This window comes from Salmo salar, chromosome ssa16 (genome assembly GCF_905237065.1).
Source record: "Salmo salar chromosome ssa16, Ssal_v3.1, whole genome shotgun sequence".
Classification (NCBI taxonomy): Eukaryota; Metazoa; Chordata; class Actinopteri; order Salmoniformes; family Salmonidae; genus Salmo; species Salmo salar.
Window position 1 is genome coordinate 11,733,997 of NC_059457.1, and position 63,027 is coordinate 11,797,023.

Here is a 63,027-nt window from a genome sequence, read left to right on the forward strand (position 1 = left end):
AGAAAATGACATCTTACTAGGGTCAGGACGTGACATTTACAGTATAGCACACAGCAAAGACAACAGAGACTCATCTGTGGGTGATGCCTGCTTGACTGCATCTATATCTTACCCAGAGGCACCCTCACTCGGTCACGCTGAGGAACAAGGCATACACAATTAACAATCCAAAAGACGGAACGAAAGATGCACTGTATGTATCAGGCACCGTATTGCCGAAAGGCACACATAGGCGCTCACCCTTTTACGCCTCGTTAAGTTATACGACAGGAGGGCTTGTGCCAAAAGCCACCACAGTACACGTACACGCTGGCATGCACGCACGCACACTCGCACACACACTAAATCTCCCGATTATCTAAACCTGTTTGAAGTGGCACCTCAGCAGGTATATTTAGAGGGAAAACTCTTTCAATATTGACACATTATCCTGTGGGACAGGCTGGATCTACTTGACCTGGAGATTAACCACGACTGATGTCATTACACAAATGGGATACATGCAGCATGCAAACCATAAGCCTCTGTGTGTATGGTGCTGAGGTAAAGCAGCACAATGTAGCCAGTCTCAACCATAGGAATTCTCAGCATCACATCGTCAGTAAAGTCAGTAAAGTTGAAGTCGCAACTATACAGAATCACAATGACTAAAGACAAATCTATTAAGTGATAACAACCTGCATGTTTCGATTGATGTGACGCAACAGGGTGCATTGCGTTCATCGACGTAGCTGTTTTGTTCATTGGTTTAAACTTTAATATGATCAGATAGAAACAGCTGGAGATCCTCCAGCCGTATCTGATTAAAGGCATGTGTTCCTCTCTTCTCATCAACGCAGACACAAATCAACAACTCCAGTAGGACCGTGTCTGTCTGTGCTCCGGGCTGTGTCGGAATCAACGGCCCCGACATCTCTTCAGTAAACAGTCGCACACCACACGGCCCCTTTCTTCTCTACCGGGAGAAACTGGAGGTTTCTCGAGCCACTCTGAACCATAAAAGAGACAAAGCTGTTTGAAGAAGTCTTGGCTCTCTCATCAGTAAAACTACTGCTCTTGGGAGGTTGTAGGAGAGAAAGAGACAGACGGGGCATAAGAGAGTGATAGCGAGAGATCATAATGTAAGTAAGAGAAACAGCCTCTCTGTAGCCTACAAGTGAAAGAAACAGTACACGCTGTCGGAGAGGTTGAATGCTCGTCCGTTGAAGTGAGAGGCTATAGAGGGGCTGTATCTTTGAGAGAGATGTGAATATAGCTGTTTTAATCTGACAACAGTGAGGGACACCAGATACTGTACATAGGGGTGGAGGAGTGGGTTTCGTAGCCTGCTGTCGGCCTCTCGTCAGAGAGGGACATACAGCATTGTCCGACTTCTCCCACAAAAGGTGCAAAGGAATCTTTTACTTTCTCCTAATGCTTACAATAGACATACTCTCTCGCTGAGTCCGTCTCAAAGGATGAAGACCAAAGCTGGTATCTTTTATTAAATACCGACGCAAAGACATCCTCGCTCAAACATGCACTCCTCCCCCCACTCCACATCTGAAATAGAGATGAATTGCGCTCCGGCCTCCAAAGTAATCAAAAATGTATTTCCATATCTTGGTAATTGAATTGTGTACAAGCTGCAAGTTAATGAGGTCATCCTCTCCGCAGCAATGACAGGAAAGCGCAAATAATTATCTCTCAATTTTTCCTTATGTAGCAATTAATTTGAACCATTGGCAGTCGACCCCCCTTCCCCCTGTACTAACCCCCCCTCTCCTCTCCCCTCCCTCGTGTTCCCCTGCCTGGGTGTGTGTGTGTGTGTGGTTGAGTGGGTCATGGTTAAGGCTGAGTGAGATTGACAGGCGATTGATGTGGCGGTGGTGCAAAGCCGTGCTGTGCGGTGCAGACAGGGGGAGGTAATCAAGGCCCTACAGCTGTTCTGGGGCTACGAGACTTCCAGGTGACTGTCACCTGAGATTTCACATGCTGGCACTGTTTCCCAGAGTGTTGGGGCACTGGAGGAGAGGAGCGCTGATCAGGCATCTGGCTCCAGGTGGCGTGTGCGTGTGTGCGTGTGTGTGTGTGTGTGTAGGTGGGATTGGGGAGGTTTTCAAATGCCAGCTTAGGAGATGGCAGGAGAAGATGGTCCGTCACTTGGGCACCCAGCCAGAACTGTGATACAAAGGAATAAGCCCTCAAAGCTGGGAGGGCACCTGTCTGTTCCACGAGGGGTAACAGCACCCTACAGAGAACCTCTGTCTACTCTACTTCATTCTAGGATCAGTGGGATGAAACACAGTACTAAATTATAGGATCTAGTGTGTATGTGTGTGTGTATATGTACGTCTGTGTGCATTTGTCCAGTTATCTATCTGTAAGGTTCATTATCATCCAAGGATTCTAAGCTGTCATTCTAGAGACATCATTAGGAGGAGGTAGAGGCAGCACACTGGGAGCCACTGCGTAGGGAAATTAGCTATGCTATTTAACCTGTCACTCATCCCACGTTTCCATAGCGCCAGTGATGGGGAAAAATAACAAAATACAATGAGAAAATACAGGTACAGGCCTCCCGAGTGGCGCAGCGGTCTAAGTCACTGCATCGCAGTGCTTGAGGTGTCACTACAGACCCGGGTTCGATCCGAGGCTGTGTCACAACAGGCAGTGACCGGGAGTCCCATAGGGCAGCACTCAATTGGCCCAGCGTCGCCCGGGTTAGGGGAGGATTTGGCCGGGGGGGTTTTACTTGGCTCATCATGCTCTAGCGACACCTTGTGGCGGGCCGGGTGCCTGCAGGCTGACGATGGTCATCAGTTAAACGGTGTTTCCTCCTACACATTGGTGCAGCTGGCTTCCGGGTTAAGCGGGCAGGTGTTAAGAAGTACGGTTTGGTGAGTCATGTTTCGGAGGACGCATGACTCAACCTTCGCCTCTCCCGAGCCCGTTGGGGAGTTGCAGCAATGAGACAAGATTGCAATTGGATATCATGAAATTGGGAAGAAAAAGGGTGTTAAATAAAAATAAATACAAATACAGTACCATAAAGATCAGTGTATCAAAATAAATGTATTGTATTTAATTCAAATACAAAAAAACATTTGCAAGTAGCCGGCTCGAACAGCAACAACATTTATCACATTTGAGGTATGACCCAGATGCAGACAGAGTTGAAGAAACAAAAGTTTATTCCTAACAACAGCAGCAGGCAGTCTCAGGGTCAGGGCAGGCAGAACGGTCAAAACTGGGAAGGACTAGAAAACAGGAGCAAGAAACAGGCAGGAGCAGGGAAACAAATGCTGGTAGGTTTTACGAACAAAACGAACTGGCAACAGACAAACAGAGAACACAGGTACAAATACACAGGGGATAATGGGGAAGATGGACGACAAGTGGAGGGGGGTGGAGACAAGCACAAAAACAGGTGAAACAGATCAGGGTGTGACAACATTCTCAGTAGCAGTACTGTTTCGGGGCGGAGCTCATCAGAATAATACTTAGCAGGCTTTGTGATAACTTTAACATGTACATTTATATTTAGCTCATTTAGCAGAAACATTTACCAGACTTCTGATACCAATGCAGGGTGAACCACAAAAGTTTTGTTATAGAAAAGTATTCAGTATTTAGAAAATACAAATGACAAAATACTCAGAAGTAATTAAAAGACGTATTTCAAATACATGTAAACATAAATACTTCCCATCTCTGCATAGCGCCAGATTAACAGAGAGATCACCTTCAGTCAGCTCAAAGTGGACGTCAGAGCTGGTCTCTCCACTGACGCCTTCTCTCTGCTTTTCAGAGGGCCCTCCACACTGCCGTAGGGGAACCTGACAGATACGCTACTGAGCATCCAGAGAATACTGAGTTAATAAGCTTTGTAGTCTGCCCACTAGAGTATGTGTCAGTTACTGAGATCATGCAAGAGAGGGTAGGACTTACCTAACCTCTAACTTTAATTGCATCATTTGCCTTATCTATTTTATATGCTATGTGTCGGAGGGAAGGCCCCTGACACAACAGCTTAATGACCTATGACCCTGGTATAAAGTGACACCTTTTGTTTCCCTCACGTCCTCCATTAGGGCTAATAATTCCCCCATTTGTTCTTATTGACAGTGAAAAAACCTTCATTATCCCCTTCTTCCTCGTTGTCCTCCATTCACAATGAGGTAGCTAGTGCCAATCTACTGAAAGTAGCTAGCTAGTGTAACCTTTCACTTTTCCCCTCTGACAACTCCTGCTCCTCTCCCTCAGCATGCTGACAAACCGCCCCAAAAAACATGAATTATTCATCTCCAAAATGAATCCTATTTAATGCGAGAGCGTAGTGAACAAAAAGGAAATGTGTTCTCATCCTCTGAATTAAATGACAGACTGAATAAGATTACAGCAGGTCTGTTTTAACGCTATACCATTGCCATCCCAACCAATTTACCTGCTTGACAATCACAGGGGAAGGGGCGGCATGGGGTCGATAGCTGTAATGCAGAAATGTGGCATTCATCTGACCACGTAAACAGGAACCTTGTTATTTGTGTTAATTTAGATGCGGTGGGTTTAATGTAAAATGACAGCCCCCGAAGCCAGCTCATGACAATAAACTCTGTTTATATATTCCCCCCAATCTGAGGGAATGAGAAGTCCCCCTCTGCTCTCTAACTACCATCCACCTCGCCTCATCCATAAAAGATAACCTATCCCGTGCAATGCATATTGGTACGTTTGTAATAAGGATAGGGAGATGCAAACAAGCAGTGTATGGTAAAGCCCGACAGATATCCAGCATGGTGCAGTGTGAAGATGTTTGTGTTGGCAGATTCACAATGTTTATCAAATGGAGCTTGTTCTCTTTAGACCGTAATCTGTAAGGTTCATCAGTTAAGATCACTATAATACGGAACGTTTCAAACAATGCCATCAATTTGAAACTGTTTTCATGTTAGATTTAGTGAAGCTAAAAACAGTGAATACATGTGAATTTCTGTGAATATGAATATCAAATTTGAACAAAGCCGGTATAATTGAGCTGATTCCACAAGGTTCATGCAGCATGACGAATAGACAACAGCCTGTAAAGAGGAAATCAAAGATACAAACTATTCATTCAATTTGCAATGATACACAGTATTAATAAGCCAGCAGCATACCATCCTGCATCCTACTGCTGGCTTGCCTTTGAAGTTAAGCACAGTTGGTCCTGGATGGGAGACCAGATGCTTCTGGAAATGGTGTTGCCTGGCCAGTAGGAGGCACTATTTCCTTTGGTCTACAAAATAAAAAATCCTAATGCCCCAGGGCAGTAACATTGCCCTGTGTAGGGATTTGTTTTTTAGATGGGGGGTTAAACGGGTGTCCTGACTCTATGTGGTCACTAAAGATCCCATGACACTTATTGTAAGAATAGGGTTTTAACCCTGGTGTCCTGGCTAAATTCCCAATCTGGATATCATACCATCATGGCCACCTAATCATCCCCAGGCTCATTCCTATCCCCTGTAACTATTCCCCAGGTTGTTGCTGTAAATCAAAATGTGTTCTCAGTCAACTTACGTGGTAAAATAAGGCTTAAATATATGAAAATTATCGTTATACAGAAACTGATGATGTCAATATGCAGTCATGTCATTATGAAGCCCTGTTTAAACCTGCTTCTAAAACGAATCCTTTGTCCTGATTGTGCCCACATTTTCAGACAGGTGAAGATGATTAAAAGACACTTTGTGATCTGATTGTGATCTGAAATGTGATCAGATCTTCCTGACCACCTCTGGAGGTAGTCTGGCACACATTGTGTCTGGATATTTTAAAAGTGTACTGTAGACAGATCTGGACAGTGAAACCATTTAAATCATCATTATCCTGTCTTTTAAAATCCTTGACAGGTGGCACCATTGGCCAATGTCTTATGGCATCAATATTTGTTTTCAAATAAAAACAAAATATTATTTTGTAAAAAATAGTTGTCAATTTGCATACTGGGTGGGACCAGGACATCTGTTCACAATGTGGACACAGTGTAGACATATTTCTGAAAATGTGTCCACAATCATAATGTGGACAAGATCAGGACAAAGGACGCATATTAGCGCAAGTTATAAACCTGCTTGAAAGACAACATATGAATGGCATGTGATGGCCCATGTTATGTCATGTGTTTCTCGCTGGTCCAAATGTCATATTATCACGTTTACACGGGCAGCCCAATTCTGATCTCTTTTCTCTCTAATCATATCAGATCTTTTCACATCAGATCTTTTTTAGTGAAACAAATATCAGAATTGGGATGCCTGTGTAAGCACAGCCTCAATGTGACTGAAGCTGGGACACCCTGTGTGACCCTAAAGATGCTTAATTACCTGACACCTCCCAGGGAAAACGCCATTACAGCTGACACCAGGAACATCCTATACCATCGTGGTGATGGATGATCAGCATTTGGCAGACTGTGGCACAATCTGAGGATGGTGTTCTGACTATATGCCCCGTTTTAGCCATTGGCTGGCAATCTTCAATTAACTTTGCTCTAGGAGTCAGCTTGTAAGAATACCTTTTGACTTAGCGTGAGACAGAGGGTAGATCGAGTTATGTCTTAACTGTCTGGTCTCACCTCTTTTTCAGCTTGGGATTCACAAAGAGAGAGGTAGGGTTTAGGCTACTCATTGACACAAAGTGGAAAAGGTCGGTGAGACGTTAAGAGAAGTTCTGCTGTGGGGTGATGAGCATCATCCTTCAGCTAGCCTAATGAGCTCAGTGCTGAGGTGAAAGTGTTTACATGATGCAATAAGAATAAATGGAGGTACGTGGTACGTTTGTGAAGTCAGGGGGTTCGACAAGGCAATTCATCTGATGTCTTATCACACGGGCCAATTTGTTCCACGGTCTACTCTTGGGGAAAGAAACAGGCTAGCCTAGGCTAACCGGAGGGCTAGACGTGTGTGGGCTGGCAGAGTGAGACCGAGGCATCATTTGTCTTCCATTTCGTGTTCTGTCCATCAAGACATGGACTTCTCTTCATCTGCGTATCATTATTTTACACCGCGTGTCACGCTTATTATCCTTAGCTGTCCTTAGCATCAGCATACAGATGGAGATAATTGGCAGAGATAGTAGGGCAGGCTAATGGCTAAGCTAATGTGTGTGAGCGAAACGAACGGCTCGATGAAACGACGCCTTGCGTGATGGGGAGATGACAAGACAAGGTGACGGGGGAACTTTAGTAACGTTTTTTGTTCACTGTAATTTCAGACACAACTAATGACTCCCCTCTCTGTAAATGTGTGTATATGCCTTTGGTTGCAATGAAATGGACCAGGACATGCTATAAGTTGCACACGGCGGATTGTCCAAAGGAGAAGAAGAGTCTTAGGACTTTAATTGGGTGCGCTAAACTCACACGTAGGTTATGGCACTGATTGTTTTTCCTTTTGTTTCAGCTCTGTGCTATGCCTGCTTAAAAAAAAATATATTATTTCAACTGTTGATACGAGCATGCTGTATTTTCATCAGCCAGTGGTAGGACCACTATCCACTATCAGCATACTTACCCAATATCAGAAATATCCCGATCATGATATTTATCATCATGTGGCATTAATGTGAGCCGCCCCAGAAAAGCATTGTTAGCGTTGTCCTACAATATGGGGTGAGAGGTAGCCTGGGTGGTTAAGAGCTTTTGGCCAGTAATCAAAAGGTCATTGCTTTGAATCCCCATGCCGGCAAGGTGAAGAAAATCTGCCGTTCTGCCCTTGAGCAAGGCAGTTAACCCCCAACAACAACTGCTCCCCGGGCGCTGATGAAGCAGCCCCCCGCACCTCTCTAATTTAGAGGTGTTGGGTTAAAGGCAGAAGACGCATCTAGGTTGAATGCACCCAGTTATACAATTGACTAGATATCCCTTTCCCAATAAAAAAATCGACCTAAACGGAATGGAGCTAGAGAGCAACTCCACACAACAGAAAGTCTAAGGATTCACTTTTAACGCTTTTTATATAAATAATGGCTAGCTGAACTTGACAAGAGATCATGTGCACAGTGAGATTAAAAAAAGACTTGAGTGTGATTTAGATACTGTACGAAGCTACTGTCTTACCTTGGAACTCATCTAAGAGGGAAAAGGAGCGCCTCGTCGTTATCTCTTGACAACACTAATTGAGTCAGAGCTGTACGGCGGTTCAAATGGGCTGCCAGAGGAGAGCCATTAGGTTCTTCCAGGCCTGGAGAGAGTAGGTGTTGGAAATTATAGGTGACAGAGAACATAATTACCCTTCACTGACGAACCGACCTACGAGAACCTAGATCACCGGCTTCCTGGAGAGGTGGTTCATCCATATGAAAATAATAGAACCTAGTCATTCTATTTTCATGGAAACATCTTTCTACCAAAGATGTACAAAAGCAGTGAAACGAAAGATGGACATTACAGATAATTGACTCATGTGGGACCGTCTGTGTTTTGATTGGTGATCCTGACAAACGAAGATGACTGTAAGAAATGATTGCTCAAGTTAACAGTAGATTGTGGATTTACTGATTCTGATCGATGTTTTTCTGGGCAAAGTAATTTACTAAATCTAAAAGTAATTAAGAGCAAGTAAATGAAAGGTTTGAATGGCTATTGAGTGTAGCTATAGAGAACAGAACAGAAGCCTATGCTCTAGAGAGGTGTGAAGTCAATAGGATTACATAGAACTAATTCTTCTCGTACTGAGCCTTTACGGCGCACTAACACCACAGTGACTTGGCCCTGCAGATCAATCAATCTGGCTTAAGCGTCACTTGAATGAAGGAAACAGTGCACGCTACCTCTATCACTCTCTCACTCTCTCACTCACTCACTCGCTCTCTCTCTCTCTCTCTCTCTCTCTCTCTCTCTCAATGTTTAATTCAATAGACTGTATTGACATGGCAAGTTACATTACTTACAGTACATTGTCAAAGTATACATATAACAAAAATGGTAGTACCAACTGCAATAATAATATTAGTAGTGGAAACAATATTAATGAGAATAATGATACATGAAAGCGACCGTAGTAGACTAGTCTCAAACTGACTGAGAAGCCACATGACATGGTATGAAAACACTTTTCACTGGCTGTCCCTCAGGTTGTGGCAGGAGGACACATACTTGATTACTAAAACTGCACATTTTGGCTTTTTATATTTAGTTTAAAATTCTTTGTACTGAATGATAATTTTGGGGAAAGAAAGATTCTCTTAGGTCTGAGTATGTCACAGTGTAATAGGAAATGCAGCCCTGTCTCTACCTCTACCCTGGAGCAGAGTGAGCACAGCCTGTCCTCTCTGGGCAGCCGGGTTTGCCTGTGATGACCGGTCTCTATAGCCAGACTGTGCTCACTGAGTCTATACCTAGTCAGTGTTTTCCTCAGTTTTCTATCAGTCACAGTGATCAGATAGTCTGCCACCATGTACTGTCTGTTTAGAGCCAAATAGCATTGAAGTTTACATATATTTATTTGTGGTGTCTTTCCAATAGGTGATGTATTTTAATTTTTGCTTTGTGATGATTTGGTTGGGCCAGATTTTCTGAGTGCTGTCCTGAGGCTCTATGGGGTTGGTTTTGGTTAGTGAACTGAGCCTCAGAACCAGCTGGCTGAGGGGACTCTTCTCTTGTTTCATTATAGGGCTGTGTGATGGAATGTTTTGGGACAACTTGTTTTTAGATGGTTTCAAGATTTGATGGCTATTTTTTCTATTTGAATAAGGAGAGGGTTTTGGGCCAATTCTGCTCAACATGCGTTGTTTGGAGTTTTTCTTTGCACTTGCAATACAGTCTGGCAAAACTTTGCATGCAGTATTTCGATTTGATGTTTGTCCCATTTGGTGAATTCATTACTAGAGAGCGGACCCCATACTTCGCTGCCATATAGAGCAATTGTTTCTATAACTGATTGGAATTTTTTTGTTGGCAGATTCTAATTGGAATTTTGATTTTAATGTTCCTTTTAATAGCATAGAAGGCTCTTCTTGCTTTGTCTCTCAGCTTGTTCACAGCCAGGTGAAAGCTACCTGTGTTGCTGATATTTAGTCCTAGATACGTGTAGTATTTGGTGTGTTCTAATAGAATGGTGTCCAAATAGAATGTATATTTATGATCCTGATTTCTGGACCTTTTTTGGAATATCATTATATTTGTTTTTTTAGATTAACGGTCAGAGCCCAGGTCTGACAGAACCTGTGCAGATGATCTAGGTGCTGCTGTAACCCCTCTTTAGTGGGAGACAGCAGCACCAGGTCATCTGCGCACAGCAGACACTTGATTTCAGTGGTGTGTAGGGTGAGACAAGGTGCTGCAGATTTGTCTAATGTTTTTGCCAATTCATTCATTTCATGTAGATGTTAAATAGTGTTGGACTTACTGAGCAGCCCTGTTTCACTCCAAGTCCCTGAGAGAAGAAGTCTGTTTGCTTGTTGCCAATTTTAACCACACATTTGTTTTTAGTATACATTGATTTAATAACATCATGTGTTTTCCCTCCAATACCACTTTCTATTAGTTTCTAAAAAATACCTTTCATGCCAAATTGAATGAAATGCTTTCTTGAAGTCTACAAAACACGAGTAGATTGCACCTTTGTTTTCGTTTACTTGTTTGTCAATTAGAGTGTGTAGGGTGTAAATGTGGTCTGTTGTACCATCATTTTTTTACAAATCCAATCTGGCTTCTGCTCAGGACGTTGTGTTCATCAAGGAAATGTCGTAGTCTGCTATTTATGATACTGCAGAGAATTTATACCCAAATGAACCCAAATGAATTCCTCTGTAATTATTTGAGTCAAATGTGTCTCCATTTTTATAGATTGGTGTGATCAACTCTTGGTTCCAAATATCAGGGGAAATACCTGCAGTGAGGATAATGTTGAAGAGTTTGAGTACAGCCAATTTGAATTTGTGGTCTGTATATTTGACCATTTCATTTAAAATACCATCAGCACCACAGGCCTTTTTGGGTTGGAGAGTGCGTAGTTTTTCCAATAATTCTTCATCTGTAATTGAGATATCCACAGGATTCTGATAGTCTTTGACTGCTGATTCAAGGATTTGTAATTTATCTTATATATCTTGTTGTTCTGGGCTGTTTGTTATATTGCTGTAGAGGTTTGCAAAGTGATTTTGTCTCATATTTTTGCCTCATATCCCCATTTTTGATAGCCAATTCCTCCTGATGAGGTTTGTTTAATTTATTCCAATTCTCCCAGAAGTGGTTTGATTCTCTGTATTCCTCAAATCCATCCAGCTGATTTCTAATGTGCTGTTCCTTTTTTTGTTCTTAGGGTGTGTTTGTATTGCTTCAGTGTTTCCCCATAGTGAAGGCGTATATTTTTGTTGTCTGGTTCTCTGTGTTTTTGATTAGTGAAGAGGTCGGGCTGCGGTTTAAAGCAACGTCTTTTGTAGAGGTCTGCAAAAAGGGTTTCTGGCCTCCCCTTTTATAGTTGCTGTTTAAGAGCTTTCCTTGTTGTGTCAGTTTGGCCTCTGGAGGGTAGAGAATGGACTCAGTGCTGAGGGGAGTGGGGACATGGTGCCTGTGGGCTCTGCTACAACTGCTGCTGCTGCTCTGTTCTGCTGCACGGTCGGCAACCATTTTTGTTTGTCAGCTGCTGTTGCTGGAAATAATGGATTGAAAAATCTTCCCCTCAAAAAACAGAAGATATGTTTTAATGTTAGAGTCCATGCTCCTTTTTGGTTTACTCACGCAGTTTGGTCGTTTGATGTAGTTGTATTAACTCCCCTTGCTAGGTTCGTTTAAGCTAAATTCTTCTGGCTCCCATTTTTGTCTCTCTCTCTCCCATTTTTGCCTGTGTCCCTCCCTCTCCTGTCTCTTTCTCTCTCTCCCCTCTCCCTGTCTCTATTTCTATTTCTGTTTCTCTCTCTGTCTCTGTCTCTCTCTCTCTCTCTTTCTCTCTCCCTCTCTCCCTCTCTCTCTGTATCCTTGCAACTTGGAGAGAGAGAGACATAAAGGGCTTGAGGCGTTGGGAGGCTGTTGGCCTGCCCCGAGAGACGGGGAGTCCATCTGTTCCTCTGTGTTCCTGAACTTTAACTACCACAATGCTCCGCTCTGCCTGACCCTCCACAGAGAGACCCTCCACACACACACACACACACACACACACACACACACACACACACACACACACACACACACACACACACACACACACACACACACACACACACACACACACACACACACACACACACAAACACACACGGCAGATGGAGCGCTGTGCTGCCTCCATACCCTCCGCAGCCATGATGTTTGTTTAAGACATTTCATTCATATCCTCAAACGCCTCAATCGGGACCAATACCCTACTGTCTTCCTCTTCTTCCCTGTGTTCCCTCTCTACTCAACCCCCCCTCTCTCCTTCTCTGCCTTTTTATCTCCCCCTCTCTCTCCCTCTCTCTCTTTCTCTGTCTCCCTCCCTCTCACTCTCCGCTCAGTCTGATTGGCAGTATTAGCAATGGGGGTGATTATTATACATGAAGGACAGGGTTACAGTGCCCAGGAGTCATGTGTAAATGAAAAGGCTCCATGCAGTTCTCATCACGGCGTGATGTGTTAACCATAGCAACTCCTCCAGTGGAACAGTGGATCTCTGGGCCTCTCTAAGATGTCGCCCTCTTTTTGAAAGTGTGCATTATCCAACACTCTTCTGACCCTATATGCCCTCCTTTCACTCAACATACCCCTCTGGTATGAACACTGTGGGATCTGTGACTAAACACCCTATATGACTGAGCATGGCAACATGACATGAGGGTCCACCCTTAGGCGATACAAGGCCAGACGACTTCTCACAATTAGTGGGCTATATTTTAAAGGCCAATTTAGACCGTGACTTGTTTTTCGTCTTTTATTTACCAAAGGCAGGGATGCAATCCTAGAGTCATCAGCAGTCTCATGTTGTCCTGGGGTTTTAGACCAGAGGGGGACACTGTCATTTAGACGTTTAGACAGGCGCACACGCCTCGCCTCGCGCCAAACCTGCAGTGCTTTCTAGCTGGGTGTGATGCTCTGAGTGGGCTAATACGGGAGCATTCCTAAGAACGGAAAAGGTCAGGATCTGAGTCACGGTTGGTTTTTACTTAGATTGCCGCCTCTTCAAGACTATAAATTGTGTTGAAAGCCTAACAGGCGCTTAGGCATAGAGTAGCGTAGAGCTGCATGCATGCAACTATGGCCTTTTTGGTATATTTTGAAGATACTTTGGTTTTAGCATCGAGCAGATATTTTGTAGAATACATTTCAGAGAAAAACCAAATGAAATGCTGAAACCATTTTTTATTGTACTAGGTAGTGTATGTGTTATTTATTACATGTCTTACAGTAACACAATGTTCATTTGATCTCGGTCTCCTGTCCTACTTGTTTTCTCCACGTTGTAATCATTATATCTGTGTCTCCCAGTATGTAGGGCAGATCAGTCAAGCAGAAAATATACCGTTGCATCTCTTTCTAGGAGGATCCAATTCCAACAGCTTTTTCTTTTGGTCCCTATTCCCTCCCAATTCCATCTGCACACTTCCCAGCTGGCTGGAAAAGCCCAATCTGTTTGCATGTCTTCGTCCACTGCTCTGGCCTCCCCGCACGTACCTGTGTGAAAATAAGCCCTGAGCTGACCGTCACGTGGCAGTAATAATGGTGGATCTTGGACAAACAGGGAATAAATGAGGAGAATTACATTCATTATTCTGATAGCGAGTGCAACCTTCAATCTGTAAATAGCAGCCTTCACCAATTATATGCCAAGAGGCGAGAGTCTGGGCCAGAACGGGCTGAGATATGGACTTCCCCATTTAACTAAATGCCTGGATGCTATGTCCTATTAAATGAACCCGAAGTGGGGGGGATCAGTGATGACTATGGACCCATTTGACCCATTCACTGTTAAAAAAACCCAGAAAAACTCCACCAGAAAGGACAGGAACTACAGAATGACAGCCTTTTTTAATGAGCGAGTCCGATATTTAGAATGCTGTATCCAGGCCGAGGCTGTGAAAAGCCTTACGGTACGTAGGTGTACCTACTTATGAATGCATAATATCACCCAGTTAGCTAGGAGTTATGTATTCACAGTCTAAGTCAGAACGCATCCTTTTCATCCTCCAAATTGGAAAAAGCCGAGCCAAGTCGCAGTGAGCAGCAGAGATGAGAGAGTTAAATCTCTTGGCTCAGTGCTATTTTCCCCACAGACACTGAGTACGCGCATCCATCCGGCCTGTTTCATGTACCACTGTAGCACAGAGGATGCGGAGGAGTCGGAAAATGTTTCAGAGGGGAAAAAAAACAAAAGACTATAAATCCCTTGATGCAGTAGTAACACATTGGCTTTGGTTGAAATCAAAGTCCTGATCCATCAATATTATTATCTATTATGAATATCTGATTTGTCCAAGAAACTGTTCTCTGTACATCAAAGCATATGTAATAGAGAGTCAGTTGTCACAGTGCCACTGTGCCCCTGCAAGCTTAGTCGCTCACAAGGCCTTTAGAGAGGGGTTTAGGACGGTCGCCAAAGCTGCAGCTTACACAAATGAAACACAGCAACTCCACAGATGAACACATATTTGGGCAGCCCACTCCTCGCTGCGACTCATCAGACATCACCATCAACATAAAGAGAACACGGCATGAGCAACTCCAAACCTGTCGTTAGCATATGCACAACAGGCTCATTTGACTTGCAAACACGACAAGCATGGGTTTTGCCACCACAGATATAGTTTAGTATCTGGTGATTGAGGTGAAGGGTACATAACATTTTCCTCTCTCTGCACTAGGCTAGTATCCCCCAGGCCTGCTTTATTCAAATCAGCTTGATTTGACTACAATTACTGTAACATCCAAATTAAAATGTCCCATATGCCAAAACATACCTCCAACATGATACATTTTTTGTCATGTAAATTTGTTTTTGTTTTGTTTTATTCAAGCCTCAAAAATATTTTGCTCGATAATGTCAGGCATTGTGATGAACAAAGTAAACATTCTATTTGAGAGTTTTTTTTAACTTTTCTTTACAATATATATGTATATATGTGTGTATATATATATATATATATATACACACACCTTTATAGCCATAAACACAGTGTGATCTAAAATTGTAACATCTAAAATTGTAACATTGACAGATCTTTTACAGTTTTTCCTCAATTGCATCATTTTTTTTTTTTTAACAATGTTGTCTATTTTCAAAACAGACTTCACAAGACACATAACTGTCCTTTTTCAAAACAGTTTAAAAAAATCCCAGTAGATCAATACATTTTCTTTGCAGTCACTAAATTAAGATGGTGATGTAGAATGGGGTGATTTAGAATGGGGTGATTTAGAATGGGGTGATTTAGAATGGGGTGATGTAGAATGGGGTGATTTAGAATGGGGTGATGTAGAATGGGGTGATTTAGAATGGGGTGATGTAGAATGGGGTGATTTAGAATGGGGTGATGTAGAATGGGGTGATTTAGAATGGGGTGATGTAGAATGGGGTGATTTAGAATGGGGTGATGTAGAATGGGGTGATGTAGAATGGGGTGATTTAGAATGGGGTGATTTAGAATGGGGTGATTTAGAATGGGGTGATTTAGAATGGGGTGATTTAGAATGGGGTGATTTAGAATGGGGTGATGTAGAATGGGGGGATTTAGAATTTTGTGCAGTAGTATTTACTGATTGCCGGAAACAGTGAACACAATTTCACACATTTCAATGGGTTATATTCTATGAACAGTGAATTTTGTATTCACTGATGACATTTCTATGTAAAGTTTTGCAAAAGGTGGTCTAAGATCTTCAAGTCAGTTACTAAGGCAAGAAAATGATCCGAAGTTCTGTATATGTATTTGAGCAGAACATTTGATCATTGCTGTTCCGCTATAGATAGTGTTAACACATCCATAAATTGCTTGTGCGCCATTGAGAAAAACTGTAACTTGCACGGTATGTGTGCGTGTGTGCATGCGTGCAGTGATGTGCAGTAAAGTCGGTGGTTGGGTAAGCACTGGCTATTATCAAAGCAACATTTACTCACAAATAAACCTTGATGAAGCCCAAGTTTACCATACAACAGATACAACCAGTGACATAGACTATTAACCAAAATCGACAAACAATATTCACCAAAATGTAAATACCATTGTAGCCAAGATACACAAGAGATAGCTGCCTCCACACTCTCCACATACCCTCCACAGTCAGGAAGTGAAGGGTCCAGTTGCAGAAGGAGGTGTTCAGTCCCAGGGTCCTGAGCTTAGTGATGAGCTTGGAGTGCCCTATGGTGTTGAACGCTGAGCTGTAGTCAATGAACAACATTCTCACATAGGTGTTTCTCTTGTCCAGGTGGGAGAGGGCAGTGTGGAGTGCAATAGAGATTGTGTCATCTGTGGATCTGTTGGGGCTGTATGGGAATTGGGATGGGTCCAGGGTGTCTGGGATGATGGTGGTGATGTGAGCCATAACCAGCCTTTCAAAGCATTTCATGGCTACACATTTGAGTGCTACGGGGTGATAGTCATTTAGACAGGTTACCTTGGCTGCCTTGGACACAGGGACTATGGTGGCCTGCTTGAAACATGTAGGTATTACAGACTGGGTCCGGGAGTGGTTGAAAATGTCAGTGAAGACACCTGCTAGCTGGTCAGTGCATGCTCTGAGTACGCGTCCTGGTAATCCGCCTTGTGAATGTGGCAGCTCACGGCTGGGTTTTCTTTCGTAATCCATGCCAGTTTGCATGCCCTGCCACATAAATGTCAGAGCCAGCGTAGTAGGATTCAATCTTAGTTCTGTATTGACGCTTTGCCTGATTGATGGCTCGTCAGAGCTCCTAGCAGGATTTCTAAAAATGTCCGGATTAGTATCCCGCTCCTTGAAAGCGGCAGCTCTAGCCGTTCACTCAATGCGGATGTTGCCTGTAATCCATGGCTTTTTGTTGGGATATGTACGTACGTTTACTGTGGGGACAACGTCGCCGATGCACTTATCAATAAAGCCGATGGCTGATGTGGTAAACTCCTCAATGTTATCAGTTGAATCCCACAACATATTCCAGTCTGTGCTAGCGAAACAGTTCTGTAGCTTAGCATCTGCTTCATGGGACCACTTCTGTAATGAACATGTCACTGGTACTTCCTGTTTGAGTTTTTGTTTGTAAGCAGGAATCAGGAGGATCAGATTTGCCGAAGGGAGGGCGAGGGAGAGCCTTGTATGCGCTTCCGTGTGTCGAGTAAAGGTGATCTAGAGTTTTGTTGCACAGGTGACATGCTGGTAAAAATGTGGTGAAACGGATTTAAGTTTCCCTGCATTAAAATCACCGGACACAAGAAGCACCGCCTCTGGATGTGCATTTCCTTGTTTGCTTATGGTCCTATACAGCTCGTTGAGTGTGGTCTTGGTGCCAGCATTAGTTTGTGGTGGTAAATAGACAGCTATGAAAAATATAGATGAAAACTATCTTGGTAAATAGTATGGTCTGCATCTTATCATGAGGTACTATAAAAACTCAAGTCTTCCATAAAATGTGAGATTGCACACCAGCTGTTGTTAACAAAGAGACACACCCCACCCCCTCTCATCTTACCCGAGGCTGCCGTCCGATCTTGACGATGCATGGAAAAGCCAGTGAGGTGTATATTATCCATGTCCTTGTTCAGCCACGACGCTGAGAAACATAGGACATTACAGTTGTTCAGGTCCCGTTGATAGGATAGTCTCGAACGGAGCTCGTCCAGCTTGTTCTCTTGTGATTGTGTGTTCGCCAACAAAAGGTATATGCTTGCCGACGTAGTCTAATCATGACGCCACCTCGCTTGCCTCTCTTTCGCCGCTGCTTCCTCTTTCGAGTCCAGGGTCTGATCAGGGCCTGGTCTGGGGTAAATATGACGTCCAAATCGAGGTCAGTGATCGTTGTTCTGATGTCCAGAAGCTGTTTTAGGTCATAGGAAATAATGGCGGAAACATTATGTACAAAAAAAGTTAAGATCAGCATAAAAACACACACAAATAGCTGAGTTGGTCAGGAGCCTGTAAGACGGCAGCGCCATCCTTCAAAGTCCGAAAGGCAAAGGAACTGACCGTGGACTACAGGAAACAGAGGGCCGAGCACTTCCCCATCCACATCGATGGGGCTGTAAATATGAATTTGTTCTTAATTGACTTTCCTAGTTAAATAAAAAAAGAAAATGCATTTAGGCCTACCTTTACTTGTAAATGAAGTCCATTCATCTGGTGAACCTCTTGGTGACAGAGTTGTAGAAGTCAAAGCAGAACCCCTTGTCCATTATTTTATTCTGCATGCACACAGCAGGCCCCAGTCGTGGGAGACATATCCCCAATGCCTCCTTCGGTTCCATTTTCACACTGATACAAGTCATTCCCATTCCGATTCCATCCACAAAGCAAAAGTAAATGTCCAAGATGTGTAAAAGTCTGGTAAAAAGGATTAATTGATAATGATGTTTCAGACAAGTGGACAGTCCAGTACTCAATGTTCGCTTGCCCGACAGCTAGCAATGAGGGATATGGTGGTTGCGTGTCATGGTCACTTCTTGTGTGTAGAGCTCCTGTATGCTGCCACTGTCTGGTCTTATCTTTCATTATAGGTTCCACTCTTCGAACCCTCCAAATGGCGCATTACATTATTCCAACTTGGAACATTTTGGAGGTGCAATAGTGTCCATTTCTCAGGTTGTTTTTGTTCGCTAGCCAGCTTTTTTTTTGTTCGCTAGCCAGCTTTGTTCAGTTCAAGGGATGCAAGTGCCGTTATGTAGACACGATCAAATGTGCGCAGCTTCCCCTGACAATACCTACACAACATGTTTAGGCAATATGAATGCGCCAAATATGAAACCGGCTCAATGCAACGAATTAATCTTCAAGCTAGGCAAAGCAGCAATGCCTATGCTTACCCTGTCCATTAACGGTGACTGGACTCAGGAACGGCTGCGGCCTCAACAATTTTAATGTATTTGAATGTCTGGAAAGGAAGGCATGAATACCTGAGGATATTTCCTGAGGTTTTGATGCAGTTTTAGCAAAGTTTTAGATTTGTTTGCATAAAAACCACTAGAATTGTTGAGAAAAAAACATTAGGTATAAAAAGAATGACAATATTTTATAGAATTTTCTTAACAGCTTTTTTTTATTCGATTATTACAGGGTTAGCACTGCCTACCTTGCCTACCCTGACTGCACATCACTGCGCATTACACGAGGCTGGTGGCACCTTAATTGGGGAGAACTGGCTCGTGTTAATGACTGTAGCGCGAATTAAGTGGAACGGTATCAAATACATCAAACACATGGTTTTCTGACATTTAATGCCATTCTGTTCCAGCCATTATTATGAACAGTTCTCCCGTTAGCAGCCTCCTGTGGTGTGTGTGTGTGTGTGTGTGTGTGTGTGTGTGTGTGTGTGTGTGTGTGTGTGTGTGTGTGTGTGTGTGTGTGTGTGTGTGTGTGTGTGTGTGTGTGTGTGTGTGTGTTTTTATCTGTGGCTAGTTTGCACGCACTGTTGTGCATTCGTGTGTGAGAGAGAGAGAGAGAGAGAGAGAGAGAGAGAGAGAGAGAGAGAGAGAGAGAGAGAGAGAGAGAGAGAGAGAGAGAGCGTTTTTATGTATGTGTGTGTGCGTGTTGTCAGTGGTTTATTTTAAAGTAATATCCAGCAAGTAAAGTCAAGTTGAAACACGCAATTTTCTTCCAGACCAAACACTGACATGTTTTATTTAAACACCTTTACCACAATAATTCATATATTTATTGAACTGCATACTAACTGACACACAACTCCACACACATCATAAATGTTTAATCCACACTGGATTCAGACCCCAGTACAGGTGCCCTGACATAAACCATTGTAGGATTTCACACTCCTCCTCAGTGCAGTTAGTAATTACACTCGTCACTCCAGGTCTCTGATAAAGACTAACACTGCTCTCATGTGGTTGGGAAAGAGCAACTGCAACACAGTGTTTTCTCAGAGCAAGAGAGAGGTTTTTTTTTAGGGTTCTTTTGTGGCGGGCCTTTATGTGCCTGTGTGTTAATGGATGCTTGGTCCCTGCAGTGGTCCTAGCTATCAGAGTGTTGGAAATCCCCTGGGGGGATTGATGTCTCTTCTGAGGGGGACAGCTGAGACCTCCCAGAGACAGAGAGGAGAGGAAGAGGGGGGTTCTGGGAGGAGGTGGCTCAGTACTAGGGCTCTGGGTCCTGCTGAGCTGGAGGCTGAAGGATGGAGGGATGGAGGGAACAGGGAGGAGGGTGTTGGCACGGGCCCAGTCCCTTGGGGGGGGGGGCACCCTGCCAATTCCAACTTAGCCTTGGGGACAACAACCACAACAACAACTGTCTTACACACTGAACTGACATACATATGGTAAGAAACAAGAGCACGCACACACACATACACCTACAAGTACACACACATGCACACAGTTATAGAGTAATACACACGCACTATAAATCATACCAGTAATCATTCATACAGTAAAACCTGTTCATAAAAAAATTTCTGCTTTTAACCAACCGTATTTGCAATAGTAGTATCCTTGAATAAAGACAACACACATCCAAATGAGGATTACAAACCTAAAGCAACCAAGCAACCTAGCCCTGGCTGATAGCCAATATGCCTCTCATTGTGTGTCTGTCCACCAGCACCTTAGCTTCTGTTCCCCGCTGACTGTTTCCCTGGCCGCTCGCCGCCTCTTCACTTTGTTTATGTCATACATCTCCTTGTTGAGGCTAATCTCTTGTTAATGTGATACCTCTGACAGTTCATAAATCAGACAAACAGCGCAGCATGTGACTTTGAACCTTCCCAGGTAGTGGCCAATGGCTGTCTGTGGCTGCTGTCTGTAGAGTGATGGATGTGCCCCTGAAATGTGATACTCTGCTGGGCAGTTTTCACCTGGCTCTGTACAAACACACTCCACACGTTTAGGGCTACTCCTTCCTGATCCCAACCATCCGTTTTATACTCATGGGGCTTTCATTCTATAAGGGAAAATATACAACAAACACCAATTGAGAAAGATATTTACACTGTAAATTACTGGATGATTTTATGATAATCTGTCCGGTTTCAATCGCTATTATAAAAAAAAGCGAATTTATTTTAAGTCCTAGCACTAGGTGGCGCTGTGGGTTGGCAATAAAAGCATCAGTCAATAGAGGCCAGTGACAAGGCTCTTCTATTTACAATGGATGGGAAAACAACGGGTAAAATGTGATGATGTGCTTTTCACCACTAGAGAGCGCTATTGCATATATTTGAAAGATTTTCTTTTACAATTTTTCTGAAAATACATTTTCACAAAGGACGTGAGAACCATGCCCTCTCAGGTACTGTATTATTTAAATCAGATTTCAGCTAATTCTCCTCTCCACATATTTTACAGTACTTTTTTCAGAATCACAATTTAAAAAATATGTATTGCACTAAAAAATATATATATATATTGTAGAACCTGCTGTTGGAACATGGGCACATACAATCAGGTCAATATTAATTGGCACCCTTATTAAAATGAGAAAAAAAGACTGTATAAAATAAATCATGCAAATATTGAGCTGTATTGTATGATCCCCCAAAAAATACATTATACAGTGGTGGAAAAAGTACCCAATTCTCATACTTGAGTAAAAGTAAAGATACCTTAATAGAAAATGACTCAAGTAAAAGTGAGTCACCCAGTAAAAAATGACTTGAGTAAAAGTTTTAAAGTATTTGGTTTTAAATACACTTAAGTATCAAAAGTAAATGTAGTTGCTAAAATATACTTAAGTATCAAAAGTAAAAGTACGAATGATTTAAAATTCCTCATATTTAGCAAACCAGAAGGCACAATTGTCTTGTTTTTTAAAATTTATGGATAGCCAGGGTCACACTCAGACATAATTTACAAACAAAGCATTTGTGTTTGGTGAGTCCGCCAAATCAGTGGCAGCAGGGGTTCAAACTGTAGAACCCAGTTCCTACATTTGAATATAAAAAATGATTTTATCAAACAAAACTATACTACATTTTATCTCTGGGACACTCAGGATGACAAATCAGAGCAAACTTACTGAATGTAAGTACATTATTTACCTTCAGAGGTGAATGTTTTATTTATCGTGATAAAAGTGTTTTGTTGTTGTACATTCTCCTAAAACAATAGTATGGAGAAAAAAATCACTCTAATAGCTACTGTAAATTGGACAATGCAGTTAGATTAACAATAATTTAAGCTTTCTGCCTATAAAAGACATGTCTATGTCCTGGAAAGTTGGCTGTTACTTACAACGTCATTCTAGTCACATTAGCGCACGTTAGCAACAACCGTCCTGGTTTAGGGACACCGATCCCGTAGAGGTTATTAAAGTATTTTTACTTTAGTACTTTACAACACTGCAATTCTATTATTTTAAACTAAGATAAAGATATTCTAACTAGTCAAATTTTCCTCTAAAAAAGATAGGGGTCAAAGTTATTGGCACCCCTTTTTTCAATACCTTTCAACCCCTCACCTTGCAAGGATAATGACTGAGCCTTTTTGTGTGTGTGTGTGTGTGTGTGTATTGTTCAGTGACCAATGTTTTTAGATAATGGGGTTGTTTTCTGCATATTCATCCTTCTTTCGACGCCAAACCCACCACCGGTGTACATCTCGTACATCTCGTGGCCAAAGAGCTCTATTTTCATGTCATCTGACCATAGCACCGGTTCCAATCCAAGTACCAATACCGTTAAGCAAACTCCAGGTATTTACATTTGTTGGATTACATTAAGATAGAGCTCATGCTAGTGGTGGGTTTGGCATCAAAATAAGGATGCATAAGTTGAAAAGAACTCATATTGTAACATATGGTGGTGGATCTTTGATTTTATGAGGCTATTTTGCTTCCAGTGGCCCTCGGGAACTTGTTAAGGTCACCGGCATCATGAACTTTACCCAGTTCCATGACATTTTAGACAAAAACCTGGTTGCCTCTACCAGGAAGATATTCCAGTAAAACAATAACCCCAACCAAGCACACATCATAATCCACAAATAAATGTTTAATTGACCACAAAATCAACATTTTGCAATGGCCGTCTCAGTCTCCGGACGTGAACCCCATTGAAAATGAAATTGAAGAGGGCAGTCCATAAGCGCAGACGAAGAATATCAAGGATCTGGAAAGATTCTGTATGGAGGAATGTTCTAAGATCCCTCCCAACGTGTTCTCCAATCTTCTAAAACATTTTAGAAAGTTTGGCAGTTTTCAGTTATGTAACATCAGCAAATTGATGAATCAACTCCACAAATGATTTTTTTTTTTAAACTTGCGCTTCCTGTAGACCTACAGATAATCATTCAGAATCTCGAGAGCCAGTAAAAATGCTTTATCTTACCATCAGCGATTAATCACAAAATATTTGTTTAATCTATTTATAGGTTCCGCTTGGTGTTTTTATAAGATTTCATCACCCAAGAGAACACATCTAGGCTAGTTAATGTTTTTATTATGTGAAATATTTCCCATGTATGTTAATACACCACGGACCGGAAAAGGCAAAAAAGAGTGTTTAACTTTCTAAATAAACGTATTGTTCTTAATCTTATTGGACTACATCCTCGGAACTAATGAAACTCCAAACGAAACGCTATTGCAGAATCTAGATAGGCCATAACCCATATATTTCGGGGCCTATCTCCCTTAGGTATTGGAACATGACATGGGAGCGGATATATCTGTCCTTTATTTGCTGAGATCCCACCATCATTGTTGACACACTATATTTACATGTAAGGCTTTACAGGATTTCGTCGCCTTTTTATAACACAGAAAACTGGGAAATTATTACTTTCGTCCATTCAGAAATGTTCTCTTCTATCCCACTTTTCATTCCGATCATATGTTCTTCCTCGTTCTATTTCAACAGCAACGTAGTTCATTTTACAACAGCGCTGAGAGAATAACGCTGGTGAGGGAGAAAACGAAGAAAGAAAATAGTGGTGAAACTCACTGCATCAGATGAAGTCATTGATCAGAGGGACGTTGGTGCCACAGTGAAGGACCTGAGAAGGACCAGCACCCACCACTCTGAGAGAGGAAGAGCCATACCTGAGGAGAAAAAGGCATTTAAATCAACGCTCCTTTCTCTGATCACCCTGTTCCCCTCTCTTAGACCAGGGGGGGATAAATTATCAGACAGTGTGTGTGTGCAGTAACCTGGCTCTCCTCTCTCCTGAGTCCTGCCATCTAAATGGTTACGTTAACTGACACTTTCAGGGGCCACCGGAGAGGTGCACCTAAAGCACCTCACCCTCTTCCCTCTGTGGTGCAGCTGCAGCACTGACCTCTCTAAAGCACTTTATGTCATCTCCTATGTGTTTGCTTTCTTCTGTCAGCCTGTTTTACTGTGTGGAACGGCGCAGACCCCCCTCATCACCCTTAACTCACAGGACAGGCTTGCAGGGAAGCTCTGCTTGGGCCTGAAACAGAGATGTGCACTTCCAACATTAAACCAAACATTCCATCACATATACTGTTTCAGCTTCTAGTCCAAGTTGAGGGTATGGCTCCACTGTTGTGCCTCTCCATGGGTTTCACAATGTTCTACAGATCCCGACTGAATTCTGGCACACTGACTTCATGCCCACTTCTTAGTTCAAACCTGACCCTCAACCCTAACCCTTAACCCTAACCCTAGTTCATGTACATATCCTGGTTCAACCCTAACCCTGGCCTCAACCCTAACCCTAACCTTAACCCTTAACAATTAGAAGTACTACAGGGCAGCTCTTTTTATTCTGGTAGGAGTTTGAAGTGGCCTTTGTGACCCTTTCCCCTAGCCTCTCTGGCTGGTTTTTGAAGTGTTCATTGTTAACTATAGGTGTTTTGGGTTGGTCTAGTGTTCCTTCTTAACTATAGGTGTTTTGGTTTGGTCTGGTGTTCCTTGTTAACTATAGGTGTTTTGGGTTGGTTTAGGACGTCATATGCACCCGTGCACCCTGTTCCCCTCGTGGGTAACAGACCTTTAGTCCCCTTACCTAACCCTAGATTCCTGTGCACTTCCTGGTTTAATCACAACCTTATAGCCTCAACACTAACCCTAGGTAACTGTAACTAACGTGTAACAATTAGTATTTACAATAATTACGCTGTAATATGAAACACAGTAAAAAGGTCACTGTAATGTAGTGCAACTGAAATCCTCTGTATTCTTTATTCAGAATTGGTGCAGCACTGTTGACTGGTTTTCGGAGAGAATGCCAAGAGTGTGCAAAGCTGTCATCAAGGCAATGGGTGGCTACTTTGAAGAATCTCAAATATAAAATATATTTAGATTTGTTTAAAACTTTTTTGGTTACTACGTGATTCCATGTGTTATTTCATAGTTTTGATGTCTTCACTATTATTTTACAATGTAGAAAATAGTAAAAATAAAGAAAAACCCTTGAATGAGTAGGTGTGTCTAAACTTTTGACTGGTACTGTACATATCTCTCTTTCACAGCCGTGACTGGTTACAATGCTATGATGTCAAAGAGGCATTACACAACTAGAGTTTAAGACTCAACTAGCTACAGTCCCCCCTTTCCAGAGCCACCTTCCCCGGCCCCGCCTTGGCCCATGTCTCTGACAGGCAGCAGGAGCTGAAGGAATGCAGCCTCCAGAGGAACAGGCCTCACTCTGCTTCGCGCTGAGTCGTACCAGGGCCCAAACATCTACAGTATCATCTCCTACCATTACAGCATTACCCTAGAGGCCTGCGCAACACCAAGACTCACTAGCTACTTTACTCTTGTTATTTTCTTTCTTTCTTTCCCCCTCTCGCTCTCTCTCTTGCTCTCTCTCTCTCTCTCTCTCTCTCTCTCTCTCTCTCTCTCTCTCTTTCTCTTTCTCTCTCTCTCTCTCTCTCTCTCTCTCTCTCTCTCTCTCTCTCTCTCTCTCTCTCTTACTCTCACTCGCTCTCAATTCAATTCAATTTGCTTTATTGGCATGACGTGACAATGTACATATTGCCAAAGCTTACTTTGGATATTTACAATATGAAAATAATAAGAATCAAAATTGTCAACGGGACAACAGTAACAACAATAACCAAGGGTCAAAATAAACATACATTGGACAATAACAATAAGCATACTGTAGAGGACATGTGCAGGTTGATTTGTCTGTCAGACACTGTCCCTCATTTTATGGCAGGCAGCAATGTAGTGCGCTGCCAACCCACAGCTCCCTGGGTCCTCCCCCTTATCAGAGAGGTCTTTGAAATCTTGAATAAGGGTTTCAAATTTGGGGAAATGACACTCTCTAATTGTTTTATATTTTTGACATTTTGTCAGGAAATGCAGCTCTGTCTCAGGTTCTGCTGTTGTGCAGTGGTTGCACAGCTTTTTCTCTACAGGGAGCCAGGTTTTCCTGTGTCTACCCTTCTCAACGGCAAGGCTGTGCTCACTGAGCCTGTACTATGTCAAGGGTTTTCTAAGGTTTTGATCATTAACCATGGTCAAATAAATAAAATAAAATCTCTCTCTCTTTTACTCTCACTCTTTTACTCTCACTCTTTTACTCTCACTCTCTCCTCTCTCTCTCTCTCTCTCTCTCTCTCTCTCTCTCTCTCTCTCTCTCTCTCTCTCTCTCTCTCTCTCTCTCTCTCTCTCTCTCACTCTCTCCAGCTTTCTCTCTCTCCTCATTGGTTCACTTGTTCCTGTGAAGGATTTATTCTGTCATTTGGCTCACCTTACTGTACTGACTGCCTGCTGAGAAAAAAATATGGGATTTGAGTGTTATTAACGATTTCACTTTTCCATTCTATCTTCAGTGATGCATTTCTCATAATCATAATAGGATTTATGTGCGTTATAAACAATGGAATAAATAGCATTTTTACTCAAACAGTTTTGCATGTGTTTGTGTTTGATCAGCCCGAAACCTGTTTGTTATAGGGGAAGAGCTTCTATAAATTGCAGGTAAGGCAGTGTTTAGTTGCCATTGCTTGAGAAAACAGTATCTGCGTAGTGCGCTAAGGATCTCCCATTGTATTGTGGCCCATAAACCCAGGAGGTCAAGCATCCACAGATGATTTGTAGTCCAGTAAGGTTAATTAAGGAGGCTAGATCTACGAAACGACTCTGATCCCAAGGTGATGTTATAGTTCTGTTTATGCACTCCATTGCCATGCGGGTTGGAGTGCACATGTCTTTGGGATAAGTGAATGTGGTTGGGGGTGAGAAGTGTAACTCCATAAGATTTACAACTCACTGATACTTCATATCCTCTCCACCCTCCTCGGGTCAGGTTCTCAGCAGCGGGCTTTAAGCCTCCGACGGCCGACAGACTCCTCTGGTCTCACTACCTATCCCCCAAAATAAACAAAGCGATCAGACGCTGAGTGCCTAAGACCTTACACATTCCCTCCTGTGTCTTTATTTATCGCCCATTTCCCTGTTAATCTTGTCAAATGAGAGGCTCGACTAAGAGGCTGAGACTGGCTCAACTGGTCTAGGTGGTAAACGTGTCAGCGTCGCGGCAGGCTGCTTTGACCAGCAGAGCAGCGAAGCGGCTAAGGGCTTATCAGGATGGAATCACCCACCAGCACTTTACAAGCTCAACACACCAACCACACACACACTGGTCACACCCTAACATCCCCTATAGGACTTTAATGGATGCTTTTGGTGCGTTTAATAAGGTCACTATTATATATAAAGGGATGTAATATAATATATCGTTATTGATATAATTAGAATGGTTGAGTGTGATGAAAATAGGATGGAGATCAGGTTTGAAATTGTATAAGCTCTGAACAGCGTCCGTATCAGCTGAATAGTTTGCATAACAGCCGTTGGGACGGGGATGGTTAATATTTAGCTGTTGTCGTGTATTATTCTCACATCGCTGGACACAGCGCCACGGCTTTTGCTTTCTGAAAAAGAGGGTGTTACGAAAGAGGGGATTTCAAAGTTGTAGGAACATGGGGCATCTATTTGGCGACGTCCAAATGTACACTATAATGTTTGTGCATGTTTTTTCAGATATCACTTCATTGTTCGGTTTGTTTGGGTCAGCTGACACAGAGGAGCACGCCTCAGAGACGTCTCACTGACCTGAACCTAAAGCCAATCTCTTGTCTTTGTCAACAGTCACTCAGGATCTTCCCGAGTTATGGACCAGAGGCTTTAAGGTGATTGCGTTTTCTTCACTACTTTAATGTGTTTCATATACTGTACATCTCGTGACTGCTAAACTGGAAGACTAGCACATCTGAAGTCCATAGGGTAGTCATACAAACATGTTAATGACCTTTTCTGATGAAGGTAAACCTCATGAACAACGTCTTCTGAAATAACACAAAAGGCCATTCGTGCAGTGTATGAAGTACTGCAAAGTTGGCCTACGATAGTACACTACACTGACGTCAACCGCATCCAATCCAATTCAACCCTATCCTCCTAGAAAGTCCCACATTTGTCTAAAAGGGACGTACCAAGTGGAGGGTTTTCATACAACCTCTATTGTGACGATTGCAAGTGGACCGCATTAAAGTTACAAAAAACAGCCACCTCTCTTCAAAGGCTGTGGAGCTCGGCCATGGAGCAGAAATCTGGGACAGAGATTAACCACTGTCACTCTTGAGATATAGCGGGGGGGGGGTTTACATGACTAATAGGGTGGAGAGTCAAGCTGATTTACAGAACGCTGGGACCAAGCGAATAGTTAAAGAAGAGGATCTCCACAACAATATTCTCTCAACGGGGTCAAACGCCATCAGATACATTTAGGCGACATCCGCATAGCTGATGTTTTGACGGTGTCAGAGGTGGAACTGCGTTAGAGCTGTCAACTCCACAAGGGTCTCGCCGGTCTTATACCTAAAACGGACATTACCATTGGAATCTGCACCTCCATTAAGATGATAGAAACCCTCATTATTTAGTTGAATGATTTTTCAATTTGAGTGTAATAGAGCTCGCCAGCTTATAGTCCTAAAAACAGAAGTGAGTTATCTCTGGTTCATTCAACCATTCCTATGGGGAAAATGTGTAGGGCAAGAATAGGGTTTTGGGATAAACTCCGAAAATTAGGTCTGAGGTTATTAACACAGGCTTAGGAGATCTTTTATGTTTTTGTTCTATGAGATAATATCAGTCTGTTAACATGACCTTTTGTCAATTATGTGCTTTTTTTGACTGCATAAACGCTTCAAGGTTCACAAAAGGTGAACTTTAGCTGATGAAGATGATCTCATAGAACAAAAAGTACAAGATCTCCTAAGCCTGTGTTTACCACAGACCTTATTTTCGGCGTTTATCCAGAAACGGCATTCATTTCCCATTAAAGGCTTTGTCCAACGAACCATGGCGGAGTTAGTACCTACAAAAAGACGCCATTACTATTTCGCTCTATTATTTCTATGTAGCCTACACTTTTTCGTTCTGAGCTTCTAACGCGAGTGGGGCGGATGTGGCTTCCTGACAATGATCGCAAGAGCAGCTGCTCACCGATTTGACGGCTCTAACCCAGTTCCACCTCCAACTCCAACACCAAAACATCTGTTATGCAGCAGTCTGCTATTGCTGGTTAACACTTGATCTGATTGAATCTAGGCCATAATGCAGCGGTATTTAAAGTCTTAGTGGCGTCGTGGGGGAACAGCAGTTGGGTTACCAAAAAACACAAAAAAACTATATACACTACCGTTCAAAAGTTTGGGGTCACTTAGAAAGGTCCTTGTTTTTGAAAGAAAAGCTCATTTATTTTGTCCAATAAAATTAACATCAAATTGATCACAAATACAATGTAGACATTGTTAATGTTGAAAATGACTATTGTAGCTGGTAATGATTTTGAATGGAATATTTACATAGGCGTACAGAGGCCCATTATCAGCAACCATCACTCCTGTGTTCCAATGGCACGTTGTGTTAGCTATTCCAAGTTTATCATTTTAAAAGGCTAGTTGATCATTAGAAAATCCTTATGCAATTATGTTAGCACAGCTGAAAACTGTTGTTCTGATTAAAGAAGCAATAAAACTGGCCTTCTTTAGACTAGTTGAGTATCTGGAGCATCAGCATTTGTTTGTTCGATTACAGGCTCAAAATGGCCAGAAATAAAGCACTTTCTTCTGAAACTCGTCAGTCTATTCTTGTTCTGAGTAATGAAGGCTATTCCATGTGAGAAATTGCCAAGAAACTGAAAATCTCGTACAACGCTGTGTACTACTCCCTTCACAGGACAGCGCAAACTGTCTCTAACCAGAATAGAAAGAGGAGTGGGAGGCCCCGGTGCATAACTGAGCAAGAAGACAAGTACATTAGAGTGTCTAGTTTGAGAAACAGACACCTCACAAGTCCTCAAAAACACCAGTCTCAACATCAACAGTGAAGAGTCGACTCCGGGATGCTGGCCTTCTAGGCAAAGTTACAAAGAAAAATCCATATCTCAGACTGGCCAATAAAAATAAAAGATTAAGATGGGCAAAAGAACACAGACATTGGACAGCGAAACTCTGCCTAGAAGGCCAGCATCCCGGAGTCCCCTCTTCACTGTTGACGTTGAGACTGGTGTTTTGTGGGTACTATTTAATGAAGCTGCCAGTTGAGGACTTGTGAGGTGTCTGTTTCTCAAACTAGACACTCTAATGTACTTGTCCTCTTGCTCAGTTGTGCACCGGGGCCTCCCACTCCTCTTTCTATCCAGGTTAGAGACAGTTTGCGCTGTCCTGTGAAGGGAGTAGTACACAGCGTTGTATGAGATCTTCAGTTTCTTGGCAATTTCTCACATGGAATAGCCTTAATTTCTCAGAACAAGAATAGACTAATGAGTTTCAGAAGAAAGTGCTTTGTTTTTGGCCATTTTGAGCCTGTAATCGAACCCACAAATGTTGATGCTCCAGATACTCAACTAGTCTAAAGAAGGCCAGTTTTATTGCTTCTTTAATCAGAACAACAGTTTTCAGCTGTGCTAACATAATTGCAAAAGGGTTTTCTAATGATCAACTAGCCTTTTAAAATGATAAACTTGGATTAGCTAACACAATGTGCCATTGGAACACAGGAGTGATGGTTGCTAATAATGGGCCTCTGTACACTTATGTAGATATTCCATTAAAAATCGTTACCAGCTACAATAGTCATTTACAACGTTTGATGTTATTTGATGTTATTTTAATGGACAAAAAATTGCTTTTCTTTCTAAAACAAGGAAATTGTAAGTGACCCAAAACATTTGAACGGTAGTGTATATATTTAAGAAGAAAAAAAAAATGAAGAGTACAGATTTTTATGTTGGACAATATACAAATGTTTTTGAGAAAGGCAATTTGAAAAATAACATTTTATTGAGTAAATGTATTTTTTGGTTTCTTTTCATTTTGATGAGAAATGAAAATGCAATTATTAATGGTTATTTGTTGATGTAAAAATCTAAAAGTACCAATTTTAAGGTTGTGTCATTACATTTGGGGGTGAGGTCAAAAGACATTTTTTTGGGAAAAAAATGGGGTCCAGGCAGAAGAACTGCGGTCCCCGCTGAAAAAGTTAGAATTCCACTGCCTTAAAGTTTTATAACTAACTGTGGTTCATTTTGAAATTGTACCAAGCTTTTTGTTTGTTGTTTGCACAGAGACAGTGCATTTACGTGGATGTCGAATGATAAAGAAAATTCACAACTTAAAGTGGATATTTTTTTCTTGTTTGAAAAACAACAATAGTGGATTAAAAGTGTATTTTTTCTAAGTGCAGGGAGAGTGCATAGCTTAATTAAGATGAATAGTCCCAAGGAACAGTGAGTTTGAGAGAAAACACGTTTATGTTTATCTGCGTCTCCTGTTTCACTCAGAAGTCAAGGAATTTGAAAAGAATCTCCTCAGAGATAAAGAAAGCAGCGGATGTTAGCTACAGTCAAGAATTCTATTTTGTTATCATAACTATTTTTATTCGGAGACCGGGCCAGTATAAGCCTCCTCTGGTAACTTGTGTCAGGTGACTTACAAGGGGTCACGACCTGGTCAGGTTACGGTCTGGTCAGTGGGTCTCAGGAGCGCGGTTGATCAGCCCTGTTAGTGAAGGCAAAAGTAACTCAACACTGGTCCCTGAGCCCACACAGCTGCCCAGGCAGTCTGCACACTCCGAGAGGGCTTTAATACAGAATTCAATGGGAAAAATAACAACAACAACAACAGAATCAGTATATATACTGTATAAAAACAGTAAGAACAATACAGTTTAAACACATGGGAACAGACCGTAATGTACTTATAATACATTTCAGAGTAAAAAAAAAAAAAAAACAGAAAAAAACTATTAAGTGTTTTATGACATGAAATACACACTTAAAAAAGCATTTCCTGGATCTATCGAAGTAGTTCTAGTCTAAACTATAATACTTAAGTCACATTTTTCCATGGCAAGAATATTAATGCAATCCATGGTCCAGTATTATTATTTACATCATTTAATATGACAACTTCTTGGCCACATAGCCAGTGTGCCCGATACATCTTTTTTAAAACTCACAGCCCCAAAATCCACTGTCAAAGTGAAACAATATTTACAAACAACATCACAGACAAAAGCGGATATAGTGTAGCTTTACGTTTCAACTACCCGGTGCAGATCAAATCAAAAACACAGGGATGTGGACTGAACAATAGCGATGATGAAGATACTGTCGGACCAATGTCCCCCTTTCCAGAAATCCCCCTTTCCAGAAATCATTCCAGTGAAAGATTTTAATTCACAAAAGTATGATCAAATAAATTAGTCTGTAATACTTCAAATGAGAAATGGGCACAAAGGTTATACACATCTATAGAACACCGACAAGCGATAGAAACTGTTTGGTTTCCTCATTAAATATATCTCACTAAAATAACCCTCTGAATCAGAGCGTATGAACAGAGGACTGTCCCTAGGTGGCACTGTTTGGAGAACTGTCCGTTGGTGAGGCTGTACAGTAACGTGCAGATGAACAATGTTGTCGGCCTCCTGCTCTGCTGCTGCTCCCCCGTGCGAGCTGGAGGATTCAGTCTCATGTAGGGAGGGAGGGTGTTTGAGAGCAGTGAGGCTGGCTAAGATCCGGCTCAGATGGCCAGCTGGAGCTTGGTCAGGTTCCTCTGGTGCATGTTGTGGTGACGAACCAGCTCATCGGACCTGGCAAACTTCTTCTGACAGTTGGGCCATCTGCAGTTGAATGGCTTCTCACCTAGGAGAGTGAGCGGGAGAGAGAGAGAGAGAGCTGTTAGGGAGTATTGTGGTTTAAACCTAACTGAAGGGGAGGAAGAGATGAATGAATTGCCTATGATAATTTTCGATCACTTTCAGTAACAGGTAATTTGTTACAATGAACTGACTTAACCTATTTTCATCCAGTATGATAACGTACCGTAGATTAGTTGAAATACTAAACCACCAAAGCCTTGAGACGTTACCTACCGACTGTTCATGAAAAAGTGAAGTAACTAGCTAAGTAATAAGCAGAATGTGGAAAAATCAAAGTTTACGCACTTGTTTTACCTGTATGAGTCCGGGTGTGGGTCTTAAGGTGGTCAGACCGTGAGAACTTTCTCTGACACGTCTCGCACTGGAACGGTTTAACCCCTAGGCACACACACACACACACACACACACACACAAAGAGAGAGACAGAGTAGAGCAGAGGCCAGGAGAGGAGCCATTCCAAAGGGAGCACGAGCTATAGCGTTCTATTTACAACACAGAGGGCAGAGAGATGGAGGGAGCTCGAGCAGAGAAGCTGAAAAGAGGGAAAAGGAACAAGAAAAAAGAAGCAGTGGGATAGAGAGAGAGCAAACCTGTGTGCCTTCGCTGGTGTCTCTTCAGCTGGTCTGACCTGGAGAACCTTCGTCCACAGTCGGTGAAGTCACACTGGTAGGGCTTCTCACCTGGAGCGAGGGCCCAGGGGAACACAGAGAGGGCTTTGGTACAGCAAGACCTGAATCACTGATCCACTGGTATGTTAGTCTCATGAGCGCTTGATCTATGGCTGCTCTGGCTCTTACCTGTGTGTTTTCTGCTGTGCATCTGCAGGTGGGACAGCTTGAAGTACCGTTTGTTGCAGCCAGGATATGTGCACATGAACGGCCTCTTCTCACTGGTCTCTGAGCGAACAATGGCAGGGGCGATACCTGGCACCCGTCGGACATCCTGAGAAAGGGCGCGCGCACACACACACACACACACACACACACACACACACACACACACACACACACACACACACACACACACACACACACACACACACACACACACACACACACACACACACACACACACACACACACACACAGTGTGCCATGATACAAGTTTAGAACCACGACATATCATACGAAGAGATAATAGTAACTAAGCTACCCACTAGTTTATTCCAGCAAAAGGTAACTCAAAAATAATAACTTTTTTTTTTTTTAAAGCAGAAGAAGTGTAATTACCTTGCTAAGGGGGGCTTCATTATACTGGAATTAGCTGTAAAATGATTGGTCAAATTTACTCCATGCCACTGATTTACTCTCTAAAGCAGTTAGTCACAGACGTTAGGCAGACCCCATCTCAGTTGTCCGTGCCCCCCTGTGCTCCACTCTCTCCTCCCTTTCTCTCTCTCTCCCTCCCTCCCTCCCTCCCTCCCTCCCTCCCTCCCTCCCTCCCTCCCTCCCAGACCCTGATACCCATCTGCTGTCCATTAGCAGGCGCTTAGTGTAATGGGCTCTGTGGGCACACGGGCGCTCTAATAAATAGCGTTAGCAGCCTATTGATAAGCAAATTACTTCAGTGTTTTATGGCACTACCGTATGCCTGCCTTGTCCCTTGTCTAGACGCCCCACTTCACGGAGGGGGCAAAGCCAATGATGGGATTGTCAAATAAAAAGCTTTCTGAGCACCAAGTGTCCACGTACAACTTGAACATGACTTTCAAAAAATATACACTGAGTACACCAAACATTAGGAACACCTTCCTAGTATTGAGTTGCACCCCCCTATCTTTTTGCCCTCAGAACAGCCTCAATTCGTCGGGGCATGGACTCTACAAGGGGTCGAAAGCGTTCCACAGGGATGCTGGCCCATGTTGACTCCAATGCTTCCCACAGCTGTGTCAAGATGGTTTGATGGCCTTTGGGTGGTGGACCATTCTTGACACACACAGGAAACTGCTGAGCGCCTACTACCATACGCCATTCAAAGGCACGTAAATCTTTTGTCTCGCCCATTCACCCTCTGAATGGCCCACATACACAATCAATGTCTCAATTGTCTCAAGGCTTAAAAATCCCCTTTAACCTGTCTCCTCCCCTTCATCTACACTGATTGAAGTGGATTTAACAAGTGGCATCAATAAGGGATCATAGCTTTCACCTGGATTCACCTGGTCAGTCTGTCATGGAAAGAGCAGGTGTTCTTAATGTTTTGTACACTCAGTGTACTTTTGTGTGATTAAGCATACCTATGCGATTCATTTTGTGAATGAGGTTTTCCTGAATTCATTTCACTTGAGAACAATGAGAAGGGAGAAAGAGAGGGATGAAGTACCAAAAGTCCCATTTTTCAACGGGAATAGGTCTGGAGAATCTCTGCTCTCTCTGTGCTTTAAAGCTGCTGACGGACATTAATGAAGAGCTAATGATTTATTAACATGGGCCTGCGTAAGGAACCTGTGGCTTTATTGCTAATGGATTTCTTGAAAGTGATTCCTCGTCCCTTTTCATCCTGAGATGCCTTTTAAATGTCTCAACTGTTCTGGCAGAGGACTGCTTCCTCTCGCATAGTCTGCTCATTGCGTAAGGCTATTTTCTCCTCTCTCTCTCTCTCTCTCTCTCTCTCTCTCTCTCTCTCTCTCTCTCTCCCTCTCCCTCTCCCTCTTGTACTGTGTCTCTCCCACCTCCTCCTCTTCTGCCAGCACCCGTGCAGTGCCTGGAGCTCGGGAGTAGAGGATGACCTTGTGCTGGCATTTAGGGAGTGTGTGTGTGTGTGTGTGTGTGTGTGTGTGTGTGTGTGTGTGTGTGTGTGTGTGTGTGTGTGTGTGTGTGTGTTCATGCAAGAAAGTGTTGGTCTGTGCTCCACGTCCCGACCTTGGCCCTGATCACATAAGCAAAGATGTGTATGGAGAGAGGAATCAGAGTGTGACCTGGGTGCGAACTCAGAATCCATGAGAGGATGGAACTGACCTGTATGCCTCTGAATACTCCATGGGTGTGGATGCGGTACTGGGTGCTGCAGCTATAGACCATGGGATTGCTGGGGTCACTCTCATAGCCCGTAGCAAGGCTGTCCACAGAAAGAAAGACACAAAAGCATTTTTAGTGAGGAAATATGTGACTGTTTCCTATTTTGTCTGCCAAATTACAATTCACATAAAAGCTGTTCAAGAGCATTCAGCAGTTTTAGGAGCAATGAAAAAGGACTGAGTGAAAGGCAAGAAAATGTAGGATGAATTGTAGCATGAATTGTAGGATGAATGGCTATTATCTTTCACGACGTTAAATGTACTGTAAAATGTTGCCGTAAACGGCCCACTCCTGAAATATCGGGGAAAGTTGTTAAGAAAGGGTCTCCCACTCCTAAATAAAGGTTGTCGTTTAAGCGTTTCCCAGTCTTATCTATGTAAGCCAGTTCAGCAAAGTTGCATTGGCATTGTATTTCAATAGCACGCACAGCAGGTAAAAGCTCCCAATAAATAAATGCAGTGAAATCACCAGCTATAACTTGTCTTGACATAGGGGCAAATTGCTCTACGGGTCACAGCGCAGTATATTCACCTAAAGTATCCAAAGTGGATCTCGGAGGAAAGACTAATGGTTAACTTCCTGTCATTCCCAGATTTATTCATATGGCTAGGCGGTAAACTGGCCTCTCACTCTAACCCTGGATTAACAAAAATTCAAGCTGCATACTAACTTATTTTTCTTCCATAAATAAGGGCCTGTTTTAGTAAATCAAAGAGGAACTGGTTAACACCGCAAGACGTCCTGCCAAAACTTGTTGTCACCCACACACGACTCTCAATCAAATAGACGTACAGGATAAGGACGTACAGTAGCACAAAAGGACAATGATACATTGTAGTATATGTAGAAATAGGAAACACAGGTCAGGTATTGTGTACTAACCTACTTATTTTATGAGATAAAAAAAACAATTCAATTTAGAAATGAATGCGAATAGCCTCCGAAAGTATTCATTAAACTTGGTTCAGTTACATACACTGTAGCTATTTCAAGACAGCTAAGGGTCACATCTAGTTTCATAATAACCAGATGGCAATACCGTTATATTATTAGTCTTACAAATCTGCCCGTCATTTTTGTATTTCATGGAAGGAGGGGGTTGTATCCTGTACAGTTAAATTATGAATACATGGTTGAGAAGGCATAAAGCTGTATTTGTCTCTGCTCTTTCCAAGGATAGCCGGAGTCGGGACAGTGCAAGCTGCATAATGCAATAAATCTCCTCACAGTTCATTCATTCACTCATTCACTGTGGAGCTAAACACCTCAAGCTCACGTTAATGTATGCATCCAGGGCCTGGGGAGAGAGACGGGGCCTGGGGAGAGAGACGGGGGAGTGGTGGCGTTTATCTGGAAGAGGCACATGCATACTTTGGCGTGAGTCCCTGGAGATGAGACTCCAAGTCTGATTTTCCACAGCCTAAGCACCAGAGTCCCTCTCATTTAGCAGCAGATTAATCATTCGGTCACCCCGGCCTTTGCTGGCTTTTTTGGGGAGGTGGTGGAAGGGTCAGACCCTCCCCTCCAGTCTAACTGAGCCCTGGCTCTGTAACCCTGGCTGGAGAATCCCAGGGGGAAAGCCATCCCATTGTGTACTGATCCACTTCCACTACTCCCCAGTGCAGGGCCCTTCCCCTCCATTACATGTCCCACTGTGGTCAAGGCTAATGCCCCGCACGGGAAAATTATAGCAGGATACATTTCACAGGACATACAAAACAGAGAAGCTAATTTAACATGCACACGATCCCTGGCGAAAACAGAAACAGAGAGGGGGTTCGGGAGGAGGTGGAAAGGGAGTTAGAAAAAGAGGGCCACTAAAAACGGCAAGAAAGCAAGAATGAAAGAGGATATTTTCATTACAGCACTAAAGCAAGAGAAAAAGTGATGTTTCCCCCTCAAATGGAAATAGCCCTCTGAAACGATCCTAGACTCACTATCATGGCTTGTCACCTTTAACATATCAGGGTCACACACAGGCAAGGAAAACATCCGAAATCACCATTACAGGCACAACCGAACTTGCTAAAATAAAACAACAAGCAACCTGTATGCGACTTCTGTGATAGGAGGTATTTTCTTCTTTCTAATCACCTCAGTGAGAAATGACAGGGCCCCTGTGGAGTCCCACTCTGTCGCTAAATCAAATACTTCAGCAATGCCAGTGAGTGGTCAAATGTGTGATTTAATGAAGGGAGCCACCCACCCCCTCCCTCCGCCTCCGCCCCCTCCACCAACCCCCTCTGCTATTCTGAGACAAGTGCAGGTTAATGACTGTTAATCCAGATCAGATAGGAATTTTTCAGATGACAGGAACTGGTCATGTCGACATACCTCTTAATGGTGGAAGCCAGCGTGTTAACAGGGTTGCATGCCGTACATTCCAGCTGAGATGCCATTTGATATAAATGATCACCGCTTGGAATGTATTCCTTCGGGCGAAGACGTCCAGCGGTGGCACCACTGTTTTCAGTGTAGACAAGCTCCACAAGGGAGTCAGAGGATTATAACATTTGGCCCCATCTATACAAGTGCATCCTGGGTAACAGCTCTTGAATACACTACACAATGAGGATCCTCCCACACTAATAATTACAGCCCTCCATCACTCAGAACCAAATAGCAATCCGTTAATAAGCATCAGACGCCAGGACCATTAGTTAACCTGCCAGGTGCTTTCCCAAACGCATACTTTAGATTTATTGGGACAGTAACCGAAAGGTCGCTGGTTCAAATCCCCGAGCTGACTAGGTGAAAAAGATGTTGATGTGCCCTTGAGCAATGCACTTAACCCTAATTGCTCCTGTAAAGTCGCTCTGGATAAGAACGTCCGCCAAATGACTGAAATGTCAACGTAAATCACTGCCGCCCCTGACATCACATCGTTTTATCATACCACAGGAACAGCTCACTGCGCTGGGATGCTCTGGTGCCTGGTACCCTGCAAATTGACTGTAGTAGCCTACACTCTGTTTGGTACCTACATACAATAAGGGAGAGTGGAGTATCTTGAATCATTTGTTACATTCAGTATCACTCCGTCAAGGGAAACATAGTATTATTTCTATCAAAGATATCTACACGTATATTAGGATGTTGTCTATCTCTGGAAATAATCAGAATTCATGTAAACATTACAGATTTGAAAAAGCTTGTCAAAAAAAAAAAGTGGTCTCTTGGCACAATTTATGGGGTAAATTGTGCTTAGGGCCAGGGTAAGCATTGGGACTCATCTCTAACACTTTGTAAAAAAAAACACTTTTAACAATAGGTCTGGCCCTGGTGTAACATCATATCCCAGTGATAATGCCTTGCATTACACATGGGAAGACAACACTTCAATTGTGGCCTAGCCCTAGAGGGGGGGCACCCATCTGAGGATGGCATTTTTCATCATTTCAACTTGACTAAGCACACAAATGCGAGGTGTCTTCAAAATGCTATGTATATTATGCATAAAACTGACAAAATGTAATCATCATTTGTATGGGGTAGATTGATTAGCCATTTGCTCAACTTGCCCCTTGCCAAATGGCACAATTTACACCAACGCAACCATTTTTACTATTAGCCCACACAGCTACAAGAATGCACTTTAATGCTAGGTTTAAGACCTCATATTGTAGCTTACAGAGCTTACCCAAACTGTCTTACAACGATCTACTTTGGTTTAGATACAAGCATCTTGAAACCTATAACACAATAAATTCTTGAACTCTTTTACCTCACTTGCTTACCGCTTTTTCCATGTGGTTTATTTCTTCACAGACTCCATGAAATGATGACCTCTTCCTAAATATTTGGTCACATGATTCATTTTGTGTATGGTTTTCTAAAAACAAGTGCTGGCTCAACTAACCCTTTGGCACGACTTACCCCACGTTCCCCAACAGTGCTCAGAAGAGTTAGACTTTTTAGGCTGTAGTTTTTTAGTTCAAATCAATTCAGCAATTTGGATGACAGAAAGTTTCATAGTTCTGTCTTGAGGGTTAAAAGATGAAGAAGGGTGTGCCCACTTAGTACACTGCAGTGGCAACCCGTCATTCAGGGCAGGTGGGGCAGAGCCTGTTTTGAGCCCCACATTTTTGGCAAAAAATGTGGTGGGGCTTGCCTGTTTTGCATGTTATTTTGGCATTAATACGTGTCACATATCAGTTTGCAAACAATGTAAAAAGTATATATATATACATCATTGAGTTAATAAAGCTGCACACAAACATGGTCTCTTTTTTGTTTTCTTGAGTAAGGTAGCTCCAAAATGCAGGTGTTTCAGCCTAGCTCAGTGCTTTCTGTGTTGGTGGGGCAAGCCAGCAGGAAATACGGAGCGGTGTGCCGTGATTGGCTCAGTGTTCTGTCACTCATGGGGAAACTACTTCACCGCGAAGTCTAAGGGGAGACCTCGAAAATTCAAGCCCTTTGGGTTCTAACATAGAGATACATTAGAAGTGCCCATCCAAGAAGGCTCAAAGTCATTGGCCACAGATATAATGATGTCAAATCACGTTATAGGTACAGTAGCTGATCATGTCAACATCATACTTTCAAAATCTTAGCTAGCAGTCATCATCATCAATCAAGTCGACAATCTACTGGCAAATCCTTTTCAATCCTTGTCATTTGAAGATAAATAATGAAGAGAAATTATAGATAAAGCGTATCGGTGCTCATCGGCCATCGGACATAAACATTACACAACAAGTTGGAAATCGTAAATTCAACAATGAGTGGTTTGGAAGGAAGTGACTACAGCAAAAGGTGAGTCCAAAAACGTATTGTTTGCTGCTGCATAAATGATGTAATATGCCAGGGAGATATGTATACTGTAGCTAAAAAAGTAATACTAAGTGTATGTTGTGTAGTAAGATGTTAGTAGCCGATGTGCCTCACCCTAATAATTGAATAATCTTAATTTTGCCGACTGTTCTGATTTGGTGTTGCACGTGTACATGTAGCCTATAGCCTGTTTTAGAGAAATGTAATCATTGAATATTGTAAGAGCATTCATTGTCTGCTTATATGGCCCGTTTATTTATCCTGCGGTTCTGACTTGGTGTACAGGGAGAACACTGTAAGAACGGCCTATGTTCTGAATTCTGTCGCTGTACATTTCAAAAGTGCTGAACAAATAGTTATAGTGGCAACGTCCGTCCTAGCTCGCTCATTAATGAAATTACGGATTGCCTCTAATCCACTCGTCTTTCCCTTATGCCATAGCTTGTACATCTCAATTGTCAGTAGAAACCACATTTGTTTAAACAAGTCCGTCTATGTTTTTTTAAAGGCAGTAAATGAGGCTGAATGAACTGTTTCACTGCCAGACAAGGCTCTGCTGATAGCCAGGTGTAGCAGTGGTAAGATGTTGGGACTGCTGTTGGGACTCTGCTGTTGGGACAGCTTTATGTAGGCCACTACACAACAGTTTTTGGGCACCGTTTGTCACCGTTATCATGCAATTAATGTATTGTTTAGTGTTGTGTGGTGGCTTTGATGGGCATGCATAATAAAAATATTTTTTTTTGCACCACCAAGATTTACATGCTAAAATTGCCACTGGTACACTGTGAACTTTCTCTAAACCATGACTGTACAAGGTAGGTAAAGTCCTCTATGGCAAGTTCTATACATACCTGAGACTTAATCTCTTGATAAAATCACCAAATGTTTGGGTATTTTGATTTAAGGTGCTCTAAAGTTTTTTTGGGGGGGACACCAGTCTTCATCCTCTGCACCAGCGCTTCCCAAAGAAACCTTGTTCCTAGCTTGTTTTTACTTAATGTACTTCCAAATCATTAGAAAGTGCATAACTGTAGTCTCACTGTATAAATACAGAGCTGTTGGTACCAGGAATTTGATTAGAGAGCGGCTTTGATTTGAGTATTCCCAGCCCCTTCCCTTCCCCAACAGATATCAGCCAGATATCAGGAGGAGCAGAACCTGAAGAATGGGCTTCCAGACCATGTATCCAGTCTGTCTAACACACTCCTTTTATCTACTATCCTCTTATTTTGAATCTTTATGTTCCCTTGAGCTGAAAACAAAATGTTAAAGCTATTCGAGGAATGCAAGCTAATTTTGTGCCGTCTCAAGACCAGTGACTTAACAGCAGTGGTGTAAAGTACTTAAGTAAAAATATTTTAAAGTACTACTTAAGTAGTTTTTTGGGGTATCTGTACTTTACTTTACTATTCATATTTTTGACAACTTTTACTTTTACTCCACTACATCCCTAAAGAAAATAATGTACTTCTTACTCCAAACATTTTCCCTGACACCCAAAAGTACTCGTTACATTTCGAATGCTTAGCAGGACAGGAAAATGGTCCAATTCACGCACATCAAGAGAACATCTCTGGTCATTTCTACTGCCTCTTATCTGGCAGACTCACTAAACACAAATGCTTCGTTTGTAAATGATGTCTTCGTGTTAGAGTGTGCCTATCCGTAAAATAATAAAACAAGAGAATGGTGCCTTCTGATTTGCTTGATATAGTGAATATGAAATGATTTATACTTTTACTTTTGATACTTAAATATATTTTAGCAATTACATTTACTTTTGATACATAAGTAAATTTAAAACCAAATACATTTAGACTTTTACTCAAGAGGTATTTTACTGGGTGACTTTCACTTTTACTTGAGTCATTTTCTCTTTAAGGTATCTTTACTTTTACTCAAGTATGACAATTGGGTACTTGTTCTACCACTGGTTAACAGTTGTGCGAGGTTACAATGGGGATCTCTCCACTCAGAGGACAGTGAGCTACTTTTTAGGAAGAATTCAACATTGGTCTAAGACTGGAAAGCAGTAGTGGATTACACTGTTTATCTTGGCCTGCTGAGCACTGCTTCTGTCTTGACAACTTTTATGAGTTTATCTGGACATGGTCCTCATCCATACCATCTACGCAGTGTATTGAAGTATTTTTTCCGCCAGACAACTAACTTTCAACGTAAACACAACACGGTAAATGTGCTTTTATATTATACTATTCTTTGTCAAGAAGGACTGCGGTGGATTTAGTCCAATGGAAAGTTTTGAGAGTACAAAGTCGACAAACGGCTTTATTTTGATCATTTCCTGACTGAAAATCAGGATATTCGCCTTCTGTCCAACTTCCTTTCAATGTTACTTTACTTCCTCTAACCACTGGGCGTGCTCAATGGCAGCGTGACTTTTCTACATTTCATTGTAAAACCACAATGTTGATGATTATTGTCTTAGCAGACAATCTGGCTGAGGTCAGCGCAACCTTGGCCAGACTAGGACTACTACACAGGTGAACATCCTGTACAGATTGTCCTTAGAGCATCCGAGCCACCTTTTAACAAGACTATAGTCACTACAAACAGGATTCCTTAGTAAGATTTCTTTGTTACATTAGATGACAGGTGAGTGGTAGGACTATTCGACCGGGGCTTATGTGACTGATAAGGATGGGGCAAAGGTGAGTGGCAGGGATGTGATGTCAGGTATGGGCAAGTGAAGGTACTGTAGGGGGGAGGCTCCAGCGCCTACCTGTTGTAAGGGTTCCTTAGCAGTAGGGCTTGGCTGCCTGCACAGCTGTCTGATGGGGTGTGACATCCATACACGGGTGGAGGGACAGGATACTGCTGCTCACCTACACAAACAGACAAATTAAACCGTTACTGTTCATCTCAATTATCACCTCACCAACTAAACACATTACAGATTGAGAATTGAAACAATATCGTGGGACAGTCCTAAGGATAAAAGACAGCTTCACGACTGCACTGGAAGTGAGTTCCCCGATTCTTTAGTTCTCTCGACAACCCAGACGCACAGCTATGAGAGAGTAACAACAGTAAACATTTTTGTCTGACGGTTAATTTTCTGTGCGTGAACAAACAAAATGTTTCAAATGAAGCACTCTGCTGTTGTATGAGTGACGTGGGTATGGGTTAAAGAAAGAAGGGCTACATTAGCTATAAATCTTTCAGGGAACTCATCTCTGGTCGAATGGATCCTTCTCTGAGAAAAACTATCCTGAAATGGAAATTGTGAAAGAAACCTGTGACCTGTGGCCGAATGTACACAGCACTTATACAAACAAGAGGCTCTTCTTTGAAGCCGTAAAGCACACTGAATCTTTTTGCTTTTTCAAAGTGCAAATGAAGGATCTCTGCTTTGGCTCTGCCTCCACATATTGTGAATGGGTCCCAGGGCAGTTCTAAACATTCCAAAAATCTTGTATCGCTGTTTCCTACAGTTATCATTTCCACGAAGAGAGTCTGAAATTTACAACATCACAGTCATAAAATTAACAACACACGTCCAGCCGTTTACTAACAGGAGGGCCATGGATGAAGAAAAGGAAAATGAAAAACCCAAGATGGTAGTGATTTAGGACACTGACGTGAAGGTCACTGTAAGACTTAACCTCGCAGTGACTTTAAGATGGAGGCCACTCCCTAGGCGAGGAGTACGGAGTTCACAATACACGTGTTTACACACATATATACTTGAATATTCACTCGCTCGCTCGCTCACACACACACACACGCACACACACACACACACACACACACACACACACACACACACACACACACACACACACACACACACACACACACACACACACACACACACACACACACACACACACACACACACACACACACAAGCAGGAATCTAGGTGAGAATATTGTGCTGTTTACCCATACTGGTCTGCTGAGCGAGGGAGTCTTCATGTTTAAAGGAGTGGTTGGGGAACTGGGAGGAGTGGTGTGTGGGAGTGTGACCGTAATTAGTGGTACCATCGAAAGCACTGTAACCTGTAAAGACAAAGAAGAACGGTTTAGAAAAAAACGAAATGAATAATGTCAAGGTTTTCAGACCATGGAAAGTACGTAAAAACGTGTTTACATGTGAAAAGTGACTTTATAAATTCTGAATTAGCTCGTCCGTTAACATTCAGCACCATAACCCTTTGTACTGAATGGGCAGGTAAATGACCTTCCTCCTCCCTCCTCAAACTCCAGTTGCCCCTGCGTTGGGGTGAGAGTGAAAGCGTCCGGAGTGAAAACAAACTGTGGCAGGACACTGGAGGGCTGACACCAGGTTCAAGGCTTAATCATGTCTATGTCTGACCCAGGGTGGAGCACCAGTTCATCAATCACACATCAACCAACACCGACGCCAGTAAGTACACACCACAGCCACTTTCACCAGCGCCCCAGCAGGGTTTACTCAAAACTCATTAAAGAGCTCTATTTGTCTTCCTCTCATCTCTGTCTTGACAGTGGAGAGGAGGACAGGACTGATCCCCATTACAGTAGGCCTACATAGGGCTGGGTAGCCTCCTGGGCTGGTCTGGGACACAAGGGGGTATGTGAAGGGCACTGCCCAGGGAGTTTGTGTGGTAGTGTCCTCACCTTAAACCAGTCTGCTTTACGCACTGCAGTAGAGCGGGATGTGAAGAAATACCAAATGCACCTATATGGCAGGATTTTCTGCCATATATATATATATATATATATATATAATATATATATATACAGTGCCTTTGGAAAGTATTCAGACTTCTTGACTTTTTCCACATGTTGTTACGTTACAGCCTAATTCTAAAATTGATTAATTAAATAAAAATCCTCAGCAGTCTGCACACAAAACCCAATAATGACAATGTAAAAAAACAGAAATACCTTGTTTACATAAGTATTCAGACCCTTTGCTATGAGATTCGAAATTGAGCTCAGGTGCATCCTGTTTCCATTGATTATCCTTAAGATGTTTCTACAACTTGATTGGAGTCTACCTGTGGTAAATTCAATTGATTTGGAAAGGCACACACCTGTCTATATAAGGTCCCACAGTTAGCAGTGCATGTCAGAGCAAAAACCAAGCCATGAGGTTGAAGGAATTGTCCGAAGCGCTCCGAGACAGCATTGTGTCAAGACACAGATCTGGGGAAGGGTACCAAAACATTTCTGCAGCATTGAAGGTCCCTAAGAACACAGTGGCCGCCATCATTCTTAAATGGATGAAGTTTGGAACCACCAAGACTCTTCCCAGGGCTGGCTGCCTGGCCAAACTGAGCAATTGGGGGAGAAGGGTCTTGGTCAGGGAGGTGACCAAGAACCCGATGTTCACTCTGACAGAGCTCCAGAGTTCGTCTGTGGAGATGGGAGAACCTTCCAGAAGGACGAGCATCTCTGCAGCACTCCACCAATCAGGCCTGACAGCCCGCTTGGAGTTTTCCAAAAGGAACCTAAAGGACTCAGACCATGTGAAACAAGATTCTCTGGTCTGATGAAACTAAGCTTGAACTCTTTGGCCTGAATGCCAAGCATCACGTCTGGAGGAAACCTGGCACTATCCCTACGGTGAAGCATGGTGGTAGCAGCATCATGCTATGGGGATGTTTTTCAGAGGCAGGGACTGGGAGACTGAATATAGTCCCTGAATATCCTTGAGTGGCCCAGCCAGAGCCCGGACTTGAACCCGATCAAACATCTCTGGAGAGACCTGAAAATAGCTGTGCAGCAACGATCCCCATCCAACCTGACAGAGCTTGAGAGGATCTACAGAGAATAATGGGAGAAACTCCCCAAATACAGGTGTGCCAAGCTTGTAGTATCATACTCAAGAAGACTCAATGCTGTAATCGCTGCCAATGGTGATTCAACAAAGTACTGAGTAAAGGGTCTGAATACTTATGTAAATGTTATATTTAAGTTTTTTAGTTTTAATAAATTAGCAAACATTTCTAAAAACCTGTTTTTGCTTTGTCATTATGGGGTATTGTGTATAGATTGATGAGGGGGAAAAACGATTTAATCCATTTTAGAATAAGGCTGTAATGTAACAAAACGTGGAAAAAGTCAAGGGGTCTGAATACTTTCCGAAGGCACTGCATATATCTTCTAAATATAATGTGTTGAACGTTAATTGTAATAATTTATTTGATGGTCTGCTTATTACTTTTGCTGAAAAGATTATGAATCATTCACAAGCCATTTATTAAAAGGACAAGTACTCAAATGTAAATCACTGAACCACGGCCTTATGCGTATTACTTACAGTATAGTATCAATGTAATAATAAATTATAAAGAGTTTTTACTGACTCCCAAAGAGTTAAAATATTACAGAATTGTGAATTGTCAACCCGTAACCTAATCAATAGTCAGATACAAAGTGTCTAATTCTATAAATTAGTGCCTTCATCAATAAAAACGAATATCACAGTGGCTGTATAGATATTAATCAACTTCAGAATTCCATCTATATTTACCCATTAATTGTATTTCGATAAGTGTCTTTTCTTATTGTTCGTTTTGAAAAAGCAGGCCAAGAAGTAGCCTACAAATCTTGTATAAGTTACTACAGAATTTCCGTGTATTAAAAATGTTAACCAGTGTGGTAAACCAAGGGAAGTCAACAATAAAACTGTGCAACAGTTGGAATATCAGAATGATACTTAGAAACAATACATTAATTTAAAAAACTATACATAACAAAAAAGGGTTCTGAAGGGTAATATAACCCTTTGAAGGGTAATACAAATATTTGCAGTTTTTAATCATTTTGTTCAAGGAAAGTCCCTACTATAATACTTTAACTAGCCTATTCTCTTTTCCTCAGCTTCCATTCAAGTAAACGTCCCACACACACACACACACACACACACACACACACACACACGGAATTACACAAGCACAAGTACACTTTAATGACCCAGACACTAATACACACAAAATACCTGTCCTCACACTAACTCGTTTTGACTTTCAAGTTTCGTATTTGAAATGTAAACAGAGCATGAATTCAGTGGATATTCCCTCAGTGACCATCATTGTATTAGTATCTAGTGAAAGTGACCCGCATGAGTCTGAGCCATGCTTGTTTGCACTGCTTGGCCAGGCACAGAAGGGGTGTGATAAGTGGGTTGAAGGTTGGACGAGCCCTTTGAAACTGATGTTATTTCTAATTAATCCTCCGTTAAAAGTGCAGACTGATTACATTTGGTGTGTGAACACTGGTGACCCCCAGCAGCCCTAAAAAGAAAATCCCAGAGCTTGACTACAAATAGCTCAGGTCAAAGTGAAACCGAGGCGTAGTAATCATTTCAAAAAGAACTTGGAAATCAGAAGCCAAGTATATGTCACACTCACAATTGGTCAGCTTCAGATCAACTTTTATTGATTTAAGGAAAGCTACTGAGATTAGTTCATGTCATAATACAAGTTTAAAAAGAATCACCTTTTTTTTCCCCCCCTTAATTTGTATTACATTAGCATACTCTTCTATAGCCTATACAGTAGCCTAATGCCATGGCTAATTAATGCTCAGCATAATACTGAACGTTCAGTAGCTATGTGTATTAACCTCCCGCAGGACTCTTAAACATTTGTATTTGAGATTCAGTTGTAAAAAAAAAAACACAAGTCCACAATAAAGGCAACGTTTTTTTGTTGTGTACTCAAATGTTTAAGAGTCGTGTGGTTACATGAGCGTTGGCAACTGTATGATCAGCTGAACTATAACACAGCTACTGCTTTTAGAAGTTCAGAGATCAAATTGTACATCCATTGCTGATGAAAATAATCTATTCTGTTTGAAAGAACGCTTTGTTAAAAGGGCACATTCATTTAAATGCAATGTCAGTAATTCATAATATAATTCGTTCTGAAATAGACTCACTGCAGTGGAATATACTAATGATAAATAATTTAAACAGTACTAAGTAGAGTGAGCGGCATTAAACAATATTTTTTATATATATGTATACAATGCACTAATTATGAACTCGCTAAATCAATCATACGTTTGTGAAAATTGTGATAAGGTAATAAAGAAAAGAGCATAGCAAATGCAGAGATTTTCTAAATTGTATAACTCGTGTCAACACATCTTCATTGAATTGTGCTGACAATAAGATCCGTTAGAATCACTGACATACTACACAATAGCATAATAAAACACAAGTGTCCTTGAAATTGTGTATCTATTAATAATCTGTTTGTTTATTGATCATGAACTATACACAAATGTACATCACTAGAGTCAGCAAAAAACTGTAGGCCGGTGAAAATAGTCAAAGAATAAGAAAAGCATAAATTGCGAAATTATACAGAAGGACTAGAAACGGAACTGCTTAAAACTACTTTGAACAGCACGGAACAAATCCATTCTTTCTGAGAATTAAAATATTGTATTTAACCTAATATCAAGTCCTCGTGCATCCACAGTAACGTTTCACTACACTAATCTCCAGAATAGATGATTATGGTTAATCTTACCCTGGTTCCTGGAGGGGGGCTGGGTGTCCATACAGTTGGTCAGGTAGGGTGCGTTGCTGAACATCCTTGGCTGGCTTGGTGGGGGCTGGCTGGGTGGAGGGGGGGCCCCGAAGGCCCCGTACCTGCAGGCCCCTGTGCCAGTGAACTGGCCGGAGAAGTGCACAGTGAAGGCGCTCAGGCCGCAGTGGGGGTCCTCATGGGGGTCCCCAGAGCTCCAGCTGGGCTCCTGCTTGATGAAGGGGTGGGGGGCCAGCGAGCTGTAGGGGGTGCCAGTGTGGAAGTCCAGTACGGGGCCCCACTGAGGAGCACTGCTGACGGGCAGGGTACAGTTCCCGTTCCCCCCTGGCAAGGCTGGCACCGGGGGCAGCAGGGCATTGAGATCACGCACATCTGAGCCCATCTCTGGCGGAGCAACCGCACCCTGAAACCAGTCTGTCCAAAACCCCGACAGGGTCGCTCTGAAAATGGACCTAAGTCTTCTTCGGCGTTCTGATGTACCCCGCTCCTGGTTCTGTGGAAACTCACGTGCAACAAAGCCTCATTGTAACATAGGAAGACGGCAAACTTTTTATCTAGGGAAACACACACAATTGCCCCCAAACGAAGGGGAAACAATAGTGCTTCTTTTGTTGTGTGCTGCAGTAGTCCATGCAGTGGACAGAGAGAGGTGCTGCCTGGAGGTCCAACCTGGGGAGTGTTTCTCTCAGCTCTGTGAATGGAGGAGGAAAAAGTGGGAAGGGAGGAGAGGAGGAGAGGAGTAGCCCTCTATTCCTTTACTCATGCGTCTGTTTTCTTTAGAGCCCACAAAGCTCAAATAGAGATCTAGTGAGAAGGCTGGAGGAGGAGCCAAGGCCAATGAGCAAGAGGGATGAGAAGCTGGCTTCATTTCATTTACAGTATGGCTCCTCAGCCCCTCACTCTAAACACCTCTCTATGTACGCTCACACCATGCAGTAAGTCTAAATGGGCCTGTTTGTGTGATTTGGGGTATTTTATTAGGATCCCCATTAGCTGTTGTGAAAGCAGCAGCTACTCTTCCTGGGGACCACACAAAACATGAAACATGACATAATACAGAACATTAATAGACTAAAACAGCTCAAGGACAGAGCTACATACATGTAAAACATGAAACATAGCCTACATACACACAGAATATCTAGGTCAAACAGGGAAGAGGCATTGTGACATGAGGTGTTGCTTTATCTGTTTTTTTGGAACCAGGTTTGCTGTCCACTTGATCAGTGTGTGTGTATGGATGCATGCACATGTGTGTGTGTGTGTGTGTGTGTGTGTGTGTGTGTGTGTGTGTGTGTGTGTGTGTGTGTGTGTGTGTGTGTGTGTGTGCGTGTGTGCGTGTTCATGTGTGTGCATGTGCGTATGTGTGTGTGTGTGTGTGTGTGTGCGTGCGCGTGCGTGCACGCGCGTGTGTGTGTGAGAAAGTGAGCAAGCGAGTGAGAGAGAGAGTGACTGAGAGAGAGTTCCATTTCCATTTAAATAATTTGGTGGATTTAGAAATAAGATGTACATCCCTTCACTATGTTCCTTTCGCAGCATGTGAAAATAAGTTGTGAGTACCAATATCACGGCTTGATTTGTCTTGAACAGGATTATTCACTGAATCTTTGGATGTTGCCACAAAGTTAGATTTGGAATTATTATACCTACTGTGTGTTTAACGTATTCCTGGGGTGGCCTATATCTATTAATCAGCTTTACCAACAAATAGAACATATGTGGGATGTTGACACATAGCCTATTTAATATTACTGCATATAGAACAACAAAATGTAGGCAATGCTTTTGAAATAACATCATCTCACATCTCACATTGTTGGTCATTTATAACTGGAACATACACTTCAATGAGTTACATTCTTGTTTACGCAATGAAATCAGCGTCTCTTTTTCATTTAGTGCAACATGATGAGGATGTTTTCTTGGTTCGGTGAGTTGAATATACATTATCTGTTGCTCGTGCCTTGTCACTGCACGTAGCCTAGGTTGTATATCATGAATGCAATTAAAAGCCCTCTATTTACGAACAGAAAATGTACCTGAACACAACATATAAACGATGGAGTGACATTCTCGTCTCTTGAAATGATAGCATAACCTGAATATGTTTTGACATTGATTAAATAAGCGGCTCATACAGGGTAACACAATTCGTTTTTCGATATAGGTGCCTTGGTCAATTATTTTCTGATTGGCATATTTAAGTTTCACATTTTAATGTCGTATGCACAAGTACAGTGAAATGCCTTTCTTGCAAACTCAAAGAAAGGCATTTTACTGTACTTGTGCACGTGACATTTCATCTTGAAACTTCATTGTTTTGACTAAATGTATTCCGATAATCCCTGTATTATTTTCTTAATTCGTTCACCTGTATCTCTAAACATGATATGAACCTCTGTCTATCGAAACAGTTGAATTTAGCTCAAAGGCTAAAAGTTAATCCAAGTAGCAAAATAATACTAATAGTCTACTAATACTAATACTAATAAAGTATTATTACATGATATTGTTATATTCTATTATATGTGTATTAATAATTACAAACTATGCTTCTAATTTGTAGTAGGGCCTACACTTATATTAATAATGTTTTATCGATGATGAAGTACATTTTCTAGACATGGGTTATTTGCATAAATTCTGTCAAAAAAGGATTGTGACCCTGAGACCAAAATAGACTGTTAATACATCCTTGATTATAAATACATTTCAAATTATCTTCCAGTGTAAATGTTGTGTTATGGCGCTATGACAAGGCAACACATTGAAATGCATTATTTCTTATTTTGTCCAATATGGTTATATTATTTTTAAAAACATATAAATATTCTGAAAGACAAAACAAGTAGGCCTAGCCTACCTCTCTACTTTCAATCCAGAAATACATTTTGCGCATTCGGAAAGACTCCAACATCTTCTCTATGCTCCCACTGTAACAGCGATAGGATTTGGAAGGCTATTTAATTAGGCTGTCCTACCAATGTTACCATGCATCTGATGATGGCAGCCGCTGTGGTAGGGAACAAGACAAAACTTCACAAGATGATTAATGTGTCTCTAGACTACTTCAGCACGGATAATTCCGTTTCGAATAGAGAGTAGTCTATATGGCCAGGTCTTATCTTCTTATAGCCTTCTAAAAAGGGGCCGCGCAAAACCCATCCACAGGTTGCAAAATTAACTCTAAAAGCGGCAATGGGTCAGTTTGGAAAAATGTCTGTCTTTTGTATAAAAGTGGTGTGTATAGGACCTCCCGAGTGGTGCAGCGGTCTAAGGCAATGCATCGCAGTGTTGCGGCATTCCAACCGGCCGTGACCGGCAGTCCCATAGGGTGGCGCACAATTGACCCAGCGTTGTCTGGTTTAGGGCCTGCGGGCTGACTGCGGTTTTCAGTTGAGTGGTGTTTCTTCCCAACAAATTGGTGCAGCTGGCTTCTGGGTTTAAGCGAGTGGTGTTAATAAGCGCGGCTTGGCGGGTCATGTTTCCGGGGGACGCATGACTCGACCTTCCCCTCTCCCGAGCCCGTTGGGGAGTTGCTGCATGAGACAAGATGACAATAGGATCGTAATTGGATATCAGGAAATTGGGGGAAAAAAGTGGGTCAAAATTACAACAACAAAAAAGTGGCATGTGGCTGAACGTAAAACGTTGACTCCATAGTGCACTTTGTGATAAAAACACAACATTTGGCACAGAGCAGCTATACACGAGCCCATCATTCTCAGCGATACACCATCCCATCTGGTTTGCACTTATTGGGACTATCATTTGTTTTTCAACAGGACAATGACCCAAAACACACCTCCAGGCTGTGTAAGGGCTATTTGACCAAGAAGGAGAGTGATGGAGTGCTGCATCAGATGACCTGGCCTCCACAATCGGCTGACCTCAACCCAAATGAGATGATTTGGGATGAGTTGGACCGCAGAGTGAATGAAAAGCAGCCAACAAGTGCTCAGCATATGTGGGAACTCCTTCAAGACTGTTGGAAAAGCATTTAATTTTTTTATTTATTTATTTTATTTAACCTTCATTTAACTAGGCAAGTCAGCACGGATTCCAGGTGACTACCTCATGAAGCTGGTTGAGAAAATGCCAAGAGTTTGCAAAGCTGTCATCAAGGCAAAGGACTGATCATGTCAACATCATACTTTCAAAATCTTAGCTAGCAGTCATCATCATGAATCAAGTCGACAATTTACTGGCAAATCCTTTTTAATCCTTCTCATATGAAGAGAAATAATGAAGAGAAATTATAGATAAAACGTATCGGTGCTCATCGGCCATTGGCCATAAACATTACTTAACAAGTTGGAAATCGCAAATTCAACAATGAGTGGTTTGGAAGGAATCAGTGACAGTGGCTGTGTGGTCCCAAATCTGGGATGAAGGGGCTTGTTTCCAAGTTTAAAATGATAAACATTCAACATTGGCCATGCTGTCAATGAAGCATGATTTGTGCTGTGCTCAAAACAACTGTTAACTAGGAACTGCGAAGACTTGACTTCAGCGAGTTCAAGACAACTGGGAAGTCGGGAAATAACAAGCTCCAACTGGGAAAATAGGTTTTGAAAGGCCATCCAACTCGGAATTGTAAAGCCGGCCTTTTTTTAGAGCTACGACCTGAAGATCAATGACGTCATCATGATTCGATCTTGTTTTTTTCCGGAGTTCCCAGTTGTCTTGATAGCACCATAAATCCAGAGAATGCCAGGCTTTGATGACAAAAGTTGCCCACGAAGGACTGTCGCGCCACCTTCCTGTTCAAGTGAACACAACAAGGTGAGTCCAAAAATGTATTGTATGCTGCTGCATAAATGTTGTAATGTGCCAGGGAGATATGTATACTGTAGCTAAGAAAGTAATACTATGTGTATGTTGTGTAGTAAGATGTTAGTAGCCCACATGCCTCACCCTAATAATTTGGTATATTTACCCCTCTTCATTTCATCTACTATTCTGACTTGGTGGTGCACATGTAGCCTATAGCCTGTTTTAGAGAAATGTAATCATCGAATATTGTAAGAGCTTTCATTGTCTGCTTACATGCCCCCTTTATTTATCCTACGGTTCTGACTTGGTGTGCAGGGAGAACACTGTAAGAATGGCCCATGTTCTGAATTTTGTCGCCGTACATTTCATAAGTGCTAAACAAATAGTTATATTGACAACGTCGTCCTAGCTCGCTCATTAATGTCTGAATTGAAATGACAGATTGCCTCTAATCCGCTTCTCGTCTCCTAATGCCATAGTTTGTACATCTCAACTGTCATTAGAAACCACATTTGTTGCCCATGACAAGTGGCTATGGATCAAATTGATCAAAATAACTTTTCAAAACATGAAAACCATACAAAAACGTTTATTTTCAAACATCCAATTTGCTATAAATGTCCATTTTTTTCCTAATATATGCTTATTTTGGGGGCATTAAACCATTTATGTGTTACAAAAAGTGAATAAAATAAAAAGTGTTACTGCTTGACAGACAGTGTCAATTTGCAGCCATTACCAATTATGACATCCGCTGATGCTTTTAAGATAAAAAAATATGTTGGCGCTTTTATAGTTAAGAAGACAGCGGCCATATTATGGGGCAAACCATCCCGACTCCCGAGAGCAACGAAAAGACACTTTCTGCAACGATGAGTGATCATGACCCCGACCCTATCTCGGCTAGTTAAGAATTTCAGGAATTGTACATTTCAGGAAAGTTAAATGGATGCATTTTAAGTCCCAGAGGAATGAGCAGATCCTTGTCTATAATACGCTTTGTAAACCAGCAAAGTGAAGAATGTGAAAAAGTGGATACAGAAAGTAATGACTTGGAAGGACATCACATTAACTTTTGCCAAATCACGCACATTCAGCTTCAAAGAAAATAGTAGGTTACTTTCCCTTCTGTGACAGTGCACCAACTCCCCTTTTCAACCCCGTCTCTGCTGTAATCCAATCCAAGATGTTTAGTAAGGGAGAGAATAGGAATCCACTAGTGGCCCATCTTCACCTGGGAGTGAAGCCTATTCTGTACGCCCACAAACAAGGACGCTTGCCCATATAAACAAGCACACATCACACCCACACACAGTGTGTTCCTCACTCATCATAACTCCCAACAAGCAGTGTCCAACTGTAAAACAAGGCAGAGACCCAGGAATCTGTCAGGCCCCGTGTCTGTATGGTTGGTATTCCTCAGTGAGTTTACTGAGCTCAGTAATAAATAGCCGGGGTGACCCAGCTTTAGCCTGCTGGAGGCTGGGGGACACAGCAGAATGCTGGATCAGAGTTCCATCAAAACACACAGCAACACACAGAGAGAGAACTAAACACAGCGTAGTGTTTTTGTGTGGTTCGAGTTAGTGACTCACTGCTTTTCCTGGCAAAACAGAGATTTTTGTGAAAAGGGCTTATAGCATAGAAAACATTGGAAACAGGGCCTATCTGAGAGTGATGGTAGGCCAGCGCGTGAAATGGCATTGAACAATGCGAGATGTCTGTTTTGCAAAATTGCAAAAACTGAGATTAGGCATGCTGTTGTGATATATTGTATGTTTTCATTTTGTGCCGTCAGTATCGGTAGCTAAATCATTCATTGCTGGAACAACAACATTGGGAGAAACAAAGCATGTTAATGAAGAAACATATTAATAAAAAAAACATATGTTTGGTAATGTTACCAATAGACCCAGGGCTGGTTCCAGGCAGGAAATTAACTTTACATTTTTCTCTCCACAGTCAAGAGGGGGCCACTAAATGTTTTCACGCGAGGTGGGGGAGCCCCCCAACCAAATCTTGCTTAGGGTCCCCAAAAGGCTAGCGCCGGCCCTGAATAGACCCCAATGTGTTGTTGTATTTAATCACAAGTATTTTATGTAGTCCTTGTTTTTGATCTATCTCTACTGCTTCCGATCTTGCCAACCCCTCAGTGCTCATGGCAACACTGACACAAACAGCAGACATGGATGGAAGTGAACTCAAAATGGCCACCATCTCTGTTTACATGGAAATAAAAGTAGATCATCATCGCCTGTTCTCAGTAACTGCCTCAATTTGTTACATGCCAGAAATGTTCTTGCTGGGAATATTTCCCTGATCATTTTTTTTAAACATGGTGTCAACTTTCCTCTTGGTATAAAATAATTTCCAGTAATACACTGTAAAACTGCCATAGGCCTAGATGGACATTTGGTCAGTCTATACCGTAGGATGACGTGTTTGGGATTCCTAACGGAAATATGCACTCAGCATCATTTCCCCCTCGACAGCTTCCTTGTAGGGTACATAGTGGTCATCATGTAACCAATTAGACAAGATATGTCTCAATTTGTTCTGCTGTTGGGGCCATGGTGTGGCCGGAAGCTTTGGCCCGAGCAAGCGTAGATATACGCAGCAGCACTCTGTTAAATTGATGAGCTGAGATAGTTTCTGACTCCACCATCTGGAATTCTAGTCTGGGGTTCTGCTAAAAGCTGCTGACCCACGTTTCAACTCTTAAACTCGGGGAAGAAGGCAAGAAAGAAAAAAAAAGCCTGTCATGTCGGGAAGAGTCACTGTGTCAAAGTCCTTTATCTTACCATCAACAGGGGAGTTGGAAATAAGATTGGAGGGCTGAGTCGTCTGAGGCTGGGGGAAATAAAGACAGAGCTATGAGACAAGTCAGACTGCTGTTCGTTCTAGTAGTGTACAGCAGGGCTTGGTCCCCGGTCCCTTATGGTTTCACAGCTTAATGCTATGATGTTTAATATTTGATCGATTTCCAGTAATAACTACATATTTATTGTTTAATACATGAACGCAACAACTGTACTCTGATGAACATCTTTTTGTTCTTTGTGTCCTGATCAATGGGCAGACCAATCAGGATCATTCTTTAGATGTCCGATAAGGACTGAGAGATAATACCCCACCTTGACAACGAAGATAGAATGAGACAATAAGTTGCAGTCTCTCTCTCTCTCTCGCTCTCTTTCTTTCTCTCTGTTTAACACACATACACCCTTTCACTATATTCACTCTATTTAAAAAAAAAAAACATGTATCAAAGGTTTTCCTATCCCAGAGGATCTCCGAGGCATTCTGTAGATGTCCGATCTGGCATTTCGTAAAAATAGCAAAGAGGAGTAATAGCTCCCAGGGCCATAGAATGCATTTTTACTCTACAAACAACAAATTATCTTCAAATAAAACCTGACAGACTTTTACCCAAGTGCTTTCCAGTCTCAAGAAACACGGTGATCCAGCTGACCCAGAAAATATTTTGTTTTTCCACACCCTTCAGTTCCTTCGAAAATGATGGACTTCAAGGTAGAACATTGGGCCACTTCATTTGCTCTGCACTAATTGATAGCCCCAGTCGACTTTCAGTCGTTTGATTCATCTGTGGTCTAAGTCCACTGAGAGGCCCTAGAGAAAATGAAAAATTCTGCTTTTAATCCATGGCAGAGAACACTCAAGTTTGAATATGCTTCTGGCGCCTTGAGCAAACAGACAGCACTTGAAGCGACAAATTATTGTAAACATGGAGAGAATATGGCCTCACTTCAATGGAGTGCAGAGGACAGCTGTTGAGAGCAGTCTGCAACAAACTGTACAGATGTTACAACTGACAGATAACACAAAATCGTTTTCAAATAAATCACTGTCTTCTTTAATCAGCTTTCGTCTTCAGTGAACTACATTAAATGGGAAGGGGACACCTAGTCAGTTGTACAACTGAATACATTCAACCAAAATGTGTCTTCCGCATTTAACCCAACCCCTCTGAATCAGAGCAGTCCCCCAAAGTCTGCTTCAAAACAATGTCCCTCTGTTCACATGCTCAGCATAAATAATCTGACACTTTCTCGTACTCGTACTGGTGCCGTTAAGGCCCTTGCTCACTCCCTTCTACACTATCTGCGGATACCACCGAGGTCAGTTCACAGCAGCACAGCCGGCTGGCAGCATGGCCACGTGCAGAACGACATAAAAACTACACAGGTGTTGGAGAGAAAGAGCCTCTTTGGGGCGTCTCTCTCTGGGGATAGTAGACTGATACAGTCGTTATTACTAAGGTCCAGTAGAGAGAGAGAGGTGGCCTTGGGGCTGATGTTCCACAATGCCCATTGTTTACTAACTGCTACAGAGGACTGACTAAGGTATATCTTCTGATGTACCGCCATTCAGTTCATTCAATACTATATAAAACCTTTATAACAAAAACACAAAACATACTAGCTACTGTAGTAAATGTAACAAACTTTCGCTGATTATATTGGAGGAGCAACATGGGACTCTCAGAGGGGAGAAAAAGTTACATTTAATCACATTTTTATCAACTTCATGCAAATGACAATAAGCCTAAACTGGGCACACCTCCACGGAAAAGTTACAGATGGAGCTCGCAGTCTGGTCAGAAATGTAATGCTGCATTATTATGTGGGAGTTTGATTTACAACCAGAAAGAGGAGGATCTAAGAATAACAGGTGGTACTGGATGTGCAGGTGGTAATGGATTTGGGCAGTGCAGTTGATAAGGTAAAGGCCGAAACTTGTGTGAGACTTAAGTATCTTAAAAACACTGGCAACTCTTCAAAAGGCTGAATGGGGAAATATTCTGCTATTTGAGCGGATGTTGGAAGCCGTCCAACATTACCTAAACACAGGGAGACTGAGGCACTGAGCGCCGTATCAGCCAGAGAGGTACCGCCAGCTGCAGCACCATTAATTCATGCGCCTTGGTATGCTGCAAGTCAGACTAACTTGAATTCATGTCAAAAACACTACACTAAACTATGCCTGGAAACTACAGAAACATACCAATAGGAATATTTAGAAATGCAGTGATAAGGATTCATAAGGAGTCATTTTGGTAATAGTTTCTATGGACCAGCGGTATATAACACGTTCACACAGTGTCTACCTGTGTACTGTAGGACATACACAACTTCAATAACATCCATTGTGAACTATATGAATTACTATAAGCCGTTACAACTGCTTATGGCTCCCTATAACAGCCTTTATAAACAATTTACAGACTTCATTGCCTCTTCGTCACTGCCTCATAGGTATTGCTCGACAAGTAATGTACAATACATAAAGGAAAGTCCCATGTAGTATAAAACGGCGAGTTCTACATCCTAACAACACACTAGCAATCCTTGGAGTTGAAACTGTTCAGCCTCTACTCTCTGTGGTTTAAGAGGAGGAGAAAGTGGAGAAGGGCTGGCTGGGGTTCAACAGACAGAAGAAATTATGTTTGGTCTGCCCATTTTTTTTTCAAACTTACTATCTCTGTGTATAAGAACGCCACAGCATCGGTATAGTAGGAATCAAAGTCCTACAAATAACAGAGCAGTTCTGATCTGCTGCCAAATCCACGGTACTGAACTCTAAAAGGGAAGAGCACGTCAGACGGTTGGTGTCAGAGATGGGATCCAACTCTGCTGATAGTAAATGGAGAACGAATTGCTTTGATAAAAAGGTCACAATGTTACAGTGTTTGAAATGGAAAAAAAGCATCACCCAAGGACAAGCGTTCATTGGCGTCCTAGCTTGTTTTGGTCATGCCACTGCCTGGCTGATGTTTTGATTCCTCTGACTCACCAGAGCTGGGAGATAATGAGGTGTCACTTGATGATGGTCTCAATTTTTATCTATCCTCATTGTTGGGTGGTGAGTGAGTCATGAGTCATTGTAATATATGTAGGGATGTGGAAGCCACATTCAAGGTTGTGTTCTGTTCCCTTAACATCACGTCCTTGTCACCTGTCCACGAGGCACATACTCGAGTAGTTACTAATAGGGAGTCGGGCTAAACAAGATTACCTTTCTGGCTAGAACGTTTGGCAGGAAAACTAAGAAGAGCACAGTAAACATGAGGTTGGTCTGTGTCTGCCACTGGGTTCACTGGCTGGTCACTACAGTTTCACACGGCCTACAGTAGCCTAAATGCAGGGCCTTACCACGACAAAAACATGGAAGTAGAAAAAACATCACTCAAGATCCAAGTAGGCCTACCATGTGCGTCACAGATTCCTAAAGAAAAGTTAGATATTTTCCAGAATAATGTAATATTCTAACATCATTTGTTGATATTCTCTTTGTGTTATTGGCAGACTTGACATCCTGATCATCAGCCATTGCTCTGTGGCATGACGTTTTAGCCGTGTAAATTTAGCTCGCTCCTGGACCGTGGCTGTGAGGCAGTGAGTACCCACTAACTAAACACTCCTCAGTGACATGAAGGCCATCCATCACTGGACCCTGCCATTGTAGTGCATGCGAGAGAGAGATTGGGTCAAACTCTGCTAAATCATCTGAATTCCTGCTGTGTCTTGGCCCTTGCTCTCTAGATGAAGATAAAGAGTCATGCACATTCCTCAATTTAATCATTAATGAAGTCACATCTGATGATGTTGTGTTGTGGTGTGTAATGTATATTAAATGTGCGAAATATGTAATATTTGTATTACATTTTTGTTGCATACAACATTACATTATTGCAGGTATTGTAATAACATTCTAATGTGGTGGAACTTAATTTTTTTTAAACGTTCCCACCAAAATGATCTTTACATTTCACACTATCGACTCTTGGTGATATACAGTTATGCATTTTCATTTTTTAGCTCTTGGAAGACGTGCCGAAACTTGAGTTCCGATGGTTGTACTGTACAGAACACACAAAATAAATAAACGTTGCTTATCACTGGTGAGGAATAGAACACACAGTGGCACCAGGAACTCCACTGACATCAATCTGAAGACCTTTGACCCCATTTTTCCTCCAAACTGACAGATCATTAAACACTGAAAGCTACATCATCAATCTGAAGGCCATTGATCAGATCTGATCATTGTTTACGGAAAGTTGCTTACAGACTTCATCAACAAGTCTACGTGTTATCCCAAGGAACTCAATACTCGAGAAAGAAACAAATGATCTACACTGAGCGGCATGACAAAAAAAGGAAGTGGGTAGATCAGAGAGACTGTCCTTCCAAAGAACATCCTTCCAGACATAAAGTCAGTTATCATTATTAGTGAGAAGAAAGAAAACAAAACAACGACAAAGGCATTAAGGGGCATCCCGATGATTGGATGAGGGCTAAGGGATGGACAGGGGCTGTCAGACTGGTGTTTTTATGTACCTACAGATGCCTATGAACCTAGAGGAAGACTGTGATGGAAGGCACCTGCTCCAGGCACTGGTTCCTCTCTACTGAGCCCCTCTTGGATGGCCTATCCTCTATACTTTCACTGAGCTGCCTATATCTGGGGCTTCTCCCTCCAGCATACCAGCAGCTCACCCAGACGTAGCCTTCTCTGATGAGCTCTTCTCTGAGCCAGTGGGAACCAGGGTGAAGGGCCACAGAGCTGAAAACTGAGACTGGATCTACTAATTGAGTGATAATAATATGACCCAGTTGGAGGATGTATGCCTATGCGACAGCTCCCTTCTAAACAGATTTATGAGAGAGAAAGAGACCAAACCTCAAAATAACACGCTTCGTAACATCTGTCATCTCATAACGTCCTTTTCCGTCTCATATAATATTGTCGTATCACTGAAGACCCTGCACCAAGATTCACACAGGGTGAGACAGGGTGAGAGAGAGAAAAAGGGACAGCTAACCTGGCATCAACACTCCCCAAGTCAGAGGCTACATTCATCAGGGAGGTGAAGTCAAGGGTCGCTTGGTAAGAGTAATGGAGCATGTCATTGAAGCCTCATCAGGAGATTCTCTGGTTGGCTGGTAAAGTAAGCAGATACCCTATAAGGAATAAAGGAAAGACAGTTCGCAAGTGTAAGTATATCAAATAATACCAGGTTAAATCAGAGTTACAATACTTTGTGGTGTGTTGAATACAGCAAGAGCACGGAACATTCCCTGTAACGTGGATCTAAAAACATCAAGCAGAAGTTTCAGTCTTAAGTTTCTTCAGGTTATAAGCAGAGTTCGGAGAACATTCTATAGCTGTATTTTCATTTCATGTGGAAAATCGTTGCACTGGAACATATAGCGGAGAAAAGCAGTATTGAGTAACACAGTGAATTCTGAACACATGAACGCCCACACACAGTAGGCCTACTGTAACTTCAAACAACACCTTATTTATCCTGTCATAAACTAGCGTTGACATGGTTACAGAGGACATTGGTTTTTGTACAGTATTCCATACATATTTTAGCCCTTTGAAACATTAAACAGGACAAAAGTTAGCTCTGATCTCCAGCCATATTTCAATGTTAAATAAATAGAACATAACTACCTAGTGAACAACAGAAACGCGCCTTCTCTTAGCTATTCTACAAGTTGCTAACTAAACATATTTGCCCGCTCACTGGACGTTGGCGTGTTATTATATAGTCGTGATTTAGGAAGAGAGTAGTGCATGTTGAGGTTCAGGCCCAGACAAGGAGGAGAGGCTGGGGGCATGACAGTTTTACAAGATCCCCTGGAGTGAAGAAGTGTTCTCCGTCATGTGGCTGCTGCGTCCTGCTGTTGGAGACTTATGGGCTGACAC

General features: G+C 42.2%; 1 protein-coding gene across 3 annotated transcripts; it reads right to left on the bottom strand.

Moving 5' to 3' along the window:
- Positions 1 to 32,172: 32,172 nt before the first annotated feature.
- Positions 32,173 to 50,395, bottom strand: LOC106573231 (WT1 transcription factor). Of its 3 annotated transcripts, XM_014148079.2 has the most exons (9): positions 49,495 to 50,395; positions 44,909 to 45,025; positions 43,746 to 43,848; positions 38,561 to 38,644; positions 36,167 to 36,266; positions 34,007 to 34,151; positions 33,800 to 33,889; positions 33,495 to 33,587; positions 32,173 to 33,192 (listed from the first exon to the last, which is right to left on the bottom strand). In XM_014148079.2, exons 1-9 carry the CDS (start codon positions 49,892 to 49,894, stop codon positions 33,071 to 33,073), a joined length of 1,254 nt encoding a protein of 417 aa, XP_014003554.1. In that variant the 5' UTR covers positions 49,895 to 50,395; the 3' UTR covers positions 32,173 to 33,070. The 3 variants fall into 3 exon arrangements, with proteins under 3 accessions (XP_014003554.1, XP_014003553.1, XP_014003552.1); XM_014148078.2 differs by lacking the exon at positions 38,561 to 38,644 and having other exon boundaries at positions 33,504 to 33,587; positions 49,495 to 50,375; XM_014148077.2 differs by lacking the exon at positions 38,561 to 38,644 and having other exon boundaries at positions 49,495 to 50,367.
- Between the last annotated feature and the right edge of the window lie 12,632 nt (positions 50,396 to 63,027).

Excerpts from the sequence above, each read along its gene's own strand:
- LOC106573231 (XM_014148079.2), bottom strand. The coding sequence starts at position 49,894 with ATGGGCTCAGATGTGCGTGATCTCAATGCCCTGCTGCCCCCGGTGCCA. Across the intron at positions 36,267-38,560 it reads CTGGCTTCCACCATTAAGAG|CCTTGCTACGGGCTATGAGA; the intron begins GTATGTCGACAT and ends TTCTGTGGACAG. Across the intron at positions 33,890-34,006 it reads GCACAGCAGAAAACACACAG|GTGAGAAGCCCTACCAGTGT; the intron begins GTAAGAGCCAGA and ends CCCTCGCTCCAG.